At 36.9% G+C, this 72,089-nt stretch overlaps 1 protein-coding gene and 1 long non-coding RNA gene across 2 annotated transcripts in view; one reads left to right on the top strand and one right to left on the bottom strand.

Annotated features, from left to right (window-relative positions):
• Nucleotides 1-24,512: 24,512 nt before the first annotated feature.
• Nucleotides 24,513-55,996, bottom strand: LOC145694725 (double-stranded RNA-specific editase 1-like). Its single transcript, XM_081771277.1, has 7 exons — nt 55,786-55,996; nt 47,444-47,574; nt 43,556-43,745; nt 41,339-41,508; nt 37,682-38,011; nt 31,976-32,156; nt 24,513-24,991 (listed from the first exon to the last, which is right to left on the bottom strand). Exons 1-7 carry the CDS (start codon nt 55,811-55,813, stop codon nt 24,915-24,917), a joined length of 1,107 nt encoding a protein of 368 aa, XP_081627403.1. The 5' UTR covers nt 55,814-55,996; the 3' UTR covers nt 24,513-24,914.
• A 7,694-nt stretch (nt 55,997-63,690) lies between these two features.
• Nucleotides 63,691-72,089, top strand: part of LOC145694019 (uncharacterized) — a 16,871-nt gene continuing 8,472 nt past the window's right edge. The window contains exon 1 of the long non-coding RNA XR_014132889.1: nt 63,691-64,255. This is a non-coding gene — a long non-coding RNA (uncharacterized LOC145694019). The remainder of the gene's footprint in view (nt 64,256-72,089) is intronic.

Below are 72,089 nucleotides of genomic sequence, written 5' to 3'. Positions count from 1 at the left end.
CATTTTTTTTTTTTTTTTTTTTAAATCTACAATTATGTTTAACTAATAAAACATAACTACGAAAAATGAAACAAGCTGTCTACCAAAGTGATATCCTGAAATTTCCAGAGTAAAATTGAAAATTTAAATTATTGTGTACATTAAATTGCAAGTATACACAACGCCATGTAAGTAACCTGATACTTTATTTACAAATCGAGTAATCTGGTTTCAATATATATTTGAAAAATTAAATATAATCCTCTCGACAATCAAAGAACCTTCGAAAAAGAAAATAATGGCAGTTTGAATTTCTTAGACTTTACAATTTACCATCTTATTCTCATCCAACCATAAGAAGGACGTCTCGCACACTGCTATTTTGGCATAGTAATTGGTGTCAATTCATCCATAATATTAGTAAACATCATTATCATAGGTATTCTGCCATTATTGGCAGGTCACTTGCTGCAACTGAGAAGCTTCCATGCTCCACGGTCTTACGCTAACCTTTTCGTCTTTACGTACGATTTTATGTTGTGATATTGTCCATCAACTGTAGTCTCCTTCGCCTCCTTCCTCTCCTTCCTGCCACCATTTCCTCTAGCACGTTCCTCATGATACAGTTTCTTCTTAGCCAATGTAAACAATGTTTAGTAAATAGAGCCGATTCACACTAATTAACGAACAGACGCAGTCTGACTTGCAAGATATCAAATCTCAACGGGCTTCTAAAAGCATTAGAAGTTTAGACGTGACTCTTTGCGTTCTGTTTCAGAGTTGTCAGGTTGCCTTCTGTGGAGTGTCTATCCTACAAGAGTAAACGCTTATGGTGAATCACTCAAACATAATTTCGAGACGGTACAATAATGAGATTTCGAAATTGACACTATAAACAGACTGTGATATTCGTCATGATCAATATTACGGTAAAATCAAGTTGATAGATCAATCTGTTAGATAAAAATAGTAAAATTAGAATTTCTAGATATCAAAATTTTATAAACTTCATTATTACTCAAAAGCTACACTATGGATCGAGATTATTTCTGGAATAACAGCTTATTATTTGGAGCATTTTTTTATAAACCATTTCAGATTTTGGAAAAATTCAAGTCCGAAATAGATAGAGGTAGTGTTATTATCGCGATTATGTTGTGGTTATTAGTCCTTGACGTAAAAGCACGGAATTTTACATATGGGAAGTATTTAATATTTAGAGTATGATTATGTAACTGACTTGCGTCAATTCAGTATGGATGATGCAGAGGAAAGGAAAAGAATTTTGATTAATTTATATTTAACATTCTTTTACAGACCGAAGTTGTTATAGTAGATTCCGACTAACCACTACTCAGGTTTGTAGCTAAGGCAGTATCCCTACCAAGATCGAATCCGGGACCACACGTACAGAAAAGCATGAGACTTGGACACGAATAAGCACGGATAGGGATTTCAATACATTTTTATGTGGCACTTTCACGCAAAACTACTGTTTTTTAAAACCTAATTTTACCATTGGGTTACGGATAACTGACAATTTCAAGCACGTCATTATAACGGTTTTCTTCACACACTTTAGATTATTAGAGAAATAGGGTATCATTGATATGTCTGCATGAAGAACGACCAACAATCCCACCAATTTTATCGTAATGTTGTAATGTTCTCAAAATAAACAAACAGTAAACATAAAATATTTTTGTAGAATATTGCAAAGAATGTTGTTTATGAAGTATTCACCTACTCACTTCAGTTGCTTCTGTTATTTTTTTTTTTTTTTTTTTTTTAAATGGGAGCTCTTTAGGGAAAGTTTCTACCTTTATTATATTTGCGAATATTTATTTATTTTTTGCGCGCAGATGTTAGTAATATCCGTATATAGGGTATTTCGAAAATTCTCATACAACGATTGGAAATGATACTAAACATGTAAACAAACCAAACGAAAGAAAAAAAGAAAAAAGGAGTATGTACACTTGGGAAATCTGCTTTGTTTCCGAATTGCAAGCCATACAATATATGGATCAATGAATGTAGAGACTGTAGCATCAATTATCTTAAAGAAAGCAGTTTAGAAAATTTTCAGGAAGTCATACTTAAAACTAGTCTGTATCTGATTCAGCACGTTAAGAATATTCTACAAAGAATTTCTTTCTTTTTATTTTATGTTATTTTATAGGGAGATCACTTGAGATGCTTTATTTCCAATGAAAAACATTCGAATTATTCTCAAGAGCCAAATAGGGTATTGTTGGTTGGTTGAAATATATATATATATAGTGAATATAACAATAATTCAATTCAATGTAGTTCCTTCTCATCTCCAAATATTATTTCCCAATAAATATTACGCTATATTCAAAGTCCGCTCACATTTCCTTATGCCCCCTATTGCTGTGGTAGACTAACCAAAATTCTAAAGATAAAATCAAATGATTGAATTTTCGTTCCAACTGTTGTTTGATGAATCGGGATTGTCAAGTATTATTTTAATAGAAACAAAATAATTGGCATATTTTCTAACAAATGGGATTAGTTGTACCTTCATGCAATTTCCAAAATTATGTACCTGTAAAGAAGTTTATATCCACACGGTTGGTTCCGAAATCAATAATTCAATTATTTCAATATACCTAAAATTTGAAGATTATAGCAGAAAGTTCGTTCTCTAGAGTTACTTCCACATTGAAGATATTTTAATAAATTAATTAACATTACATGAAATTACATCCATTGAACTCATGCAATAAGGTGTAATAGTAAATAGATATTTAATATTGACCTAGACGTTTTCTACAAATTATTGTTAGGTTCCGGGCTTTCGTCATATCTGTTTGATACTAACTACATGCAAATCAAAATTTACGTAGTTTTACATTTAATCATTGCATGCATCATCATGCATTAATTTCTTAAAATATAATTGCATAATGTCAAGTAGAATCAGACTAAGCAAAATGACATGAGCATTATGAGATAGTAATGCTCCCTAAGTAATAGCCATAGTTTCGAGGGAGGCAGCTGTAGAAAGTTAAACTCGCTGCATGATATCTGTGTTATTGTAGGAACTGAATAACATCCACACAACATAATTAAGTACTGCACTTAGTCGAAATGTTATAATGTAATTTTACCTCGTGTTTAAAAATGAATCCAGTTTTAGCAAACAAATACCCCACTTTTGATTTCTATTCTCAATGGTTCGACCAGCTATACATTTGCTAACTTGATTAGTAGTTTAAAAGTAAGTCAAATTTTGACCGAACCGCAAACAAATTGCAACAGAAAGTCTGACAGTTGTTTCTTATTGGAAAAAAAAAAAAAGTGATAAAAACGATGGAATAGAGTTTACCAACGCCACTGTTGTTATAAGGCCGCTATACTGGAAAATGGACACCATAATGGAATTTAGCAATTTTCTAAAAGTTTGTGCATTTTCTGACCAACTGATCTGTAAAGTTTTTTTTTTTTTTTTTTTTTTTTTTTTTATACAGTTGTTCTTTAGGTAATCAAATAGTATGTAATGTATATAATTTATACAAATTGCATCCAATTGTAAAGGTAATTAAGAATTATCAAGGTAATCCAGGCCGGAACACACGCCATTGTTACATGCATCTTATGAACTAAGGTTGCTGGAATATTTTTGTAATTAAAATGAAATTTTATTTTTAATATAATATTCAGAAATAGGCGAATATTTTCTGAATTAGTAGAAACTGAAATTCAACAATATTAGTACTTATTTTTTGGACTTACGATCTGCAATTTGTTTATGGGAGTAACATGACTGAATATTTCGTCAAAACTAAATTGCAGAAGTGTTTGTTTCAGATGTGAAATTGAAATTTTGTGTCTTGTTTACCAGTGTAAATTTTACCTATCTCTCTCTCTCTCTCTCTCTCTCTCTATATATATATATATATATATATATATATATATATATATATATATATATATATAATATACTGTATATCTATGTATCTATCAATTACAGTACAATTGTAAAGAAACTAATAATCCAGGATGCGTCAACGAAGTATTGAAAGTAAAATTGTCTATTAGTTCGAATTGAACACTTTTACTGCACTGTATTAGCACTGTTTCACTTTCAGAATGCAGTTTAAACGGGAAAATCGGTTGGCTCAGAATCATCATTACTTACTATGGGAGTAGTCAGAGTTAAAACAACTGTCACCACGATAGCTTATGCAAGCTGTAGTGCAATACAATACCTGATTGTTGCAACTACACTGTAGAGTTGCATATTGAGTAGTTGAATATTTGCATTTAATAAAGCAAAGAAGGAAAGGAGGCGCTGGAGTCCAAGATGTTTTTCCACGAACTAGCAATTTCTTTTATTTACTATCTCCATCGCAGTAGGTTTAGATAATTTCCTAGCCAATACTGGACCTGATGATACACTCTTTTACAGTGAAAGACATGTGCATCACGAGTTGGTGGTAAAGACTCTGGTTTGACTTGAGTTAATGATTTTGTTACTTTCTGAGTGAAAATTCGAAAGCGAACATCATTCAAATTTCCTTCCTTTTTTTCATATATAATGGCTATTGCTATCTCACCAGCTATGATTACTTCTTCTGAACTAATGGAATTCAAAAATATAGAAGTAAGATTCCTGAAGTCTTCATCTTTTACCAATGTAATCACTTCGCCTTTACCAACTGAAACACCCTTGAAGTTGTGTCACAGCCACGCAGTGCATGGGCGAACAGTATGTATGTTACAACGTTTTGATCCAATTGTTCTATAATGCATTTTATGACACAGTTTCCTTTGAGTTCCTCTTAGAATTTGAACATATAAAAAATTTGTAATGTATGTTCACAGCAGCTCCTCACGATTATCCGTCAAAAACATCATTTTCATTCTTGTATTTCTTCTTAACATACATGGCATAACTATTAATGACATCGCTGAACAATGTCTCTCGTATCCAGGGAATGCGATGTAAAAGTGAACTACCATCGACAACGTAATGCATTTTGTCATCAGGGAGGGGTTCATAACGTAAATATTTCCGTAAAAGATGCGCCAGTTGGGATTTGGGTGCCTCACGCATAAGGCCTTCCTTGTCAAAAAGTGATGCTGGGAAAGTGTATAATTCATATATGAACAGTTCCCGCAAATCATAATTGTTAGACTGCGCACATAGCAAAAGACGTTGAAACAAAAGTTGGTAGTCAATGTGAACAGTATCATCTCTTTCATGTAAAGTACGCTTAACATCCAAGGTACAAACCTCCTTGCGTTTCTTATATGAAAATGCAGAAACTGTGTGTCCCGTCATCTCATTGTATTCAAAGGCTTTCCTTTGTCAAATATAAATATATTCCTTGCAATGAGCACTTTCAGGCCCATTGCTAGTTTTGTATATATATGCATATATTTAAAAGGGAATTTAATATTCATATTATTTCTTGTTTATTAATACATATACAATTAGTGGTAAGAACCAGCGCTGGTAAAATTATTATAGATTGGTATTTGTCTATTAATCTTTATATAAATTTATATATTTCATGTGTGCATTTATGTATTGTTTGATGTATATGTTAATCTTGAAAGTTATTCTTTTCACTTTAAAAAAATTAATTCCAAGTAAGGCTAAAGTTTAGTAGCTAGCTAGCTCATTTGGAAACACTGTTAAGCTCAGTGACAGTTTCTTCTCGTCGTTGCGGAGAGGGGGAAGCTGTTAAAATCGTATATAAGTAAGAAGGGAAATAGCAGCGGGAGGCAGAATTTGGATTCTTTTGATAGAGTCGAGACGGAATTTCTTGCGGGAGGAGCTTTCGTGCTCCTTGGGTCTTTTTTGCTTCGCGACTTTTCTTTTTAAGTGAGAGCAGGGGTACAGCCGAAAGATATGGTTGTGTATAGGGTCAACCTTTAGACTTGTTAAGCGGGATACGAATCAGAATATTTAAGTTCTGGTTGTATGTCCATGGGTATAGTCTAAGAATAGGTTCGATTCCCGGTTAGGAATATTTAAGGAAATGAAATTTAGTAGGGATCTTTAGATCTATTGTGGCAACGTTCCTTTTCGGACGCTGTCTGTTTTCAGAAATTTTCTTTTGAATTTTAGGGAAGGCTGTTGCTATAGCAACCGAGCCGGATAAGTAATATTTTTTTTTTCCTCGGTATTTAATTAGCCGATTTGATTTTTTTCACAGCTGATTCCTCACATAAGGGGATGGTAGGCTGTTGTTTGTTTTGAATTTTATTCCTACTACCGAGCCTGAGTGGAGGTGCTTTATTCCTAAATGAAGGAATTTTCCCTTTCCCTTTCCCTTTTAAAGTCTGTTAGCTAGCTATTTCCTTAAGGGTTGTCCAATAAAGGGCGATTCCTGAATTAGGGACTTAGGCCAGACAGTACTCAGAATGTTGGGTCTGTCTTTAGAGTATGTGAGGTTCATGATGGCTTGTACGAGGACGCATGTTCAGAACCTCTCTTAAGGAAATTTTAGTTAATTTTTAAAGGAATCTTCATGTTTGGAGTGATCTGTAATTTAAGGTTTAAATAGGTGGGGACCTCAGGGTTTAGAGGTGTACCTGAACGATTTTTTTTTATTATTATTATTAGAGAAATCATTTTCATTAAGGAACATTAATCACAGAGGACATTTTTTTTTTTTTTTTTTTTTTTTTTTTTTTTTTTTGAATTTTGAATAAACTAGTCTACTTGGAAAGTCTGATTGATATAAAATTCCCTGAACCTTGGGTATTGATATTAAGTTTATTGTTTGCTAGTTACCTAGACGATTAGTAAACAAATTTATTTATATTATGTGAGTGTCTCAGGAATTAAGTTTCAGATTTGGAAGCGTAGTATAAGATAGTAGAGGGAACATACTATATCATATACATGTTATATAAGGCACATCACATCCTGGGAGACAAGAAATTTACTGCTTTCCAAACATCTGATTGATTCTTCTCTTGCCTGTTTGCACCTTATCTCACATGCAACTCATATATTACAATTCGTGTTTTTCTGAACTCTTTCATGGAGTCATTCATTTGAGCGAAGAGAGAGCGTGACAAAACCCACAGAGCTTTCTGTTCTGTCACCTCGTCCCTTCACACATTTCATCTGCACCTGCTCAATTATTAAATCAGTTGACAGTCCACCCTAGAAACGATCACTTCTTCAGACAACATGATACTCTTCACAGAACTTCCGGTGCAAATCAGGAGATAAATGTTCCGTACAGGAACTCCAACATATTCCGTAGATACAATCTACAACTTGTAGTGTATGCTCCATGTCCACTTGCTGCAAAGAATGGAAGCATGTTCTTCACAACTGATAAATGCATCAACCAGTTTCCAGTACGTTCAGTCTTTATGATTTTTCGAACATGGTTTATCATTTTCATATGCAGAAGCCATAATGAAGCTGTCCTATATTCTTTTAAAAATGATACAAAAATGAAATCTTCTGTTTAAGATTTTCCACTGCCTCTGTTGCATCTAAAAACTCCTTTAATTCAAACATACCTGAAAGTACCAATTTTGCAACAGTGACAGCTGGATCATTCTCACAGTCAATGACTTCTGAAAAGTAATGTGAAGAGAGATTGGAATATTATAAGATGCCCACGTATCGCCCTTGCCACTGCTTTTCCAGGAAGTATACGCTCCACAACACTGCTGTCTAGATAAGTTCCAAAGTATCTTTGAGTCTAGACCCAGCCATGATGTGCCCGATGGCTCTCAGGAAGCTAATCAATAGATGAAATCCACCCAGACGTATGACCATTTTCTTCAATGGACTGTCTTCCTTTTCATTTGCTATAATTCCAAGTGCTTTATGAAAGAGAGGCTGGTCGAATGTCAGTGTTGAAATGGCATTATTCTTCAGGGCATGAGCATACACGAACATCAAGGTAGAGTATATGCAAGACTCATTTGATGGGTCCAAGTCTATCATAGGAAGGAAAGTTACAGATGACCCCTCAGGATGATCTCCTTTCAGAAGAACTTAATATGTTCCATGCCATAAGAGAACAAGACACACTAAAGGATGAGACATACTTAACATTCAATCAATGTCCTCAGTTGTGTCGGTAAATTATACTTTCTTTTATTGGGCAGTATGTCAAATGTCAGAATCCACTTGCCAGTGCTGGGTAATCTTTACTTATTATCTTATCAATATTATCTTAATTTATTATCTTTGCAATCATTATGAGGTAAAATTTCTCATTTGAATCACATGGGTCAATCCATATAAAATGATCCAGAAAAAAATAAATTGGTTGCTCGACCATTTTTGAAAATTATGAAACTTACGCAGTTGTTTCCTTCATGTTTTAAGACTTTAAAACTGTGTTTACAATATGTTTATCTGAAGGGGTTTGCCAGTGGTGGCCATGTTTGTTTCTTGGCGCGCGTACTTTCACGATTGTAAGGGTTAACAAAAACATTCATTACGAAAACAGTACTTGTTCTAGAAGGATAAATCAAAAATCATTTGATTGGAAGTGGATCGAAGTAAAAACTAGGCCTATAAGTATTTACCTATGTTTCTCCTTTCTATGAGAAATTTACAAGTAAAAGTAAACCTCAATATCGGTGCAGTTTCACATTTTGTAATGTTTTGTAAGTAGGAAGGAGCCATATACACAGTTTGATTTAGTTTGTGATATGAAGAGATATGTCAGTAGTTTCACCAGAAAAAATATTGATTGTGATATACTTACCCTTATGTTTTTATGATTGTGTTAAAATCTCGGTTTTGTCGAAAAACCCGATGTTCGGATTTAAATAACTCTGATGAGGCTAGCGATAAAAGTCTCAAATTAGCACATGATGTAGTGCTGTTGTATATGTTTATTGCAAATAAAAGACATTCTTGTGTATTTTATTACTGCAAAAGTTATCATCATCATCATAGGTATTCTGCCTTTATTGACAGGTCACTTGCCGCAGCTGAGAAGCTTCCATGCTCCACGGTCCTCCGCTAACCTTTTCGTCTTCGCGTATGATCTTTCTGTTTTAATATCATTCATTAATTGTAGTCTCCTTCGCCCCCTCCCTCTCTTTCCCGCCACCATACCCTCTAGGATGTCCCTCATGATACAATCTCTTCTTAGGCAATGTCCCAACCAGTTTCTCTTCCTCTTCCTAATAATATCTAGAAGTGTTCTTTTCTCACCCACCATTTCTAACACTCTCTCATTCGTTTTCCGCTCGACCCAACTAATTCTTTCCATTCTTCTCCACACCCACATTTCGAAGGCTTCCAGTCGATTTTCGTCACCTTTACGTAATGTCCACGTTTGCGCCCCATACAGTACAACACTCCACACGAAGCATTTTATGAGTTATAGCCTCTCAAAAATGAAACATACTCCGTTGCAGCGATATCGTTTTGGCACACTGAAAAAGGGCTATGTAGAGGGTTACTTGTCTTCAGAGCACGTTGATATGCTGTATACTTGTCCAATATGTTGTGTATTGTTTCAATATTGGAACAATAATTATGTTTTTGTGTATTGTTCTATTCCCAGCACTTAAATATACGGAGATTAAACAATACTAATAACCTATTACTGTTTGAGAGAGAGTACCTTACCCGAAGCGTTTAGCACAACTGAGATTGCAATAAAAAAAAACTATTTTTTAAAATAAACGTATTGTTGTTGTAAAAACAAAACAACTGCATATTCGCAAGATATCTACTCCATTATATTTGATTCTAACAAAGTAATTTGATGCAGGTGATAGAATACGTAACACAGGATGGTCGTTGTAGTCCATTGACTCTGAAGTAACATCTTACAATGCTTTCTGAGACAGGAACATATTTGTGGTACCTTCTAGTACCAACAAATCTAGTACTGCTGTCTAAACGTATTTGTAGAGTTTCGGAGATCTTAGCTACTTCATCTGATTTCACCAGAAAATACTTTGTTTTGTAACTTTTCATCACAAAATGAAAACATGTCACTACGTTGAGTATCTGATTATTTATTATACTTTGCAAACTTGTTTTTGCGACTTCTCGTTTTGTAGTTCCACCCACACAATCACAGGCGTTTTTCCCATAGGATGATCTGAAAAAATGCCATTCAGCGTCAAGATCGAAGTCGTGTTTGTGACAGCATAGATTAGCGAAGTTCTTTTTGTTTTTATATTGACTTGACGCTCCATCAGTAAAATAAGTAAGTTTTTTAATGTTCGGATGTACACTCATGTCCAAAATGATTGTCGCATATCTACGAAGGTCACTGCGAAAGTTTTGAGATACGCATTGTTGTGGTACAGTATTTGAATTCCAACAATTGCGTTCGGTATTGGTATCCAGAGCGAAGAAGCTAAGCAAGTTTCAATTCGCCTCGCTTATCGGCGTGGCCGTATCGCCTTCACTTGTTTGTTGATGTGAGCAGTATTCGGCTGTCTAGAATGGAGCTCAAAAGGGAACATTTTCGGGCAATGATCCTTTACGATTTCAAAAGTGGTTTGAACGAGACACAAAGCCTTGACCATTTGCAGGGGGCATTTGGGGACCTTGCTCCTTCCCGTGCTACAATTTTTCGGTGGTTTGGTGAATTCAAAAGAGGCCGGACATCGCTTAAAGATGAAGAGAGAGCTGGACGTCCGTCAACAGCTGTGTCAGATGAAAACATTGCCGCTGTGGAACAAATGATTCGAGAAAATCCTCGAACAACTTTCAAGAACATTGAATCTACAGTGAACATTGGATCGCCAGCACGCCAGCAGTAACAAAAATTCTTCATGATCATCTTCGGCTCAGGAAGGTTTCATCTCGTTGGGTGCCTCACACTTTGACTGAACAGCAGAAGCGCATGTGTGCGGAACGGTGTGAAGAAATGCTTGCAAGATTTGATGGAGGCAATTCTCGACGCGTTTCTGACATTGTTACTGGTGATGAGACTTGGATTTATCAATTTGACCTTGAAAATAAACGCCAATCTACAGTTTGAATCTTTCCAGACGAAAATCCACCCACGAAAGTGAAACGACCGCGAAGTGTGGGGAAGAAGATGGTCGCAACTTTCTTCTCCAAATCTGGCCATGTTGCAACTGTTCCACTTGAAGAACAAAGAACTGTTACTGCCCAGTGGTACACCACTGTTTGCCTAACAAAAGTGTTGCAGAAGCTTCGGGAACGGCGTCTAAGAACTGGATTGCGTGGGATCCTGCTTCATCATGACAACGCGTCCGCACACACGGCCAACATCACAATTCAGTTTTTAGAATCTACGGAGGTCAAACTTATGACTCATCCGCCGTATAGTCCTGACCTGGCCCCGTGAGATTTTTTTTTCTGTTCCCCAGGATCAAAGATCGCATGCGTGGGAAGAGATTTTGCAGTCCTGACGAAGCTGTAGTGGTTTATGAGAATGAACTTTCAACACTTGAAGAAAAAGACTGGCAACACTGCTTCCAAAAGTGGTTTTCGAGGATGCAAAAGTGTGTACAGTGTAATGGTGAATACTTTGAGAAAATGTAAGTGTTAAATTAATTTTAAGTATGTAAGTTATTTCACATCTCAATACTTTCGTAGTGACCCTCGTATAACTGTTTTCTTGTAAGAATATAATTTGATAATGATTTTGTAGGGTACTTTAATACTGATACGATGTATATAATCGGAAAATGTATATTTGTGCTAAATTTCATAGGGAAAGAGTTATAAATACGAAAATTAAAATGAGTAAAATAAAATGTTGCTAAATGGACAAAAGAGATTTATTTTCGTTTTATTGTTCTTATTTGCTGCTCTTTTGAAATGAAATTTTCCACATACATGTCTTTGTCGATTATACACATACTAACATTATAAGAAATACCGCGCGAATTCGTTATCAAATTATATTCCTACAACAACATATAGACATGCGACAATAATTCTGGACATGAGTGTACTTCTTTAATATACGCTGTGAAAATCTTTTGAAAGCAATAAAATGTCGTTGTATCGTGCTTTAAGTGATAACTTAACAAAGTTTTGTGTTCTAATTTATCGTTTTCCTTAAAATAGAACACAAAAGGATGAACTATGGCTTGGATATTGATCCATGAAAACTCTGTATCTCAGTGTGAACTATGAATGAATAATTTTCTGTGAACACTGCAGTATGTTCTGTTTTTATCTTCTAGAGAAGCAGAGCTTGAGACTTTAACTCAAGATTATGCGGTTTCAGGTTTTCCATTTTGCTCTTGACAACTGTGTTAATCTCTGCCCTATCAGCTGTTATCCGCTTTTTGTACGTTATTATATCAGTCAACTCATCAGTTTCGTTGGAAATATTAAACATGTCCAACAATGCCTGTTTACCTGCCCATTTACACGGTACATACAACATAAACATTCAGATTTTAAAAATATAGGTTCGCATGACATTATTAAACCCTTCATAAACTTGTGTCATTTGCTACAGATATGAACAGATAACTCACTACTGTCAGACTGACCCGTCACATACAGCGTAGCTACACTGTGTGTGTTGCATCAACACTTGCCCCCAAGCCTATTAAAACAGTCTAGCCATGAAAATGTTCGAATAGAATTTATTGCAAATGTACTTTGATACATGTGAAACTATCAACGTGCTCTGAAGACAAGTAACTCCCTACAAAGCCCTTCTTCAGTGCGCCAAAACGATAGCCCTTCAACGGAGTATGTTTCATTTTTGAAACGCTAACTTTTGTAGTAGTAAAATGCACAAGAATGTCTTTTATTTGCCATAAACATATATAACAGCACTACATCCTGTGCTAATTTGAGATTTTCATCGCCAGCCCCATCCGAGTTATTTAAATCCAAACTTCGGGTTTTTCGACAAAACCGGAATTTTAACACAATCATAAAAACAAGTGTAAGTATATCACAATCAAATTTTTTTCTGGTGAAACTACCGACATATCTATTCATATCACAAACTAAATCAAACTCTGTATATGGCTCCTTCCTTACTTACAAAACATTACAAAATGTGAAATTGCACCGATATTGAGGTTTAATTTTACTTGTAAGTTTTTCACAGAAAGGAGAAACATAGGTAAATACTTATAGGCCTAGTTTTTACTTCGATCCATTACCAATCAAATGATTTTTGTTTTATCCTTCTAGACCAAGTACTGTTTTCGTAATGAATGTTTTTGTTAACCCTTATAATCGTGAAAGTAGACGCGCGCCACGAAACAAATATGGAAGCCACTGGCAAACCACTTCAGATAAGCATACTGTAAACACAGTTTTAAAGTCTTAAAACATGAAGGAAACAACTGCGTAAGTTTCATAATTTTCAAAAATGGTCGAACAACCACCCCTGGATCACTTCAAATCGATTGACCCACATGTGATGGTCAGAAAATGCATACACTTTATGAAAACCGTTAAATTCCGTTATGACAACAGTGACGTTCATAAACTTTATCTCATCGTTTTTATCACATTTCTTTCAGTAAGAAACAATTGTCAGACTTTCTGTTGAAATTTTTTGCGGTTCAACGTTATTTTTACCCAACTATAGGGTCCAACCTTTTTTTTCCCCACCACAGATAAAGAATAATCAATATTTCAGCCATCTATTTCATCTTAAAACATGTCTGAACTTTCCCATTTTTCAGTTCAGATTTATGTTGCGAGAGTAATTCCATTAAATATCCCATATTTCAACTAATTCAGGTTATTCAAATCAGGAAATTTCAACATTTTATTTCGACAACAAAATTTTAACGGTACTTACATTTGAAATGTCCGCACAGTATATTAACCTCAATCCCAGAAAGTTTTTTCGCAGAATTAAACATTTGGGGTTCTCAAGTCTGTTGTCATGGCATGCGTAAACCATATAATTTGTAACAGACGAAATTATAAAAATAACTATACCTTTTTAATTAATCATCGGTTCCTAAAGTCTACTTTTATGGAAAATGTATACAATAAACCTGATTATTTAGACTTAAATGGTTTTTATAAATAAAATAAAATTTAAGCGGTAAAACTAATTTAAAATAATGCGACTTAACTCCTGTATTTTCATGCACGGACTACCGAAAAATTCTAATGACATCATATTTCCAATTATGTAAACGCTAACCCTTTAATATAATACGAACTACACTTGAAATTACTGCAACACGATAAAATTTACACTGGAACTTACGTAATAGGGTGTCAACAAATAAGTCCAAGGGACGTTTAAACATAAAAAAAGGAAGAGTATTTAAAGTAAACATTACACTATCTTCAGGGACACCTAATTCGCCTGAGTTTACATATTGTACATTCAAAAAATCCTGAAGACTTCGTAAAGCTCATTCAATTTGGATAAAACAAGAGCGTTTCTTTACGGCATCCACATTAGTTGCGCTTGAAATCGATTAAGGATAAACGAGTTAAAGAGGGTGGCTTTCCATAAAAATTAATGTTGATGCCACTGGTAAAAAGTGACCACGTTTGGATAAATTTCTCTTTGCTCTTTTTATACTAATTTGAGGGTGGCGAATCGAATGGGACCATTTCTGAACATAGCTGTGCATGGGAGTCACGAGAAATGACCACGCCTGGATAAATTTTTCATTGCGCTTCTTACACCAATTTGAGGATGCTAAATCCAAACGGAAATTTTTAAACGTATTTGTCCATGGCGTCACGGAGAAAAAAAAAAAAAAAACCTTGTGAGTTATTTAAATGATAATAGGTTTTTCAGTTTCCTTATTTAAATGATGAAAAAATATTTTCCTTCAGACTTCTCAATACTCCTAGCTGCATTGAGTTAAAAAAAAAAAAAAAAAAAAAAAAAAAAAAGTCAAGAATCAAACTTCAGTGGTAACTTCCATAACAATTGTTGGATTTTTACACACTGGTGTGCATATTCTTTGAGTTCGCATTATCGTAGATTTTATCACTAGTTTTCGTACTTTTCTTAAAAAGTTATGTAAACTATAGATTCACGTATTATAAATACGTACATCATTTTTTAGTAAGACACTGATTTGCAATCAACCATATTATCCCTTTACCTACTTCTATAATGTGTGCAACTATTGCTCAAATAACCGCATTTTAAAAGTATACCGAAGTTCTGCCTGGTACTAAAGCTGAAGCTTAGTGTCAATACTAAAATCAGTTTGATTTTTTCTTCTCTTGTAATAGCGCCTTTTTATTTCAAATATGCCCTCGGAAAATATGTGAAACATACTTCGGCCCAACTTCTGCCAACCTTTCCTTTACTTTGGGAAAAAAAAGTGAATGATCTCAACTGTGTTGCCAATTTGCCATTCTGTCGTTTGGTCTTGGCGAGTGAAGATCGTAGGCTACTAAGAAGGCAGTGCACTGCGAAGCCCGTGAAATAATTCATTGCGGCAACCCTGTCCGCATTCGACTACTCAAGGATCTCAGCCAAAGCAACTAGTCCCTCCTCTTTCGAGGGAGGTATAGGCTGTTCACTTTCCTCATACACAGTTGCTGTCAAATGCCGACACACCGCGGATGGTGGAGGATGTCACCAAACTCAGTATGGGGGTTTATTTATGGTTGGTCGAAAGGAAGTGGGTGAGAGTGACAGATCTGTAGTTGCCATATTTCCCTTTTCTTCATCTCTTTAACTAGTAGTATCTCAAATTTTCCATTTACATATACAGGGATTAGACAAAAAAATCTAAAACGTTTGCAAAAGTGTGAAAATCATACCTAGTATGGTGTGGGGCCTCCTTTGGGCTGAAAACAGCTTGGATCCGACGTGGAATGGACGTATACAGCTCCTGAATCGTGGTGTGTGGAATTTTGTACCATTGTTCCTCCGAAACATGCTCCAGTTCCTTAAGGAATGCTGGTGGAGGGTAATAAGGCCGAACACGCCTTTCTAACTCAGACCACAATGGCTCAATGATGTTCAGATCTGGTGATTGTTGGACCCAGGGGAGGTGTGATAGCTCCTGGTCATGCTCCTCAAACCATGATTTCACAGTTTTTGCAGCGTGACAGGGTGCCAAATCTTCATGTCATCACCATCACGGAACAATATTTGCGCCATGCGTAGAACCTGGTCCCCCAAAATGGTCTCATACGCCTTAGCATTCATCATTCCATGCAGGACTATGATGGGACTTGCAGAAAACTACGAGATCCCTGCCCATACTGTAACAAAACCACCCCCCATGCTTTACAGTTGAGACCAGACAGTCTGTATCATAGGCCTGCGACGGTGTTCTCCATATGTAAAACAGGACCGGTTGTTGGAAAAAAAGGTGAAGGTCGATTCATCGGACCATATTACATGTTTCCACTGCTCATGAGTCCACGCCTTGTGGTCCTTGCACCACTGGATACGCCTCTTCGCATTTACTGCTGTGACCAGGGGTTTGGCGATAGCGGCCCTGCCATGAATTTATTTTATTCCTGTCGCACTGTTTTCGATGAAACCGGGTTCTATGGGCCGGAATTGAGTTCAGACATAATTTTCGTTGCAGTGGTCTTCTTTTTAGCTGCTACAATCAGTTTTAAGGCCCTCCTTTCCCTATCTGACAGGATTGTCTTTCGATCACTGTTGTGCTTTGCAGACGTCGTTTGCCCATGAATGTTGTATGCCCTCGTGACATTGTGGGGGTATCGAAAGGCACTGTGTCCAATGTTCACCATTGTTGCCACTGAAGCTCCAACCAGACTGGCACCAACGATCATGCCTCTTTGGAAGTCTGTCAGGTCGCCCATTTTACCGCACCACTTTCACAGCACGACACTCACAGGTGAACTGGTTACTGCTGACGGAAGATGAAGGTCCACATGACACATTGAAAACAAGAAATGACCGGCAACCGCATCACGTGTTGTACAGTGGAGGGCCAAACTTACGTGTCCTGTATGAAGTGTTTTTCGATTTTTTGTCCTACCTCTATATATCACACACACTCACTCTTGAGACCATGAGGTGATCAATATTGAAACCCGAAATGATTTAGTTTGGAAATCTAAAAAATCGGGTCAAAGTTTGTATGTAAATGTACAAAATGAAATGAGACGAGGACATCTTTTGGATAATCAAACTTAGAGAAAAAAAAAATATACGAGGTGAGACAAGGAAACCTTATTTCTCGTCTCGTCGCGTGAACAGAGCTATATCAGACTCTTTTATTATTATTATATTTTTAATAGTATTCGATCTGTTACACAGTATACTTCAGTGTTTGTCAAATTTGGAGAGTGCGTCTATTACAGTACATTTTTTGGTTTTGCTGCAGTCAGTAAGTACTATTTATATAGTGCTTATTATTCTATTGCTATACCATATTTAATCAGTGTTCAAGGAAGATGTTTATGCTTATTGTGTTACATTGCTCCCGGTTTCGCAGCAAAATGTTTACTTTATCTGAGCTACGGGAAAGTAAAACAAAAGTGTGTTGCGAAAAAGATTTTTAAAAAGACACACACACACAAAAAAAAGTCACTGGCTATGAGAATCCCTTTCTTGAGAATTTGTGGACATAAGGCAATGTCATACAAGCATTGACGGATGGGTTTTCCCAGCGGGAACGTATCTTTTCCCCGAAAAATGATTATACTTATCAAGGAAAAAATATTCTGTTTCACAGATTTATATAGTATTGTCTCATAAGAGACTACAATTTCTGCTGTAAAAATATTAAAGAAATAATTCTTGTTTGTAAGGATATTTTCTATAAATAAATTCAATAAATAAAAATTATTTTTCGTTGCAATTTAAACATGTATCCAAGTATATACACCATACTTCATTTTAATTAAATGTTGAACTGAAAGTCTTTCTTTAGAATTGAATGAACTAAATAGAAGCGGGAACTTGAACCTATACAGCCAGTTAATATTAACTCTTATTCAAGCATACTTTTATAAAGAAATTATGGTGAATTACTTTCTGGTTTAAATCATTCACACCAAGTTACTTTCTGTTGTAAAGAATTTATATAGTTAAAATACGAATTTCCATAATATTGAGCTGCCTTAAAATATGCACTTGAAAACTGTTAGTTTTAGATGTATTCATTAGAAGCTGAATAACTACGATTAAAAGTAACGTACATTAACTTTCTGTTCATTAGTTTTTATTTTTATTAATATTAATTATCAAAGTTATATATGACTGCACTAGACAGTCACGAGATTTTTATTGAAGGCTATAAGTACCTCTTTGATATCAAACTGATATTACGTACACATACCACTGTTAACATGACATTATATTAGTACAAATTATTGTTGAAATTTAGCATCGATACTTTTCAGCACAAACTTGGATCCACACTTAAATATGAAATTTGAGCCACCGTTATCCTTTCTCAAATTTCAGTTCTTTTCCATCAGGAGTCGAAGCCAGGACCCCGTGTACCAGAGGTGCGTACTAGCCACTAAACAGCAGAAAGAGCTATTTCTGTTTATAGCGCTAATAAAATTGTTTCGAAATTTTATGTAATTAATTTTGGACATGTAGGATTTAAGAGTGAAAAAGAAATGAAATATTTTATGTTCCACGGTTATGCCGGCTAGGCTAAAGAAGACTGACGATAAGAAATTAATTAAATGGTGGAATGATCAAAGTGGGAGATCCCCGAGAAAACCCATGCACAAGTTGTTTGTCCACCACAAAACGTACTTGGAGCGAGCTGGGATTGAACCAATGACCCCATGCACCAAAGGTGGAAACTACCACTGAGCCACCGCGGCTAATACACTGTCTAAAATTTTGTCCCAAACATGTACGAAAAATTCCAGCAGAGTCCAGCGAGGCCATCCCCATGCGTCAGATTTAGCTGGGTACCGTATTTTACGGATAAGACGCACTTGTCTTCAAAAAAATTGCTTCCAAAATTCAGGTACGTCTTATACTCGAAATTAATATAAAAATGTAGTAAGGATTTGATTTTGGAACCTATATGGTGCCGCCAGTCTTACAAATGGCCATATATTCGATGCCGCGGGAAACATTAACATTGGATTCAACTGGCAGCAGCAGTGCACCGATGCGACAAACGAATTGAGGGGATTCACAAGCTTGCTAACACTGTCTCCCTCCTATATCCCACTAAAATGTTACGTTTTTTTTTTTTTTTTTTTTTTTTTTTTTTTTTTTTTTTTTTTTTTTTTAAGAAACTGCTTAAAAATTAAGGTGCGTCTTATAGTCTGTAAAATATGGTGTGTCTTACCTGGGTCCCATTTTTGCCAAAAATGTGTGAAAACAGGAGCCAAAGTGTACCAGAAGAACATTCTCAACAAGGTGGTGAAACCCCTTGGCACCACTATGTTCAAAAATAAGCCTTGGGTGTTCCAACAGAACTCAACACCACATATGAGCATAATCGCACGGGTAATTCACACGATTTCCAGCGCGGAACCAAAACAAAGTCACCAGAAAGTTTGTTCCAAATCAGTTTTTGAAGTAAGTTTATTGGGTCTATTACTCCAACTAGTGGTGTCCTTCAGCCGGTTCACTCGAACCGCTTGTTAAATTTCTCCCTTTCTCGAAACCAGTTGTTAAAACACAAAATAGAAGCTTCTTGAAGATCCAGATAAGAAATCATCTGTTCTGGGGAATTTGTCTTAGAATCGAAAATTCCGAAGTAAAATACGTACAGACTGACTTTTCCCCTGCATAAATAAGCAGTTTTTAAGTGCCGAGAAATGCTGGTCAAGTCTTGTTTTCCCTGCATTTGCAACCTAGATGTTATTAGCGCGAAATATTTTACCTACTAAGTTGTAAGGCAAGGCTGTTAGAAAGAAACTGAATATATACATGGTAATCAGAGTTTGCCCAAGTGGGCCCAGCCCGAAAAAACCCACCGGGTTTTTTCGGGTTGGACCCACCTGAAAAAACCCACCTGGGTTTTTGAGCTTTTTGTTAATATATTATTGCTACAACTAAGTTGATCACATTGAAAGTGATTTTTATAAAATTTTGGACTTTCCTCGGGCGAATTAAATGTTTCACGTTAAGGTATACAACAACATTCTACATAAGACCTTAATAAAGTTCTGAATGCACTGAATAAATGAAAAAAAAAAACCTTACCTTAGCTTGAGATAATTATATAACAAATTAATGTATGGATTATGCTTAGAGCCTATTTGAAAAAAAATGCAATTTTATATTGTAGAAAATACTTTACGTAAATAGTGTGCTCGCCGACTCGGCTATGCCGAGGGACGTTATCCCTCGTAGGGGAGACCGGGACACATTGTCACAATTTTCACGTTTTATTTTCTTGTGATGCTCATGTAGGGCCGAAAATTACAATTTTTAGTATACACACACACTTTGTTATCTTGTGCATAACATATATTTCTCTGTCCAATGTAACTCGCTCTGAACTGGACTTATGTACTATGTTTTATGATCAATACAATTGTGACAATGTACCCCATATTCGGGGTAAGTTGTCACAATATATGGGGCAAATTGTCACATGTTATTCTTGTGGCACTTTCCTGAAATTGGTAGATATTGCAAAAAGATTATAAATGTTACCAGCATTAAATACTTAGCGTCTGAAAGAGAATCAAAATATATTTAAATGAAAGGGGAAACTATATTAGTTAAATAGGAAAGAAAGTAGGGGGACCTGTAGCTTATATTTTCTCAACCTAAGAGATTTATTGTTACATCAAGCTTTGTAGGAAAACCAAAACTGCCATGAAAACAGAACTAACTCATAGCTAAGGAATCAAAACTACAAACTGAAAGGTCATAACAAAATGACGAAATTATCAAATCATAGCCTACATCTCCAATAGGCCGACACAAAATTAGCCAATTGCATTTAAGTTGTTTCTGATTGTAGTTTATGAATTGTATAGAATTCCTCTGATAGGACTAACTGTATAGCTAGAAGAGGAGTAAATATTATTACGAAGTTTAGTTGCGTTTTATTAGTACGTACCGCAAACTAGTTCGAAAATGTTTATCCTTTTGCTTCTACAAAGTACCATACCTGAAGATCATCGTCAGAGTCACAGTCAATACACAAGTAAAACAAGTTCTGCTTCCCTCAGTTTTCGTAGGCCGATTCCGTACATCGAATGCACTGAATCCACTTCTCGCTACATGTACTCGTACTGTATGGATCGCCATAAACTAAACACAGTGTATCGTCGTCCTCTGAGGAAGAATCGTAATCTTCTTTGGACCTTCGTTGACATTGTTTATAGGTGCAAAACTATTTGCTTGAGGAGTTCTTATAGCAAGATCACCATGTCTTTTCAGAAATACCGGATACCAGTCTGGGCCAGCAATGGCCTTTTCATTCCATGACTCTGGGCATTTCAATCCTAGCGCTTTTGCATAGTTGTAAGCCAAATCGCGAACCTCTTTTGTAGTGAGTCCAAATTATATATGCGAAGCTTGTTTTGGTATGATACTAGTAATTCTTCCTAGTATTAGTATTACGAAGAGTAACCTAATGTAAATAAGCATTGGCCGAACTGTAGTTCGCCATATGTAACACGTGCACAAAATCTTGCCAATGTTCTGTTGTGGACATGAAATTCTTTAGCAGCTTTAGGCCTACGTATTGATATGGCGTTGTTATTTCTTTTCATAGCTCTTGCTGCAACCAGTAGATCTTCCACTGGTGGTGCTTTCCTCTCTGTCTTTCTTTTATATATTCTCACTGTCTGCGAAACCGAGATAATCCTGTCGTTTGTATTATACATAACACACAGTGGGACACATTGTCACAGTGACAACATGCTCCGTCTTATTTGTGACAACTTGCCCCACGCGTCGCCATTACTCTTTTTATAAAATATCTATACCAAACGACAAGATTAGGCGGATTCAAAGTAGCACATTATGAAGATCTATTTGTAGCCTACATAACACACACAAAAATATTTGCTTCTACCGCTTTCACGAACACACAAAACAGCAATTTCAGGACTCGGAAAATTTACATTCCGGCACTGAAAATAGACAAAGTTCAACTTACGCAGCACCATTGTTCCCGCGCATCTCCAAACGAGTACAGTTAGTAGTGACATATAGTAAGTAAACAAGAAAACAGCACCGGCGCGCTGATGTTTTCCCTTTTTTCAGAATTGCTACTGTGACAACGTTCCCCGGTCTCCCCTACGTTTGACGTGTTTAAAGCCATATGTGCCGGTACTACAAGTAAATATGTAGTGCATTAGTAAAACTATTAGTATTATTTCTTACCTTTGATGGTAGCACAAGTATTCTTCAGTAAAATTTAGTTTTCCATCAATAACAGTTTAGTTCAGTTATTTGTTGGTATTCTTCAAATAAGCATTCTTTAGAATCAACACCAACAACAGCTTAAAAATTCTTGTCAAATTTAAGAAGCTTAATGCTCAGAGTTCCGAAAACTACGTAACACTTACAACTTCAAGTGCTGAATTCAAACTTCCGTACTAGTGGAAGTTTCGATGTACAGTAAAGAAATCTGCATTTTCGAGGGGGGGGGGGGGATCGTGAAAGAAATGCTCGGGAAATTCCCGCAATTGAACGCACAAAGCATCGGAACTGAATACTTCAACAATAAAACTATTTATTTTGCGCTGGAAGATATTTAATTTCATTTAAGACATTTTGAAACATTTACTTTATAAAATACTAGCAGCGTTCACCCCGCTTCGCTGCGGTCACCCTGGAACGCAATAAACTTTGTTACTTAGATAATTTTTACTTTTTCGCTTTCAAGTGATATGATAAAAACCATAGAAGAATGTTAACATTATATCGCCTGTCATTTATGTTAACCCGCCGAGTGACACGGTCATGTGGGTTGCATATAAATACGGTTAGATTTAGCTATGATGAGCTAACAAAGGATTTGTACGTTATGGACACTTGAATGGTCAATTATCTCAAGACACTGGTAATTAAAAATTAAAGTGATATGATAAAAACCATCTAGGGTCCAAATCCTAATAACCCCCCAAAAATAAAAGAAATTGGTTCAGCCGTATTAGCGTGATGAGGTAACAAAGGATTTGTGAGTTCTCTTTTATATATATAGATGAATTACATCTTTGTTAATTGTTTTAAATTAATTTTCTGGAAAGAAACGTCTTGCAACAAATGCTCGGGAATTTCACCTAATTGAACGCACAAAATATCGAAAGTGACCTTCAAATGAAACAATTTATTTTACGCTGTTAAAGTAATATATTTGATGTTCATATTTGGCAAACGTCACTGAGGCTTCTGAGATGATTCGATCTACTGTTCGTTCGTCTGCCTGTACCAGACATACTACAGGGTACCACCTTCGATGTTTTAAGTTTAAATTTTCAGGGCACAAGCACGAGACACATTAAATTTCCACTTTAGATTTTGGCGGCATACCAATGTAAAATTTCAAAATGGCGGCAATTCTTTTCTCAAAATAGCGGATATCCACGCTACAAAGTGCAATTTTTGGTCTTTTAAATTGACATGTTCAGAGTAGAAGCACGAGACACTCTAAATTAGCTGTAAATACTTTGGCAGCGATCCAGCGTAAAATTTCAAAATGGCGGCCGTTTTATCGAAACTGCAGTGAATAGAAACTTGTTGCAAGTTGTGACAATGATAATCTTGAAATATAAATCACATTTTAACACTTTTACCCCAAAGACATTGAAATATTTCGAAAAAACCCAATTAAACCCGAAAAAACCCGAAAAAACCCACATGGGCCCAGGTGGGTTGGGCTTTTTCAAAAAAACCCGGGTTTTATCAAACCCTGATGGTAATGTACTACAATATAGGTTCTCTTCATATTTACGCCTAACCTAATAGTTCTTTATACACTTAAAATGTTTGGGGGGGGGGGAAGCACTTTATAATGTGTCTGGTGACGAGCATTTCCAGGTTTTATCTTTTCTATACCATAAAAGGAGTTAGACTCAGTGTCTGAACACGTGAGTAAATAGTAGTTACCGGGAACTCTTGGTCAAGAGGCTGTGAAATTAATACAATTAAATGACACCATCACTAAGTTAGAACTATTAATTTAAGTTTATGTCTCATTACAATGTTTATATTGGCATCCAGTGTTATTAGCCTGTCTGTCCAAGATTTTGCTATTCTGATCCCACAGTAGTATCAATTTCTCTGTTTTGTTGCCTAAGAAGCTCTTGTTATTACAAACTACCCTCTTTCGAAACTATGTGATATGAATGTCAAAGAGATTGCATTTTCTCCACTACGTATCTCCGTACTATGCATCTCTAACTCCCCCTCCTAAAAGAAGTCCTGCATGAACATTCGGCCAATAATGCTCCACGCCCATCCTATGTAGCAACATTAAGCTAAGTGCCACTTCATTCCCAACAAATCCACAACAGCAGCCGAGGCCATCACTGAGCACTCTTCACACTAGATTGCAAATTTGATTTGTAAATTTATTTCCTGAGGACGCAATACATACATTGTATGTTAGCAGAAATCCAACAATCCGAACAGTGAGAAAAATGATCCGGGGCCAGACTTATATAATACCCTGTATTGTAAAGTGTAGTTTATTATTGTTGTAGGTTATGGTAATATAAATTTTAAAAATTAGATTGTTGAACATTTTATTGCATAAAAGTGTACAGTTAGAACTATGTATTCTTTCTTCTTTCTTTCAGAGTTGCAGATCAACTAATAGATGAAATCGTACAAGACGTAACCAGGGAAGTGGATAATAACACAATTGTAAAAAAATTATATGATCTTGAGTTTAAATAACACAAATGTCCAAATACATGTTCCTTGTTTTCATTTAACGTTTCAAACTGCACCTACACTTCTGCAAGCTTCGACTCATTACATACATAACGCGTAGAACAAATTGAATACTTTCTTAATACTCTACCGAAAATAGAGTCATTAACGTAATTAAAATCCTTTATGACGAGTTTGCTCCACTAAAACTTCAATTTAAAAATCCTTGATTGGACAACCGTAACAATTCCGTCTTTATTCATAGTTTATTCCAAACGCTGCAGATAATGCTGCTTTGGCTGCCTCCTTTTTGGCTTCTTTCTTGTTCTTTCCTAGAAAACAAAGTTATATTTAGTACAAAAGTCATTCTTGTAATGAAGTTTCGTATAATTCACCTGGAAAACAAGTTATATTTAGTACAAAAGTTAATCCTGTAATGAAGTTTCTTATAAACCACAATCCCCTTCGAATCTAGCATTCTCCTTTGATATAAATTGAGATTGAATTTCGCCAAACCTCGAAGTATAAATAAAATATACAATTACCGTACCATAACCTTTATTGATTACGACTATATAATTAGCAAAATTAACGGTATAATGTACTCGCACTCAAAAAGTAACACTGAAACAAAACTATAGTGACGTAATTACAACAGAAAATTGAGCCCGCAGACGTCCCTCGAAGAAAATCACGAACAGTGCGATGTCAACAGCCTGTGGTTTCTCTGAACTGCATGACAATTACGGCGACTGGTGTTACGAGAGCATCAATATGTTGCATTAACGAAACGTCTGAGTAGGGGACATTGAACAATGTGCTCGAGGGCATCCCATGCATACACACTACAATTTACGTGGACGAGTACCATATGGTGAGTTTGAAGTGATGGAAGTAAACTTGAAAATCTCGAACATTCGTTTCTTTCAGCTTCGGAGCACTACTCACAGGGATTTAAATCATAAGCAGGGTCCGCCACACTATCTGCCCGAAGTCCATCTCCACTTTACACCATGACCATCTCTCCCCAATAGACGAAGGGGAAGTAGAAAGTTAACTTATTAGGGCTAAATACCAATTCACAGTGGCATATTCCGTTGTTAAAATGAATCAACAATCTAAAAATCACGCTACATTCTGCTCCTCCAATCCGGACGTAAGACTACTTTGCGTGTCATGGAAAATGAATCCTGCTGGAATTTAAATGTACTTGTTGCGTCATGTTTGAAATACATTTAGCACCATCAAAATTGTTCTAAGCATTAGCAGCCAGCAAAATACGTACTTTGTTTTCATTCCTGCGATTCCACCGGCGGGTGTACACTACGTTAAAATTTTACCAACCGATCCCATATTTGTCAATCTCTCATCATTCCTAAATTTTAAGCACAAAGAAATATTCGTGTAAAGCCGTAATATATAAAATACCTCCATTAGCGTTACCAAGCACTGACAATGGCACTTAAATATATTTTAGATATTTCCAACCATTTGAAATTCTGGCAAGAAAATTAGTACAAAGCAACGATAGTGTCCAGTAGGAAGTGAATGAGAAAAAATTACACCACCTTGGTTGTAGAATTTGAAGCAGTTTTGGCACTTGCTTTGAAATTTCCTCCAAAGTCGCTGTAGAAGTATTTTGGGCGTCTGGAATGGTGCCGAAACTCCTTTATTTCAACGCCAATTTCAGTTTTGGAAACTAGAAGTAGCATGGAACCCATCTGTAGAGTACGGAGGTGATAGAGCTAAACTATCCCTTTCTTAGGCACGACTAACTTACAGTCCTGTTCTTGTGCACAGATGCACTGTCGTATAGACCACAAGCCTTCCTGCTATTCAGGTCAAAATCTACCAATCCTTGCCAATCAACGTTGCAATACACTCACATAATATTCTGCGTTAAGTGTGACCTGGAAATAATTTCTTTGGAATCGAAAAAACTGAACAGTTTGATTCTGTTCTTTTGAATGCATTTTTTTTCTTCCGGTTTCGGAGAGCCTCTATCCCTTCCACTCCGAGCTTTCATGCTTTGTTTGTCCTGGACAGTTCTCACTGCTCTCCCGATCATGAAATCTTGCTTATAACAAGTTATTGAGAGTCAATGCTTTACTACCGTTAAATCATTTGAAACAATCTAATGTTGGTACGTTGCTCCATTACTCCCTTTCCGACTAACGTTCTGCAGGTTTTGCAAGATCCATACACATCGACTGTCGCTACTAGCATTTTGAAACTGGCGGAAGACAGTCGAAATGGGTAGCTACGTAGTACATATTGAGCTAGTTATTCCTTGGTAAACAGATCAGTCACCTTTCCCACTATACAGACAATGAAAACGTAAGTTCATACCTAATTTTATGATAAATTTAATCCGTGTGTGAAGTGTTGCAGATATATCGCAATCTAGGATGTGTCCTGCCAGAGTACTTAATTGGAACAAAATTATGTTTTAATCTCAACTGCTCACATCTATTTCCTTCCTTCCCCTGTCACCATTAAAGAAAAAGATACAAAGTAACGCTAATTCTTAATAGTTAACAATAGTACTAATTTCGTATCATGAACGTGCTTTATTGTTTAAGATCAAGTCCGTACTAAATGTAAATAAGTTTGTAATTATCAAACAAGCAATTGCTCTTTTAATTTTATTAACTAAGCAATATGATTTTAGTATAAACTACAGTTATCTTTTGAATGGTTTAATCTTTAACAATTCTTTCCCGCCACCCACACGAAGCATATTGCCAATAAGACGCCTTAACCATTTTAGATCTGACCATTTTTATATAATCACAAGTTATTTGGGCGAACTTTAATATAAACAATTATATGAGGGGCGTACAATAAGTAATCTACCTAGTGAGGAGAGGCAGAGCATAACACCTGACACGTACACCAAGGCCATTGCGGGAAACCCAGTTGCGCAATTTGGGGTCAGTCGGAGTAACGAAGTGGCCGTGAGCAGTGTATGTTACGCCGCGAAAAGGAATCTTTTGAAGTTGGAGCACCGCTCGGTCATTAAGTTTCTCACTAAAGGGAAGGGACGAAAGAAATCCACGAGCAACTGGTGAAAGTGCACAGAAATGCAGCACCATCAGAACATTTTTCGTCGGACAACGAGGTCCTACAGACTATTTCCCAGTAGTTTGCACGCCATGACAGACTTTTTTCTCTGGGACTTCTTCGCTGCTCACAAAGTGGCGATGGTGCATAGATCTAAATGCAGACTACACCGAAAAACAAGTGATGACCAGGTAAGCTTATCTGCATTCCTTCCTGTCTAGGTAGATAACTTCTAATCACGATTTCAACATAACGTACACCGAAGTAAAGGCTTCGGGGAGCAATATGAATAATGCCTACAATGTTAATAATTGTACCGTGTCCTGCGAAAACGAACTAAGCGCCACTTTCTTACTTTTAAGAAAATCACGTATAAAGGTTGATGTCCAGCATTAATGTAGCCGTAATCAAAAGTGAAATTATGTTTCTTTTTTTTGGAAAGGTGTTGGTTTTCCTGTCTTTTCGATTGTGCAAAACGTTCTAATGCTTATCAGGAACCAATCGTCGCATTTACGTGGATTTTCAAAGTTTGGTGCTTAGTTCATTTTTGCATAACACGGTACAATTGTACCCTGAGTGATTTTTTCAGAGGCTAGAAACTAGGGTTGGAAAAAAAAAATTGAAAAAAAAAATTTGGGTTTAAACTTTTTTAAATAATAATTTGCTCTATATATTTATATCATATGGACAGAAAAAAGTGTTTCACCTTGGTGTTATGCAACAACCGGGTTATGCTGAAAGGAGTCTCATAAGCTTAAAGCGGAGTCCAAACAGTTTCTCGACTTACATCCGAAACAAACTGTCCTCCATTTGAACTAGAAACCGGGACTAATTGGCCACAAATGCGATACGTCTGCCGCTTCACACTCAAAGGATTCCTGATACGTTGTATTGATCTTTACATACTTATAATTGTCTAATTGTCAAGAATCATTTGAGAAGGACAAAGATAAACAGTTGCACAAGTGAAACCATTATACATAATTACAAATGGACAATTTCAAAATACTTCAGAGTATAGAAGAACTAATTAAGTCCAAGTTAGTTCACTACGACTTCTGTTAGTCCAAGTTAAAGAAATTCGAAGACAATTTGCATATCAGTAAAAAAAGTGAATAAAGGTAAGAATTATTTGAGTCTACTTTGGCTCTGACCCATTTATACATACATATCAAAGAGACTTCTGATTTCAGTACATGACCCCCCCCACACACACACACACACACAAAAAAAAAAAGTACGGCATTTTGATGAATTTTATCAATAGTAAACATTATTAAAACTAAATATTTAAAATTTTTCTTTGATTGCAATTGCATAACAATAATAAACTATAAAAATCTCAAAAGTATTCATAAACTATAAAAAAATCAAGAACATTCAAACATATATAAAGTTGCGTTTATAGTACAATCTGAGTAATGAATGGGGAGTTTAGGTCTGAATATAATACGAATAATATGCGGAAGTGACACGTGATAACCCACAAATGTGTGTTCAAGGTTTTACGAACATTTTTCGTTTCTTGGTTTATTTTACTTTTGAAAATAAATAAATAAAAGCTTGTTTAAACCAGCCAACCCTGCTAGAAACTCTTAACTGATTATAGAATTAAACTGGCTTAAGCAACGAAGCCTAATCACTCCACTCATGTTCTAGCTTCCAACATTCAATTTGAGCTTTATTGCATACACAAAATTACTGTTGCACTACGTCTTAACGCATTAATTACTTCTTACTAATTTTACGAAATACCTAAAGTGAATTTAGTACAGTGCACAACTGACAAATATGCCCTTATGAAATTACTTAATCTGTCCGACGATTGTGATACATGTTTGTACTTTTCCAACAGAATGCTTTGACTTTCTTCAAATGCACGATTCTTATGAACATTTTAAAGTTTGGATTCATCCTAATTTCCGCTGAAAGCAAAGGGAAACTTGAAATAAAAATCATATGAAATGAAAAAAAAAAAAAAAAAAAAAAAAAAGATTTATGCAAGTACCACCGTTGTTTCCTTCTAATATATATTTTACAACTGAAGTGTCTCAACATTTTTCACAACTGAGTTATTTTGTCTGCAACTGGCTATCTTAATTGGTTTTCAAACATTTCTTTGGATACTAGCAAGTGAGACAACCCAACAGTCTGTTTGGTTACCTAACCCTTTATAAAGTATTTGAAAGTTATATATCTTGTGTGTTTTATGGACTGCCCTAAAACTGACAAGAAAAGTATCTACGAAATAATTTCTCAGCTGAGAAAAGTTTCGGGTATGACCGTTTATCTATAAAATCTACAAACCTACTTATGTTACACTAGCAATAGATTAGAAATAGGAAACTATTAGTGTTTTCAGCACACTCGAATTCTAACGATCTCAAAATGCTATGCATATAAATATTGATAATTATATGAAAAATATGGGTAAGTCATAAAACGTTACCTACTAACTGAAATTTCAGTTTATGCATAGACTGTACACTATATTGTTTCTAACACTTAGACCTTTTACTGAAACACGTTTGTTAAACTTACCCTAATAGCTCTACAAAATATTCGTTGGAACGAGATAGCCCACCATGGATTCCTTTCCTGTCGAGTGACAGACTTTCTTTGATTCTTAAATTTTTTCGAACACTTGCCTTTTCGTGTTATGATGGGGAAAGGAAGGTAGAACGTAATGGTATTACTTCATTAAACCACGAAGTCCAGAATTGTAGCAGACAAGAAGAAAAAAAAGTCTTTGTACCTCTGATCAGAATATTTATCGAAAACTTATCTGTGTAGGTCTGTTTTAATGAGTAAAGAGTACTGCCGAATTGAATGTGGTAATAAGACAACAGGAATATGGCACAAAAACATATGTATGGATTTACAAAGGGCCGCATCATCTGTCACTTGGAACGAGGTAACACCAGCAGTAGCGCGAGCTATCAAATATGTCACGAAGCGTCATCCTCAGGTTGTAGAAATTTTATCAGGCACACCGAAAGTCAGTTCGTATGGCCCATAGAGGTAAGACATGTGTGGCAACTTCACAATAGGGCCGATAGCTAACTGCGCGTCGCAAGCGGACTACCTCCAAGACGGGCAGCGGAGCTTGCAACCGCCTTAGTGTTAGAGATGAGTGTCGCGCCGAACTGTATCGGAAACCGGGCGACACTTCTGTATGTCCAACCGCGATTCCATTGACTCCAGAGCACAAAAGAGCCCTTCCACAGTGATAACATCGCTGGTTGACCACCTATACTCTTCACGAATGAATATAGACACTACTCAGAGACCCATCGCACAATTCTCGAACGCCAAAGGACAGACAAGACTCATCTTATTAATATTGTGGAAAGAGATCGCTATGCTGGAGTGGGAACTGCCCTGCGCAAGCATTATGGTGGTCGTACACATCTAAACATCTTTGATGTAGAAGCTACCATTGCCCAAAGGTACAGGGGATGAATGTCGCATGACTGTGCAGCTTATCAGAGGTGCAATCGCCCACCTGTTTTTTTGCTCATGGATCAAACTGCCCGTTCTCATCGTACCAATCTGGTGAAGACACCCAATGCATCGAGTGACCAGCGTGATCCAACCTAAACCCGATTGAATATACTTGGGGCACACTAGGAAAATCTGTTGAGGAGCCCGACAGTCATACCTAGAATTACACGGGAAACTGCACTGCTCTTCGAGAGAGGAACTAGCTGTCCCAAGGGCTCTACAACGTGATCTTCAGCATAGTGTCGTAACAGACGTGTGGCTATTCGGGGTGACTATACCCAACATTAACTTTTATCCCGTGCCTGTTTTTCTTGTCTGCGAGTTCTGGTCTTTTGTAGCCTACTCCTACCATGGATCTTGCATATGTTGTCTGTTCCGTGTAGAGAGTATGTATGGTGCGTTCTCTTACGATTTACTTTAGGTTTTCGTGCCGCGTGTTTTCGATCATTATGCTTAAGTTCTGGACATCAGTGTGCTTCTTATTGTCTAGTGTAGTGATTTCAAACCTCAACATTTGCTGGTTCAGGAGGGAAAAAAATCCACATTTATTGTTTGAATTTACTTACGTTGAAATTAAACATAAGTTGAAAAAAAATTTAAAACCTGGCCAAATACGGATCGGATGTAATCTACATATTAACCTTTAATACAGCGTGTACTAGTTCAATGTATGCATAGCTCTTTGTGCATATGAAGTTCATATGTACGATAGATATTTGAAGTGATTTACTAAACTTGTGCCTACTTACCTACTCCTTTATAAACTTCATTATTCACAATTACGGACATTGTAAATTGTACATTTGGCGGTGTTCCCTCAACTCCAACTTCATTAAATTGTACTCCTGGCCTCATTTGATTTAAGAGCATTACAGGATGCCTTTGTGTTGGATTATCTGGAACTTTCTTCATTGGTGATGGTCCTTTCGGCTGAAAAAATTGGAAACAGTTTCTAAATATAAACAGATGGTACAATTACAAGAGGTCAACTTACGAAATAAAGGGTAACGTCGTACAATTGTCAGTTTAAGATTTGGCGTGCCAAAATCCAAAAAAAAAAAAATATTTCACGCTAAACAAACTAACTGGGAAAAAGTTTACAAACTAACAATGCTATGGGGCGGAGGGAATGTCTACTACCAATCAATAGCCCGTTCCGAGCAGATGAAAAGTTGGAACCAATGCTCATTTCTAATCAGATATCTGACGAGTTCTATTGCCTGAGCACACGCATTAGAACTACTAATTTTGAATCTATTCTAAATAGAGTGTCTTATTTAATAGACAGAGTATTGTTATTGATGCGTATTGTTAATAACTTCATTATTTTTCTAAGTATATATCGGCGTTTCATTTGTGATGAATTAAATCTCCAATAACCTAAAATCAATAAATTTAGGAGCCTTTATTCTACACTAGTGATCCAGAAATACACAAATTTTATTTGTATGTTATACTGTACCTATTGAAGTGTTTACCAGACACTTGCATGGCAACATACAGGTTAGATTCAGCAAGGGAGGGGTATAGATTACATGACAACGCAGATGTTCGCTGCTTGTACATAAAGATTACTTTATTTACTAATTATGCCTTGTATAACAACTTCGCTTCAAGACGTTTGACATTTAGAATATCGACGAGACACCTGAAACTATAACCTGTAGCATTCACTACAAAAGCATGTGAGCATGACTGTCGAAATATTCCAAAAGTTGTTTTGTAACTGTTCAATTGTATGTCATTATCTCGGGTACTACATGCCTCGGAGCTTATACGGAGAAATATACTAATTGTCGACGGAATACTATTAAATAATTGTGTTATCAATAGGAGTAATGTCCGAATAAACCCAAACAGCCCAGCAAGGACTCAACATTTTTGGGAGCATCACTAGTGTTGAGGAAAAAAAAAAAAAATCACAGCAACGTGAGTGAAACTTTGCCCAATGGTACTAGTGATGAAAGAAGTCACTTGGAATAGAGATAATGTATATTTCCTTCATGTTTGTAGTTACACAGCTCAGTATACACTTTACTAGCGATGAAAACTGATCATTGAGCGTCGGAGGTTACGAAGAAATGCACATTCTATTCCAATTATCGCCATACACGCCGTTAACTCTTAAAACTAACATTCTCGAAGTACATGGGTCATTAGGGAAGCAAGCCAGGAAAGAAAAACAGACAAATCTAAACTGCCAGTGTATTCGGTTGTGGGGATAGTTTGCGTGATCCTATACTGTGTTAACACGAATTCAGTTATTTATGCACTGACATTTTTACAAAATATATATTCTACTGAAGTGTGGTCTCGCCATACCACTACATATGTTTGCCACAGATTGGATCAAGTTTTCATGCTATTATCTGGGACGTTGCAACATGCCCACTCAGAGCCATTTTTAACTTGCATAGTTACAGGTCTAGCAGTAATATGCCTTCTGTATCTCAGGTGTTCAATAGGATTTCAGGTGTCTACTAAAATTCCAAAATTAAATTCCGTGACCTGTTCTTTACCAATCCATAAAATTTAGTAACATTCAAAAACTAATAACTAGGCATCTATATTCTTCAGCACTTATCTACTTTCAAAGGCTGTTCCCTGGAGCAATAAACACTGTCTTCTCACAATTGAATAAACTGGTTAGATGAATAGGTGGTTTCGGCGAAGCGATGCGATTTGCATTGCCACTGCTCAATTATGCCAGCTGAAGTACATTTTCAAGAGCGAATTTGAATGAATTAGGCCAAATTTTCATGCCTGCGAAGCGTGCTTTGCTTGCGATTTGGTAGCGTCTAAAGCCGACAATTGACATTTTTGGCGATGAATTTTGAAGTTTTATACAATAAAATTTTCCAGTCTTTACTTATATTTAGATAATAAATAAATAAAAATCGTGATCATAAAACTAAATTTCATGACTTATATGAGTTTTCTGATTTCATGACTCGTGACCGACAGACACCCTGGATTTACATACACTGTCTAGAGAACTCTGCATACCATCCGTTCAATACGCTCTGCCCGCAACATCACATCTAACACACGTAATTGTTGAAATCTGGCATTATCGAGTAATATGAACAACGTGAGGACTGCGGACCCCATCACTGTATCGCTGAGCTGTGAGAATCTAGTTTGAGATCTGCAAGGCTGTGATAATGTCCGGTGTGTCTCTGCTTTCACCATTATTTCACGACTTCCATATGGTGATACCTTCTGCACATGAGGTTATTTTGAGATCCACGTTTCTTGTAGATGAGAATACGTAATTGTAAGAAATATGACTTTCCACAATACACCAATGCACTAGTGAATATACCCTCACTCGCGATGTTCAGCAGCAGCTTTTGCGGGTCCTACGCAGTTCGGAAATCAAAGGGATACTTGCGCATAAAGGTCTTCCTGCTGCCGATCGCGTCCAGTTTGGGCTGCCAGTAGAAGCCTACCTGTCAAGTCAGTTGCATTTTACCACTTTCTACAATTCGAAAACTGAGTAACAGTCTAACCTTGCTGATGTTATCCGGGTGCGATCTTGTCCTGGACTTCGAAATTGTTTGCATCTGCTGAAAGCGTGTCCAGTCTGGAAATGACAGAGGGCTTCAGTTACAGCATATGCCTGCCCGGCTTTCATCTTGATAACCATGTCAGATTCAGCTATATCGCGGTGTGTTGCCCTTGTTTCTACTCAACACTACACAACACACTACCTCCCTTATCGACCTAAGTCGACCCTACTCGCTTTCCCAAGTGAAGTGCCTGATTTCACGTCTTATTCGCAAGTTGGGCATCGTGTCCCGTCATACCAGAAGTCATGCGGACCAGACAACAGGTTGATTGCAGTGATAAAGGTAAACCCCAAAACCAAACTCCTCGGAAATTTCAAGTCGTTCTTTGTTTCCTGGAAGCTCCCCTAATTATGATGACCATTGTAAAATATGAATTTTTCAACATGCCATACTGAGATTAATGTCTTACGTAACAGCAGCATTTAAGTTTTCAACTACATCCCTACGTAAGAATTGTTTTGATTCTTTTGGAGCTGGCCCGAATGACTCGTTTTCATCAGAATTAAAAGAAGTCTTGTGTCAACTGATATATACAGTAAACTCATTATTATCCGCGAAATAGCATGACAACCACGGACAAACTAATTTCACGGATAGACCGAAAAAGGGCAAATCGAGAAAATTCTTTCGAACATCTTATTTACAGTAAGAGCCCACCTGTTCATGTATTTTTCTATTTTTTTTTCATTAATCTCTTATTTGTTATTACAGTCCTTGTAACAATACAGTAATTTTGTCGTAAAAGGAAAGAGGAAATTAAGACTTGCGGATAATCCAAAGTTTACTGTATTTAAAAAATATCACATCTACTTCATTGAAAAGCATGTTATTTCAGTAAGTACAATTAACATGTGAATTTTATTTGGGCGGCAGAGATCATTTCACGCCGAAATATTAAAATTACCAAATACGAGGAGCGTTCGGAAAGTAACCTCCGATTGGTCACTGTGCGTGAAGTAGTGGGGCCAGCGCTACAGTCTTTTCTCGGATGTGCGCTGTAGATCAGTCTCCATCCAGCTGTGGTAGACTGAAAATTGATCATTAGTTCCACTTTCGTAGTCTCAAATATGTGCTGCAATAGAAAACTCCGCCAAGTACGAGGTGCGACCTGTTATACCTTTCTTACGGCAAAAAATATTCAGCAGCAGCTATTCAGCGGGAACATTGTGCCGTGTATGGACCAAGTGTGATGAGTGAAGCAGTTGTTCGTGAACGGCTTCGTTCATTTAAAAGTGGACAAACGAACATTCATGACGAAGAGAGGAGTAGTAGGCCATCAGTGGTAATTGATGAACTTTCAGAAAATTGATGCAAGAGTTCGTGAAAATCGAAGTTCCACAATCTTGAAGCTTTCCGATGAATTTCCACAAATCTCAAGAATTGTTATACGGTTAGGCTACAGGAAGTACTGTGCGCGATGGGTGCCCAAAATTTTCTGAACACCACAAAAATCAACGAATGGCCTCTGCAGTGGACTTTCTCACCCATTATGATGGAGAATCATTGCTAAACAGGATCGTAACCTGCTATGAAACCTGGATCAAGTATGTAAATACTGAGACTAAAGAACAACCAATGGTGTGGGCCCATAAAAAATTAGCCTTAAAAAAAAAACTGCAAGATATTTCTTGCAGGAAACTCATGGCAACCGTGTTTTGGGATGCTAAAGGGTCATGACAACGATCAACACGGTCGTGTACTGTAAAACAAAAACAGGAAGTGCCATACAAGAACTCCGTGGTATTCTGACTTCCGGAATTGAGTTTTTACACGACAATGCTCAACCTTACTCTGCTCAGGTAACTAAAGATCTTTTGTGCCAGTTTTTCCAATCATCTGCCTTATAGCCCAGATTTGGCACTCCGCGATTATCTCTTCGTGCATATGAAAAAGTGCCTTGGATTTCAGCGCTTTGGTAACAGCTGGTTTAAACCAGCCAACCCTGCGTATGAAGCATTTTTTTTTTCTCAATTTTCGGCTTAAGAGAAATTGGCGGGGAGGAGAGTTAAAAATTTATGCATAAGAAAAGATAAATACCGAGACACACTAGTATCAAAACTATTCGAGATTGCTGAAATAGTGATACTCCCACTGTTGTTCAAGTCCAATTTAGCTTCTGTCATGGGAAGAGAAAAATAGTCCAAAAATGATAGTGTCGAATCCATAGTTTTCGGGATAGTCAGTGATTGGTGAGTCTCGGTGACATTTAAGCCAAAATTTAGGCAAGGGACCTTGTCAGTAGGCCTGGAAACTCACAAGGGCGTTACTCTTTCACTATGCAATGTCGGAGGTGTACTTTCATTTCGCTCATTTCTTTAGTTCGAATATGGTGTGTTGCACAAACTTTGACCTACCCGTGCGAAAAATGAACATTTTAAGTAGTAGCTTAGTCTAATAGAATTCAAACCAAGGCAATGCGTTCGAATTTCAAGGCTCTCCTACCAGGAAACTTATCTCGATCGAAGGCGCATGCGGTAGCCACCACACCAGAGAACCTGCGGCATTGTACCCAAATCTTGTCTGGACCGTGCGCATAATCAAAGAAGTGTTCTGGCAGAGTCTACGTAACAATCTAGTCTCATCACTTAAGAGGCCACGAATAATCTTACGAAAAAGCTTGCTTCTAAATATACTGAATAAAGGGTAATTCCAGCGCAAGCTAATGAGCATTGCACTGTACGAATATTCAGTACTGCACTAAATCTGAAAGTTGAATTTAATTTATTACAAATATCCATCTGCTTACGACTATTTCTGTCCTAGTTGTTACAAGTAAACCTATGCAACTGCTTGCAACAAATACTGCTGCAAGTTCGAATGCTACTTCAACCGAAGACTATCATGATATAATTTACATTTCGATCGAAAAGAAATAACACTCACCTCATTAACTGCGGGCCCTTGTCTTTGGGCAATAGGTACGTGAGTTCCTTGGCTCTGCCACTCTGAGAACAGTTTGAAGAGAGCAAATGATGCCAGACTACCCCATGGGACATCGTCTTCAGCAGGTGGCTTGTTTGGTTTTACATTGTTTTCTCCATTAGCTTCTGTAGGTTCAGTCTGCATTTGTTGATCTTGCTCTTCCGCCTCCTCTTTTGGCTGCGTAGCGGTGGCCATCTGTTCTATCAGTAAACCTTTCAAAGCATTTTCTGCAGCATTCTGTTTAGCAATTGCTTTCGACAGTCCTTGTCCCTTGTAAATTCTTCCTTCAACCTATAAAAATACATACATAAATATTTCTATCTTTGTACAAATATTCTGAGAAACACTTAAGTAAATATGTTGTCAGACGTTCTACAGAACTTAAAATAAAATTCAGTTTTCTTTCAATTTAAGACTGATCAATTACATCTGAATGAGCGCCCCGGTATTACACATTCATACGGGAATAGGGCTAGTTAACCATCTACTTCCAACTACCTACTTTTATCTTCTGAAAAATTTTAATTCTTACGATCCATCTAGATTAGGCTGCATTATGTTATTGCCTGTTACTGAATAAACTTTTCACAACTGCTAATGAGTTTCAGGAATGTTGGTGGTACCACAGATAATTCAGAGGAACAACGTACAAGCTTTAAATATTTTAAGAAGTCTTAAAATTATTTTTTATTGCAAGTTGGAAAAGCAAAGCAATAAAATGTCTGTTTAAGAATACATCAAAAGCGTTACTTTCACACTGCTGTCGCAATAGCCATGAACTTCAATTGTATGTAACGATACCTAAAATATCTGCTGAATAGCTTTGTTTACAATATTTAAGATTAGAAGTGACAAAATAAAATAAATATGCTGTTTATAGTGTTTACCTTGAAAATGCTTTTAGTGATAAATACAAAGTTAACCAGAAAAACTCTTGCCGTTTTTGACGTTCCATTTAATGAGCTCTCAGTGACCTACGCACCAGAAAACCGATGGATATCAGTGTGACAACCTGCGCCCCGCGCACACAGCTATCACAGTTTGTCCAGTCCCGAATAGATACGGAGAAATTCGTGGTTGGTTGCTGTATGAATAAAGTGAAACTATCAGCAGCTGCATCACGTCGTCAAATAGTTAAGACATTCGAGGAGGAAGCTCTGAATGGATGCACCACCAGGCATTGGTTTCAGAAGTTCTGCGGATTCTACGGAGGCTGAAACAACCTGTGAGCGACCACGGGTTGTCAAGGATCTGAAGGCAGCCATAAAGAGTGGTAGTCAAATTTAGTGAACGTGCCCAACACTTTCCAGGTTTCTAAAGGAACTACCTGTGCCCCTATACGAAGTGAGCTTTTTGTTGATGTCGCCATCGTAACACCCATGTTTAGTCAAATACACACGAGTGACTAGAAGTAGCTCCAGTTATGACACTCCCAGGCGTAGCCGACACTGGTTGCCACACTGACCCAGTCATCTCAAGGTCACTTCTGCACTCAGATCATGCTATACGTTTGACGGACTAGTTCCCAAATGACGCATTATGAACTAACACAAGGGTCTATTTCACCACTAATTGTTGCAATTTTCCAGTTTGAGCTTTGCAATTTCCAGCAAGCTTCTTGTTGCACGAAAATATTCTGCAAAGTGAAAAGTTGCGCAGGGTTTACAGAAATTTCTGAATTTTATTCCATCTTAAAACCTAAACGTGCAACGCATGTGTGTAAAGTTGTATCGGACTTTGCAACGAGATATTTCACTGCTTCAACGGTAACGGTAATCAGTTTACGAAACATTTCAGGTCATCAATATACATAAATGTGGATGACATTCCGTAAAAAGTCTGAAAAGAATATACATTCACAGTGATTTAAAAAAAAAAAAAAATCCACGTAGTATCGTGCATTCCTTACTTCTATAGGTAGTCTTATCTTACAGAATCGACATCTAGAACTGAAGTATCGAAATATATGTAGGTCGGGAATTTGATTTTCAGTTTAGCGTCTCTCAGCAGCGAGGCTGTATGAGACGTGGATCCACAGCGTAACGTGGGGTCCAAATCACGGGAGTTTCTGCCGGGAATCTAACTCTAGTCTCCCACGCCAAAGGCGCGTACACTACCCGCTTAGCCACAAGGGAGCTCGTACGGTTGCCAGAACATGGCCTCTTAAAGCAATGTTAGTGGCCAAGAATTTTTGAACAAAATTGTACAATGTCTTCTATTGTTAAACACTTCTAAACCATTCCTATTTTTCGTGTCTGCGTGAAGATACTAACTGCAGCATATAAAATTTATCCAAATCTCATCTAAACTAAGTTAACACATGTTATATTAAGTTAATTTATTTTAGGCTAGGTAAAGTTACTTTAGTTTAGTGTAAACTGGATTAGATTAGGTTCTGTTCGGTTTATGGCGAAATTTAACAAAATTCACACCATCCTATTTATTCATGTCACAAACATTAGAAATTTGTACCAATATATCTGTACCAGAATAAGACTAAGTCGATCTTGTAGTTAAAACTTCGTGCTTAAATTTTACAGCATTTGGAGTTAGAGTCATACTCTCTTACATTGTACAGAATGCTTTCCAACCCATCTCTTACGGCAATTTTCGTCATTTAAAATCTTATTCCTCTCATTTAACCGCATTAGAAATATTTGAGAACTACACTGTGCAAGGTAGCCTACTGCACAATTAATTATTGCTGTATTTCTTGCTCCAGTAAAAAAACCTACTTCGTAATTTTATGGCTTAGAGGCAAATGACTATGTTAGCAACTTCGTAGACCAGACGTAACATTCAACTGAATATGTAACAATAACGTAATTCCAATTCCAATTAACGTAATTATTTCCAATTCATTGTAGCTACTATGTCAACCAGCTTGTCATTCGCTTTCCCGCTGAAAATTAAAAACTGACATACAATTTTCCCTCTTCGGTATATGATATGGGCATGCAAGTGGTACCATTTGAAAGCCAGCTTCATTCTGAAGAGAGTGAGGTATGAACCATGATCCTAGGATAAGTAGTGATGATGCAGTAGCTGCTTGACTGAAAATCTAAAAAAAAAATACCCCAAAAACCCACAATCCGGAAAGGGTTAAAGTCTCAGCACCAAGGCTAACGAGATATGGACCTCAAGTTTAACGTGAGATTCGAACCAAGAGCTCAACCGGAAATAGAGCCAATGCCCGCTCAGAAAGTGCATACGCCACCATATTGCCGAGCTTCTACAGACCAGGAAAGTCGGAGAAGCTAAGGGAAATAAACATACTGAATCTTACAAATAAAGAAACAAAACTGGCTATTGCAGGCAGCAAGTAAATAGAAAATGCAAATTTTAGGTTTAATTTCGTAAGTAGTTTGTATCAAAGAATATATGTAACTTAACATTCACTTGAATTCCGAGTAATCTATGTACGTGGACTACGTATACACTACTGTAGTCCAGAGCAATTACAACTACGATCTCTAGAAATCTTGTGTTTGCACGATGGAGCTAATTTAACCTAATTTGCACAAAAACTTTTCTTAGTTAAAATTTAGGAGCGATGTTTGAATTATAATTTGACAATGCACTTCGTGCTTAACATTTCCATTATTATTTTTACTTTACCTCTGCTGTGACAATATACACAGCTTGTTGAAGAGCGTTCATTTGCTCGTCGAATGAGAATTTAACTCCATTCTTTAACTCATTTAGAATCATGATTGCATTCTTTGGCTGCAAAATCCTTCGAAGTCTAGCGTTTTGTCTCCTTTTCTTGATCTTCCTACTCACTTTGCCTAGAAAAGATAATGTTAATTATATCTACACTTAACGAGCATCTTACAGAACACAGCATAACACTGAACTATCACATACGAGGCCAAATATACAATGGGATAATAGAAAAAGAACCCTATATTTAAAAAGACCTGTACAAATCTCCCTATAAGAACGGATGGCCGAAAACCTGAGAGGCACGCTAATCACTGAACTACCTAGCCCGCTCAGCAACAAACTACCCTACACAGTCAAATTCTCTTCAGACCTAGCCTTCTATTTTTTCCCCGCGATTCCTGCAGTTTATTATAGTTTCAATGGGTATGGAAATCGGAACAATTTATAATGCCTCTTTTCTCGACTACACAGGGATAAATACACAAGGATCTGTTAAATACAAGTTACACGAAGAAACTGAGAAGTTACAATGTAATGCGGTTATAACTATTGCACTCACGTTTGGAACTTGAATGTGTAAGAGCTCGAGCTATCTGGTAACTGTAGCACTGACAGATCAAGTTGGAAGTCTCATTTTCATAAACAACACACGTTATTGGGCCAAGTTGTACCTGAATTTGAAAAATACACTGATATTTAACAATTACGACACTGCTTTCTGATTACGTTAGTTTAAGGATATATTTACTTCCCACGCAAAAGAATTTATGGATAGCAACCGCTCAGTAACAAAATGTTAATTGCTCTATTGAGTTCTAGAGCAGTGTTGCAAATACTTTACTGTCCTGTAACTTTTATTGACATGTTTTATACTATTTCTACGTAACTACAAAACACAATTGATCTGATTGATCAACACTAGAAGGTACCGCTACTAGCTACTCAAGCATAATTTATACTGGAAGTGGAATAGTCCCATTTTTCGAAACTATAATGGAAACTGCATTACTTACGCGAATGAAATTATACGTTTCCAATCTCACCTAACATCAAAATCAAAAGATTTTTCACAATGAAATTTTGATGCTGACTATCACTTATTGTTATAGGACACCTCTTACATTTGAAATACAATCAACATTAGTACGAAGCAATAACTATACCCTAATGTAACATCTGTTTTGAGTACTCAAAACATCAATTTCATCTAAGATAATCATCTTTCCATTATTTGCACATTAACAAAACCAACTTTTTACCTCGACAGTCAAGATCTAAAGGTTAACATTAACGGTCAAAGTATATCAATTGCTCTTTCACGTCGTGTGAACGCCAACCGACACTAATTAGATTCATTGACAGCCTGCACAGAACCAATGTCTTTGGCAGCTTTACTGCTGTGAAGTACTTAGTTTGTAATTATACAACCATTCTACCCTTTTGAATCTACTGATTCATAAGTGTGATCAAGTCTAATACTCTAAACATCACTTGAGTAAAAAGGAACTGAATACTTTCGTGAATCATGATTGTATTTCCCGGATTTTCGTGAAGTCACTGATTCGGCATATTGATCATATCAGGCCTACTTTTAGCGCTGCGAATCCTGACGTAGCTAAATTTTTCTTAAACAAAACTTGTTCTGCCAATATTTACATGGTAGAAAAATTTCAGTGATTTTTATTAGTTTAAAAGTTACAAGGTCGCAGCAAAATAGCCTTCCCTGTACACAAGAACAAAAATCATAAATGATGTTCTACATGACGGAAAACTGTTTGCCATTTATTGTAAATATTTATTCTAGGGCATCCTTAATGAGAAAATGAACACAAAACATTTCAAGCCATATACCACAATGTTTCGATATACAGGAAAAGCTAGGAACCTTATTGAATAAAAAGAAATACCCATAAAAACTAGGGGGAAAAGCATGATTCTAGTACTTAAAATTCCAACTTTTTCTTGATGCAAACAAAGTGAATATGGGATTACTATTAATAGAATGTTTAAAATATATCCAACTATGTACTTGTCGCTAACGCTAATTTGAAAATCAACTTAACTCTGCAATGCCCGTGGACCTTGTGCACTATAAATAATGCGCACATTCAAAACTTATTTTGGGAGAAACTTTCATTAAATTACTGCGAAATCTTTTTATATACTTACTAACTCCGCCCTTCTTTTTCATCCATTTTGGTTTCCCTTCCTCGTTTGCACCCTCCTTTGGCACATCGTCAGCATCCATATTTAAGATTGGTGGTGTTGGTGGAGGCTCCAACTTCGGTTGCTGCTGCGGTGTCGCTGGTTGTGGAGGTGGCGCAAGGGGTGGCTGTTGCTGCTGCTGCGACTGCTGTTGCTGTAACGACAGTCCAGGGGATATATCCACACAAACACTTCACGGGAAGTGCACTCAGGCAGTATCTGTTTCACTCAGTGTGCACAATGAGCTGAGTGCAAGAGATTTGTCTCCATGTTGTTAATTAGTATGGCGAGGAGGATTTCTCCAAGAAACAGGGCTGAGTCGACAATAATGGACAAGCTAAATCCCCCCTAATCTTCAACTCATAGGATATAAGATAAAGACAAATCTTTGAAATAAATCCAAAAAACTAGAGATAGTGAGTTCATGTATACGAATTCGTTTAACATTCAATGCGCTAACAGCACTATAAATATTCAGGATAAGTTTTTGTTAGAAGGGTACAAGAACGACAGTTTGAAGCTCTGAAATAAAAGTACAATTAAATTATGAAATGCACACATACACTCAAACCTCAAAATAATCGGCCTTGCACTTGAAGATCAATAACTTATCCTGAATGATTTCTAGTACGTACAAATACACCCCTTTGATAGCTATTCCTTCAACGATTTCCAATTTTCTAAATACCCAGAAATTTATCCCCTCCCACAATCCAAAATAAGTTATATATTAATCGCATCAATAGAATTTAATATAAACAAAGACCAGATTATGCTTGTATGATAAACCTTTTCCAACTATGAATTTCAATGACTACACTAAATATCTCAATAGTATGTGGTATCAACTCACTATCTCTACTAATATAAATGATGAACTGAAGCCATCAATTATCTTCTTGACTGGAAAAAATTCTTCGCAATGTTTTCAATTTAATTTACTATGAAAAACTGCCATGTATTCATCCATAGTCCGCAATTACCATCTGGAATCCTGTAAAAGCAACTAAACAATTCACATCAATTTAAAGAAACTTGGAGAAAATTTAAATCGGCATGGTTTGTCATCTATTCTGCTCATCAGCCCTGTTTACAACAGCGCATGCCCTCCCCGACTATTTTAACAACCGTGAAGAAAACTCTTCACACAACTGCTCTTGCTGTTCAGGCATGACACAGCACCAGACAGTTGCCAGAGCACAACTCCTCAGCACTATGCATGCTATCTCCATCCTGGTGGAGCAGAAAGCCATCAGTTTTTCTCTAGCTGCGATGAACTCTTATTAACATACAGCTGAAAATATAACAAAATCTTTTTCTGCAGCTCTTAGTATTATATTGTATGTCGCTACATGTGCATACAGCAGGATAAATCAGATCAGCACGAAATAAACTGAAAAATCTGATAACTTGCTGATAACTTATTTACTATGCTTGCTTAACTAAGTTTCGTCTATTAAATCAGTTCCATTGCTTTCTTCACCTAACTTGGGCTATAGCCAAGTATTTGTAATTCAATTACGGCTTTGAAGCGGTGGCTTCTCATTCCACTTAAATTTATGCCGTCTTCACGAATGTTGCAAATCATTTCCTTTCACATGTAGCGACTAGTGCTAATCTTAAGTGGCCAAAAATATCACTAAGTGTAAGCAGTGCTTCTTGAAATAATGGTAAGACCTTAAAATTCGTAGCACCTATTAATATTTACAAACTTCGATTTTACATAGAATAATATCCACGTAGCCATTTCTCCATTGTGTAAACTGGTGAATTCTTCGATTTAAGATATGTTAAACATACGCGCATTTAGCTTCTCTATTAAGTACTAATATGAGAACCTAAAGTCTTAAAATGTTTAATGATATACTAAATGAAGTGATTTTTACCATAAAATACTTTCTCTAAGTCCATTTTTTTTAAAAATACTTATAAACTAGACGGACTAAGATGTGATCAAAATAGGCCACTGCTCCCCTCCTATATCAGCAGTAATATGCTTTCAAGACAAAACCTTATAGGTCGCTCCTCGTCATTCATAAACTTATTCCATGAGAGAAATACCTAACATGCACACATTTTCCAACTAGTCATTTCGAGTAATTCACATGTACATTTGTTTATTTCCTATAAATTAGGTCATAGAAAAAAAAGTAACGTACAGTAAGTTTTATAGATAGCCAAACCAAAGCACGTTTCCCGTTTTTCAACAAACACTCCAGATATTTCTTCCCGCTATGGCTAGTTTTCGTATTGTGTTCACACATGTTTTCTGTGTAGGATGGAATGAAACTTCATCTTTACGGAACAGTATACTTTCCATGAATAGTTTCAGGGAACCAAACTCATACGTAAAGTGAGACCGGGCTATGGAGTGCTCTGAAGACAAATTGCTACTTTGGAACAAACATTGTAGAATACCAGTGATATTTGGAGCCTGACCGTTTTTCACAAAGGGCATAACTTTCCCATGTTCCAGTATACTTTCAAGACTGAAACACATCTGTGACTTTCCCGAAAACAGTCAAATGTTTCCGTACTATTTGAAGTGTTCAGAGGAACGCCCAGAACTCATCGTCCGTCTAACTTTCACAAAACCATGTCACGCGTAAGCAATACCAATGTCACAAGAATGATCTTCCCTGGCCTTTTTAATCGTCCAAATTTATTGGTTATCCCATCCTACCTTTGCAGAAGTCCAATTTGTCATACAAAATATCCTGATCTATATCCACGAGAAACTTCCGCGACAATAGTCGCAGATGAACTCTTCAGTGATTATTCCGACTTACTCATCAATAACTGACAGGTCGACGAAGCAAATTAAGCTTCTATTAAGATCCTTTTTCAAAGATTTTACATCATCCGGCAATGCGGTACACTATGCTTCCGTTGAGATTTTAGAGTAGCCCACACAAATCTAGCAACTTTTTCTACAAGACTAGTCTTTTTTTCTAACTATACTTATGCTAACTGCACAAGGGCACGCTAATCAAATCACATCAATCTCTACCGCAACTTTAAATTAGTTGTCTGCTAATTTGCACCCTAAAACGGGAAAAGTGTGTGCTCTTTTTCTTTTCCATTCCCAATTCTAACAAAGGACATACTTGTATGTTCTTAACTTGATTGAAAACAGCTGCCTAGAAATTTGTATAAACTTACTTTTAGCTGAGTGCCGATATTTATATTGGGTTCAACTCCGAAAGTTATTTTCATTGTGCAGAAACATTTCTACCAAATTTAACGGGAAAAAGTTCAAAATTCACACCTTAAAACCCAACTTGTTAAGACCTTTATTATAGAAAGTGTCCTACGACATAATGAACAAATGTCAATCACTTCATGTTCGATGGCTGCTTCAGCACGCGAAATAAGACTGATGAATTGAAAAAGGCGATCACTATACATTTTTATTGCTTACTTATCTAAATTTCCAACATTAGGTTCTCATGTAGAAACCAAACGGCACGTAGAATTTAGAACTCCCTTTGCACTCTACTTGAAACCAGCTATTTTAAAAGTGAACATCTCGACCAATATACCTCCTAGTATTACGCATATGCGCCCTATTACATGACAAATAGCAAACTAAATAATCTTTCAGTTTAACGATTCTGATCTTTAAGCAAAGGGAGAGTAAAGTAGATTAATATTTCCGAACAACCCAACCTTTACGTCATTTATTACTAAATACAAAGATGTCCCTTGTAAGCTACGTTGAAGAGCCAAAAGTACTTTAAAAACTACCTTTGCGAAGTAACAGATTTCATTCCAAGAAACAATATTCATAAAATTAAATTTTGTAGTAAGAATTTTAAGCTCAGAATTATTATACTGATATCCTTGTATTACCTGTGGAGGGTAGTTTTGGTTCATAGGTGGTCCCTGGCTCTGCCTCATTCCTTGTGGCTGTTGTTGCTGTCTGCCACCTTGCTGATGGTACAAAATTTGTGTCTGTGGCTGGCCTCTACCCATTCCTGCTCCTGAGAAGAAAGAAAAAAAAAAAAATACTTAAGATAGCGTACTGGAGAGTTACTTTTCTTCCCACAACTCGTGGAAGTGTTAGAAAAGAAAAGAAATAAAACAGATCAAAATTAATCCAAACACACTCCATTAATAAAACAAACTTTCGCCTCTCCGCTGATCGAATAGGACATTCACACTACTCTCGTAAACTATTTTCATTATTCAATCAAGATATTGGGAAACAACTTCCACCGAATTGCAACAGAAGTACCAAATCAACTACGTAATATTCGAAACTAAAATCTACCAACATACACATCCGATGAATTTTGTGTATAGTTAGACAACTCCCTGCGAATCTCAACAGAACAAAATATTTCCTTACCATACAGAAAATAGTACATGGAATCACACTTAAGAATTAATTCTTCGCACTACAATTTATTCCACGTAAGATGATAGGCAATCAAAGTCCTCCCAATTCTTCGCCATTGCAGAAGGGGAAAACTAAGCCGCCAAGTAACGGCAACAAACTTTTCGTCCAATTCGCTCGCATCGATGTTCAGAAGGCAATGTTTTTTAGCTACTCACAAACCTCGCTACCAACAATAATTTTAAATCTGTCTTGAAAACATTTGCTGAATTTGTCGCTATGCTAAAACTCAACTTTCTGAAATCTGCAATGCATAAGTAAAATTTTAGTAATGTCCTGTAGTCGTGAATGAAAACTAATACCATATTATTAGTTATGTCTAGCAGTTTTAGAAGAAAATAGTAAAGTATTCATGGAACTACTTTAACCCTTTTAAGTTTTTTCGGTCGTTTTCGACCGATATTGTAGTGTCTTAAAGATTCGATTAAAAGAGAACTAAGAATGCTATTTAGTTCCGGTTATTTTTATTTTCCAACAGAGGAGGCATTCAAGAAAGCCTTGGAAGGGTCTATACGCTTTCGAGCGTCAGAACATAGGGGGTATGACGTCATTTTACTTTTTTTTTTTTTTTACTGAGGTCTAACTTCAACATTTTCTGTTGAGCTTCTCTTTAATCCTAGAATCCTAACATTTTTCCTTAATCAATCAGCTGACCAATTAGTTTTATGAGATTTTTTCCGGATCTCTTCGTCAACATACTTGAAGAGGGGTTCAGAGGGACAAAAGGGTAAAAAAGGGATATTTTTGACAAAAAATCCCACTTTCGTGATTCTTGCTCCGCTCGGCTACACGACAGGGACATTTCAGTAGTACTTTCTGAAAGCGTACTCGATTCTGAAGAGAACGACGTATGAATCACCATCCTACGATAAATAGGGACGTGTCAGGAAATTTTCGAAGTTTGTATAGTATCCTTGGGAAATATTCGCAATAGAGGAAAATATTTTTCCCGCCCTTAGTATTGAAGATAGGAGATTGGTATTTGCCACAAGTAATTAGTACACTAGTAGTATTTTTGAAAGTGATTTCCAGATCTCTATGTTTACCCAGGGCCGCACCAGAGGGCCCCAAAACGTGAAAAAAGGGATTTTTCAGCAAAAATCCCTATTTACAAAATTTTTCTCTCCTTAGGGACGTCCGAGGGACATGAGGGTAATACAATCTGGAACCCTGCTCTATTCTGAAGAGAATGGTGTATGAATCGTGATCCTACGATAATTCGGGACGTGTGAAGAAATTTTTGAAATTTATATAGGGTATTCTGGGAATATTGCCAGAAGAGGAAAATATTTTTCCCGTCCTTAGTGTTGAAGATACGAGATTGGTATTTGGCACAAGCAATTAGTACACTACGTAGTATTTTTGAAAGTGATTTCTGGATCTCTGTTTACCCAGGGCCGCGTCAGAGAGCTCCAAACCGAAAAAAGGGATTTTTCAACAAAAATCCCTATTTTCCTCAATTTTTCCCTCCTTAGGGATATCCGAGTGATGCGGGTGATACCATCTGAAAGGCTACTCCATTCTGAACAAAACTGCGTATGACCCATAATTTTACGATTATTAGGGGCATGTCAGAAATCTTTTAAAATTTGTAAAGTGCATGTTAAAAAAATTTTTGGGCGTTTTTTTGATGCTCTCTCAACATGGGTAAAAAATTTTCCCGCCCTTACTATTCAAGACAGGAAATTCGAATTTGTTACAAGTAATTAGTACACTACGTAGTATTTTTCCAAATTTTTGGAGGTTTGTGCGCAAACCCGGTAGAGCCTCAAGGGGCCCCAAACTTTGAAGAAGTTTTTTTTTTTTGGTAAAAAAAATCCCGATTTTCCCCTCAAATAATTCTCTTCTGGCATATTACAGGGACATGTAAGTGATACCGTTTGAAAGGCTGTTCCATTCTGAGAAAAACTAGGTATAAACCATGATCCTAGGATAAATAGGGATGACGCTATTGCTGATTATCTGAGACTCAAGAAAAACGCCTAAAAAGGCGAGAATTTAAAAGGATTAACGACTTGGAGATAGGAAAGTTAAATGTAGTTCGTTCGAAACAACTGTCATACAAATGCACATTTATTCTTACTCGCCACATGTCAAATTTTTTATTATTATTATTATTACGCATCCTCACTGACAATACTGGACAAATTATAGCTCGTTCCTGCGCAATATTAGCAGACTACGTCTTTCGAGTTGCGTTTGACTAATACACACTTCCTTTGTAGGCCGTAGATACAAATAGTTGCAGACCAGAAATGAAACTATTTGAACTTCCAATTAATCCCTGATAGAAAACTTGACAATTTCAACACGGGAGGAAATCCCCCGGGCGATGTTTTACTCTAAAAAAGTTAACATGCCGCGCAAAAAGAGGGTAGAGAAATCCTGATAGCATTGTTATTGGAAATTTCGGTGCCGGAGTCGTGTGTTGTGCTGTGGGGCGTACCATAATAGTCGTACGAGCGAGGAATTTAATTTGATGTTTAAGTTCGGGCAATTACTTTGAACGAGCATTCAAAAGCGTGTTCAATAATGAAAGACCCATCATTACCTTAATTATTATTTATGTACTGAAAGCGACTCTAGTTTTACGTGAATTTACTTTCACATACGAAAGTAAATTCGGATGGAAAGAACTCAATTTCAGAATTGAAGACTGGTGACAGAAAACCATGTAAGCGCCAAACAAAAGTTTCTGTAACAGTGGAGAGAAAAGATAGTAAATCGTGCCCAAGTAAAAAAAACTAGTGATTAGAACTACAACCTAGCATATAACCAAGTATGAACATCTAAGGCATAAACTTATTTAAAAAAAATAAAAATAAGCGAAACAATTTCAAGGCGGAACTTGCATTGTTTTCTACACCGACTCTTCAATTATCAGACTACGTGCATGAGCGTTGCGGAAGAAAACCTGCTCTGGTCTTAACAGGTAATCTGAAATCCACCAGTTATAATTCATTATTATTGCAAGTATGTCAATCTTAAACGTTCTCTTCACTTAAAAACCAAGATAAATACTCTGAGGAACTTTTGAAAAGGTCTCCACATGACCCACACTTTCCTGAACTAGTTTCATGTTGAGTACGTTATTATAGTCCACATATCGTTACAGTAACAATTATATGGATCTGTAAACAGCATCTGCAGTTATTTACATCTCTTAACACGTTTCAATAAATTTTGAACCGAGTAAATTAAAAACTTGATTACCAACGGTACGAAGGCAGTAACATAATATGAAAAAGATCGGGACTAGTTTCCAACGTGGAAGACATACATTAATCACAGTGAAGTGATATTGCAGAAGCCCTAGACATTTCAGGTTAATGGGTATTTCGTATTTCCCATGCTGTCTGAAGGAAGTTCCACTTTACTATCATATGGACCTGTGAACAGCTACATTACTAAGAGGCAAAGGAAAGCTGGCATCACGTTTTTCACTAATAGCGGGGATATGGATCTATTTAAATTTTGTACTTTCATACCTACTAATATTTTAAATTTTGTACCAGAAAATTTACATATTCTAGGACCTGTGGTTTTTTGTTTTTCTTCTTTCATGTGTATCCCGACCAGCGAATAAGTGCAGGCGGCCAGTTTTGAAACAAATATAAACTTGTGTTATCAACCGGTCAACTTTAATCTATCAGTTCTTAGTCTTGGTTTAAATAAATCACCTTACGCATGAGTAAGTAGGGTCGGGTCGGGTTAGCTCAGGATTAGGAAGGTTGTGACCAATTTTCTTAAAATTAACAGTGTAACTGCTCGTATTGCTATTTATTGTATCTGTTTCTATTAATGTTCTGCACATTGACTTACCAAGAAACCAGCTTGTGCTAGGTTGCCACTAAAAAAAGCAAAGGTTGAGTCAAGCAGGAATTCAGGAGGAGGGCCCGAGCAATAGTGACGGTTTCGTCCGCAGGGAGCAAGCGCATCAGCGACGGGGGGTGTACGCATAAATCAGGTTGATAACGGTTTACTGTAAGTCACAATACCAGCTCCGAAGCCGTCAATGAGTTGAGTTGATTTTGACGTCTCGTGCAGCAGCGAGGCTATGCGACTTAGACCTACTGAATAACGGAATCCGAACTACATGAGCTCTAGCCGGGAATCGAACCCGGGTCTCCGACGCCAAACGCGCGTACGCAAGCTGTCAACAGATTTAGGGAGATCCTAAATGCCACTATGTAGGGACGTGCATACAATCATGGGATTTTCCGAGAACTACAGATCTTTCGAAGATACCACTCAATTCATCGTACTGATGAAAATAATTATCAGAAAACTCTGCAATTATACGAAAAATTTAGAGCTAAAAATTATTTTCCTGTCTTAATTGCCAATGAGGTAATAGTATACATGAGAACCCCCTGATCTGCGTTTCTTCTGTGTTCTATAACCACTTCTACATGAAATACCCTAAATTTTCTATAGTAAGTATCCATGTGCACAAGACATGCGATATGCGGTAAATCCCCCCCCCACACACACACACACAATCATAGATAAAGTACAAAGGGCACTACACATGCATATACAAAGTACGTTATTTTATATTCGTATCAGTCGATAAGTAAATAGAAGTCTCTTTAATACCCGCTTTGTAAGTTCGTACATACTCAATGAATAAGCCCTAAAAGTATGAGCGTCCTGCTCCTTCGGGAACTGATGCAGTTTCATGTATACTATATCCGGCAATGATAGTGACGCAGGTATCTGAATAAGGTAAGCCTCAGACACCCGCCATAAATTGGGAAGTAATGGAACTTACTAGTTGCCTTCAAGTTGTATTACTTTATTTTCAGAAGTTTGCGAACTAAAGGAAATAATCAGAAAACTACAAATATATATATCAAAGGTGTGCAGCAGCCTACCACCCCTTTTCTGATATCTCGCGCTGTGCAGTGTCCAACGGGTATTCTAAGGTACCCGTTCAGAACATAAGAGAAATCAATTACTATATACAAACATCACAAAATATACTCCCAATTATCCCGGCAACAAAAGGTTTCCTGCGTGCGTGTACTTTTACCTTCTGTACAGTAACTGCGAATAAAGATTGCTCGACACACCAACCCGATTACTCACCTGTTGAATCACTGCTTAGTTCTCCCGAATGGATCTCGATACCTATACCCTTCTAGAAACGTACCTTTTTTCGCCGGGACACTACACAAAATGCAGAAGCACTAGTCACTAGAACAACAGACAACATTACACTTAATCGAGAACAATCCGTAACGTAACTAATTTGCCTAATTTGCAAGGTCAAGTAGCAAGCTTGACGTTGCAAAGCAACTTCCTTTGCTACGAACTGCAGCAATTCACAAAAATGACCGGCATCGTAAGAGAACCTCGATCATAAGGAGGCAACAAAATTTGGGGTTGAAATTCTAGTAGTTATTCCAAGTTACTTTTAGTCTCGAAGGGAAAAAAAAATGGCTTAAGTTTAGAGTTGCCCCTCCAGTCTGCAGTTGCCCTTGGACTTTGCAACATACAAAAAACAGTGCTTAAAGTATTAAACATTGTTATATTTCACTTAATTTCAGTACCCCGTGTGTTTCACAAAAATTTAAAAGGTTTTCTTCATTATTTTCGCGCATCCGTTACACCCGTTCGCCATATTTTACAACTATCATGCTGCTGAAACCTTCCGCAATGCTACCGCATCCGGCAAATAGTACTAACTTTCACATATCTTTTCTCGTATTAAACATAACTCTCCTGCCGAACTTACATTGCTAAACATCAAATAAAAACTTCAAATTATCATTTCTTACCTCATTTCTCCTGTAAATTTTCCTGATTTTTATAAAAAGCGGAGGGTTAACTCTAAACTTAACCCAAAAAAATCATGGAAATTGGCCTACAGTAAGAACGGGTTAAGTATACTTGCAACGAAGCATTTCCAAAATACACCGGGCAATGAATTCAGTTCATTTAGCCTATTATTAGTGGCGGTGGAATATAATGATGTCTCGAAAGTTGTGCATCTAGTTATACGAAAGGTGAGGTAAATTATGTACAGAATGCAGTATGAAGAGAAAACTATCTGAAAAAGTAGACAGTAAAATTCTTGCAATAAGAAATCGAAAACTGGAGAAGTTATGTGCAAATTATTATAAATGCGAATCTCCTTTATAGCAAGAACTATACATATACCTAAAGTAATAAGACAGAAATAAAAATATCCCATTACCATACAATCCTCTAAGAAAAAAACACAGTCACAATAGAAATTAACACTTTATACATTTTGTAGAACGTTTTGTTACACTGATTTAGTGACCACCAGAAGAAACTTTTGGAAACTTACGATGTACGTAATACAGCGTCCCAACGTATGGCATAAAAACTACAAACCAACTCGTGCTAGGTGGCAAGTAAAAAGCAAGAATGCCAAACTAGGGCAGGGCGAAGCCGGTTCAGAGGTGTATCCGAAGGAAGCAGGAGCGTCAGCGACGGTAGGTACACGCATAACCGAATGAAGTTAAAACGATGGGTTGGTTCACTCGACCAGACGATTCTACCAAGTAGAAAAGTTACCGGTAAAATACAATGTGAAACAGCTTTTGTGAAGGAACAAGAGTGTGGACATAAGTAATTACAGTGAAGCACAACATATTGAAATTAATTTACGAACGCACCTTCTCGCTGCGGCTCAACCCGCCCCTGCTGCTAGATAACACCGACATAAAGTTTAGGAAACAACCTAGCATGGGGGCTTCTAAACCTCCTGGCTGTATTTTATGGAGGTAGCACTCGTGCTTTTTAGTGGCCACCGTTTTTCTGTAAATTATGGTAAAGGTAAGGAACAACAAGCAATAACACCCTCGCTCGCTCAACTGTTTCAAGATAGGGCGCTCAACTGTTAAGTTCCAATGTTGGGCGTCCGTTTCCAACTATTTTTTTTTTTAACTTATAGGAAGGATATGGATAATTAGATCGTTTGTGTGCTTGATAATATATAAGAGTGTCGAAAAATATGTTTATTTGTTATATATAAGTAGTTATAAACATGGGACTATACGGCGAGCAGAGGGAACTACTTGGCGCAAGGTAACCGAACAGTTGCATTGTGGGACTGGGAAAGAAACGAGCATTTATGATAACATGGCGAATGTACAAGGGCAATGAACTAACAGTTTTAACATTTGTGAAGCAATACGCTGATAATGAGCAAAGTCTTTTAAAAGTTTGTGAACAACACGGATTAATGAACCTAATAAATTGCAAAAAGTATGGAAAGGAGGTAACAGCGAAAAATGTCGAAAGCGGACGCCCAACTTCGGAATAAATGCCCAAGATAGCATTTGTGGTGTATAATAGCCAACTAGCATAAGTTTCGCAGACCTTTTAAGGTGAATAAAGCGTACAATACACGTACACAGCTCAGAAGAGACTTCTGAACGTACAGGATGTAAAGTTAAGACAAAGGTCTTCCATGCACTTTTGTATGGATCCGTATAGTGAATCTGCACGCATCTCTTATTTGCATTTACTTATTTCATCCATCGTAAAGGAGCTGTAGGGATTTTACACTAGTAAACCTGTAGTTGTAAATCTCGAATACCACTGTATTCACTTTGTATTTATTCGGAGGCAGAATTTTGTCCTTGGATGTATTTACATGCAAAGTATTGAATTTTACCTACAAACTTTCCGAAATGTGGCGTGCGGAAACTAAACACCTACCACTTTGAAATTTTTTGGTAGGAAAAGATAACGAAATTATACAAACAAATGTCATAAAACGTGGTGTCAATGTACTACCGGCATTATTAGTACTTACCTTGCCTAGGTCGAGTTTGGTACGGCATTTGGCTTTTTTCTGATCTTTCGCTCTGCAAAGTATTCTCACTTAAAGGTTAGTTCTGTATGACTAGAAAAATACTATGAACTATATCTAAATAGCTCAAATTTATATAATACTTGATAATACAGAATCGCCAACACGTAACAGTTGCAGTTATCGATCCTCCACACACTAGCAGAGAACTTGTCCGTGGAGGATGACTTCAATCGTATTGCCGCATTGAGAATGTATCTAACTTAAGACGCTTTATCTAACGTCGTACATTTTCGATCAATTTCATTATTTGAGGACAACGATTTAAAAATTGCAAAGTCGTTTTATGATTATGGATTGATTGATCCTATATCTATTAAAACAACCTAAAGCAATTAATTACTTTCTTTCTGAAATTCTTTAGACTGTAGAGAAAGAAGATTTAAAAGTAGATCACCTACGCTATATTCTACACTGATGAATTATAATCCTTCACTAGGTATGTATACGAGTATAGCTAGTTTTCGAGAAAATTGCGGAGTGTAATTTAACGTGTTACATGTAAAAATCAAATATAATTGCTATCTTTTTAGTAGAAAGATAAAAACGCTAATTTTGCGTTGCGTTCACAAACCGTTGGTGAATAACCCTGGATCGTGCAAAGTAAATTTCAATAAGGACCATATTCCGTGCCACTCTCGCAATATCCTATTTACACCTACGCAAAATAAAAATGCAATACGTCATTTTAATTCCTATGCCGATTATCATAAACTAAATTCCAAATTTTACGTTACGTTGAAGCAAATTGTTATGGAATGTACTATAAATCTCCATAATTATAAAAACAAATGTTGTTGTAATTGTTGTAAACTAGTGCGGGTTGAATAGCGTCTCTCTGCAAGAACCCTTCTAGAAATAAGGGAATATTGACTTTTTGACGCGTCTAGGTGCAGTGTTGGTGCTAGTGATGATCGACAAGTGAGAGATGTGAAATCCGTATTAAATTCGGTCCAGTGGTTAAGTAGTTCTGTGAAATCATATTCTCAAGCATTAATTCAGTTGACTACAACAATGAAACGGGCAGTATAATTCGTTAATATTTGAATCAAATCAGCTTGTTTTAATCTATTTTAAATTAAATTGATGTAATAAGCACAATTATGTCCAATAATGACAGAAAGAAAGGTTACCAATAAAACGGAAGTGGGACAGGAGGTTCAATATGCAACGAACATTCAAGATGCGGATGCCTCTTGTCAGAAGGAGGATCCAGGTCCTAATTTGGACACATCTAGCAAGCCAAATGAAGCGCAATGTTCATATTGCCATAAGTGTTTTCTAAGCCAACGAGGTCTAGCCATACATACTAGTAGATGCCACCACGAATCACTCAAGAAAAATCTATCTTCTTCCAATGCGAAAAGTGCCATTACCTATATTTCAAATATATTAACGCACGAAGTGATTGAGGAAAATTCAACGGACTCAACAGCTAAAATAGGCGAACTGTTAATATTTTTAAAGTCCCATATTCCTACACTCCGACGAGTTCCCCGAGGCGCCAGACCAGCTATGGCTCACTCCTTAAGTGAAGTTCTACAAAAGGTCACGAATACTAATAGTATTGATGCTTGGCTAGATCTTTTAATCTTCCCTTATGTGGTTCTCTGTATTCCTCCATATGCCGAAAAAGTTACCAACCTCACCACATGGGTGAAGCAAAGAATACGAAACTGGTCGGATAATCATAGAGAAGCTTTGTCAGCCGAATTAATTAAATTATACAAAGTTCGTGATTTGTCCAAATCCACATCATTCCACAGCAAGAACATTGAAAATAAACTATCGGACGGTGATGTTAGAGGAGCAGTAAGACTATTAACATCCGAAGACTCGATAGCAACTCCAGATAATTCATTGTTAGAAGCACTCAGAGCAAAACATCCAGCTCACTCACATTTATTAGCCATCCCTGAACCTCCAGAGACATCAGAATCAGCAACTAGAGTATCATCAGCTGAATTATTGAAAGCAATTAAATCTTTTCCTTCTGGGTCCGCCGGTGGAATGGATAGCCTCAGAGCTTCAATTCTAAAAGATTTAGTTCTATCACACGATTATGAATCTAGAGACCAGCTTATCAATGTTATCAGAGAACTGTTACACCTCATAATATCGGGAAATGTACCTACAACATTGAGACCGATATTCTTCGGTGCGGCGTTACTTGCCCTTAAGAAAAAAAGCGGAGGAATTCGGCCAATAGCCGTGGGCAATATTTGGAGACGATTGTCGGCCAAAATAATCTGCTACAAGATGCGCGAATCACTTATCGACATACTATATCCACACCAACTAGGAGTATGTGTCCCATTTGGGGCGGAAGCAGCAGTACATGCAGCTCGCACATATTATTCTACTACGCACACCCAAGTGAAAACATTTTTAAAAATCGATTTCAGAAATGCCTTCAATGAATTAAATCGAGATTCCATGTTGCTATCTGTTAAAAAGAATTTTCCAGCATATTTTTCGTACATCTCTCAATGCTATTCTCAACCAAGCAACCTATATATAGGAGATAACACTATTCTATCACAGCGAGGTATTCAACAAGGTGATCCGTTAGGTCCAGCACTGTTTGCTATGACTCTCCAACCAATTGTTAATAACATAAACGCAGAGCTGAATGTCTGGTATTTGGATGATGGAACAATAGCTGGAAATACAGACGTAATACTACAAACATTAGACAACATTCGTACACACGCATCATCAATTGGCTTATCGCTAAATTGCTCCAAATGCGAAGTAGGATTCCTCGGTGCTACAGAAGAACAAATTAAGAACCTCTATGATATCTTTAATAAATCAGCACCTGGTATTCAGCTCCTTACACCAAGTAATGTAGAGCTTTTAGGTTCAGCTATCTCAACAGAGGCACGGAGCAAAATGTTACTAGACAAAACCTCCAAACTAGAATTTTTTATGTCACGACTTTCCAAGCTTTCAGCCCATTCTGCTTTTTATCTGTTAAGGGCTTCATTTGGAATGCCGAGATTATTTTATTTCCTCCGATGCTCTCCATCTTGGAAGGAAGATGCCCTATTGGAAAAGTATGACGATACTCTTAAAACTGGTCTGGAATCCATCCTCAATTGTTCTCTTAATGACAACTCGTGGATACAAGCTTCTTTACCAGTCAAAAATGGAGGCCTTGGAATCCGTCGCGCCACAGATATGGCTATTCCGTCTTTTTTAGCGTCTTTCTACGGTGCAAGTCAAATAGTTAGTTCACTTCTTCAATCGGATAACGACGAAATCACCAATCCAGATGTGATGGACTGCATAGCTAAATGGACAAATTTAGTTGGGTTAGACCCTCCGGCTCTCGAAAAACGTAACAATCAGTCGGCTTGGGACGAGCCCATCGTTAATTGCCATGCAGCTTCTTTATTGCAGACTACAAATAACATCGAAGATAAAGCCAGACTTTTAGCGGTCATGTCCCCAGAAAACGGAGCATGGCTTCAAGCTCTACCATCACCATCTCTGGGCCTACACTTATCCAATGAGAGCTTCTGAGTATCAGTTGCACTACGGTTGGGAGCAGATATATGTGAACCACACCACTGCCCCATTTGTAACACCTTTGTAGATAAAAAAGGATTACACGGTTTGTCGTGCAAAAGCAGCGCAGGCAGACACCCACGTCATTCAAGTGTAAATGATATAATATTAAGAGCATTAATATCAGCAGGGATCCCAGCAGTGAGGGAACCGATTGGATGCAGCCGATCTGACGGAAAAAGACCCGATGGTATGACATTAGTACCTTGGAAGAAAGGAAAGGCATTGATTTGGGACTTCACATGTTCAGACACCTATGCCCCCTCCAACCTACAATATGCCTCAGTACAAGCTGGACTCGTAGCTGCTCGAAGAGCGAAAGAAAAAAGGAATAAATATAGCAATCTACTCGATAACTATTGCTTTGTCGCAATAGCAATTGAGTCTAGCGGTTCTTGGGAAGAAGGAGGCCTCAAATTTATAAAAGAAATCGGCCACCGTCTATCAATTAAATCAGGAGATAATCGAGCAAAAAGTTTCCTGATTCAACGCATAAGCATAGCCATTCAACGTGAGAACGTGTCGGCTATAATGGGAACGTTACCCACTAGTAAAGAGCTACACTGTAACCAATAACCGTGAAAATAAGTGCCTCCTACCATGAAAAATATACGGTTTACCGGTTTTCTAAAATAATGGTAGGAGACCGTTTTCCTGTCACATGCTTGTGTCGGGCATGCGCATTGGAGACAAAAAGTACATGTTCGAAGCGTGGTTTGATGGCGCGTAGGTTCGGATGTGTTGTGCTTTGTTTTGTTTTGTTTCTTTCTTTTGTTTGTTTGTTTATGTGTTTAGTGTGTGGTTTTCTGGTGTGATATATACAGTACTACTGTTGAAGATATCCTGGAAATTCAACATTAAGCAAGGTAATGTATGGGAAAGCACCATGTTAATATTTGAACTTTGTTCGGTGACAAACAAAACTTTAGTTACCTATCGTGGCAAGCAGTTCGTTCAAGCAAGCAAAGTGCAACGATGCGGAACCTAGAAGCTGTTGGATGTATAAACTAAAGTTCTTATGATAATGTAGCCAACTACGAGTGCTGGTGAAGCTAGAATTAGAACCACAATGTTGAAATAATAATAATAATAATAATAATAATAATAATAATAATAATAATAATAATAATAATAATAATAATAATAATAATAATAATAATAATAATAATAATAATAAAGTGCTTCATAGTTTACCGTACTTAGTAGGCCTACAGCATTACATAAATTGTGTTGCATCAACTGGAATTTTTCATGTTACAGAAATAAAAGTATACTGTCACTCATGTGTGCCCGAAGGAGGGGCAGGAGGTCTCTCCCATAGCTAATGAAAACGTATTAAATTTCTTAATACAAATAAAAAAATATCAAATGTAATAGGATATATAGTAACCAGGAAGATGAGTCCCCTAGAAAATTTTCATCGGGCGCCCATGCTGTCATTATTTTTTCTGGATAAATGAATTGTTAGATTTGAAAAATATTTCTGTAAATGTTTTTATCTTTAATTTTGTTCTGAGTACCTATAATCTGTTCTGGTGTCTTGTTAATACATTTGAGCGTTTAATAAATATGCAAAACTTCGATACTCTGGAAGTTTGGTGACTTTTTTGGGGGGGGAGCATTGATGCCACTGTTACATAATTATGCAAGCACGTATTTATTAATTTGGGATAGCGGATACTGGATACTGTAGGCAGTGTTGTGAGAAGTCATATGGTTTTACACTTGTTTAGTCGTAGTTCTGGTCATTCTAAGCTGTGTTGTCGGGTGCCTGCTTGGTTATCTGAAACCGTAATAATGCAACTAATCGAATGAATCGCTGATTACAAGCGTGCGAAAACTCAGCTATGAAATTCAAGAAGTAGTTTTTTTTTTTTTTTTTTTTTTTTTTGTATGTAATATCGAATCATCTTTTGGTGTTTTGTTCAATACATGACAAAATTGGTAATTTTGAAAAGAAAAAGCAATGTATGTTCAAGATGATATCAGAACAAGGGTTCGATATTACAAACTATAAATTAATTTCAACTTTTATTCTTATGGATATGCACGTCGTAGGTGCAACGCTTCTTTCGTTCACTTTTGTGTTTTCTTTTGTTAAATAGTCTTTAACACCAGTGGACCAGCGTGCACTCTAGTTGCATCCATCCAGGAAAAATTATTGCTAGCTAGTGTGTGTACTGATACAGTTTCCAGCAATTCGATGAAACTTGGGTTAATATATATTGCCCAGCAAGAATTCTTACTGGATCTAGCAAGAGGGCACGCTGGACCGCCAAGGACCTCTAGATAGGGAATCGGTGTGATAATTACCGTAAATCTTGTACGGTAATAACACACCTGTGCTTTTTTTAAAAAACGCGATCCCTAAATTTTACGGTAAATTACCGTAAAATATACGGTACCAAATTTGTTTCTAAACACGGTCAATATTATTTTGCTTCTAAATATACGATCTGCCGTTTTTATGAAAAAACGGTGGTCCGTAAAATTTAGGGTAATCGGATGGCAGCGAGAGTTGACGGTAATCGGTCAGTAAATTTAAGGCGAAATTTTTTACAGTGTAGAAGTCTTTCTTCTGTAATTGCGGAGAAGGGAGGTTAGGAGAAAAAACAAACATCATTGGTGCATCAATTTATGTAGCAACCGAGCAAGGAGTATGAAGAGACAGCTCACAGTCCATAAGTTTATATATATATATATATATATATATATATATATATATATATATATATATATATATATATATATATATATATAAACAGCATGAATGCTGTACCGTACGTCAAGACAGTGACATAACATGACAGGTTGGAGCCTTTGAAAGCAGAAGATTTAGTAGTACCTGCCGAACATCTGAGGAACAAAGTACCGAAGAATAGATATTTACTGTTTCATTTGAAATTTTCATTATAACAGTTTTTTTTAATAATCATTGTTATTTTACAATTCTTATGTAATTACTTATGGTTGTATCTAATTGCTTTCAAATCTCGATTATTGGATTAACTTATTTACATGAATGTAAACAGATGCTTTCAAAAGCCGATATTGTAAAATTGCTCTTTATAACGGAAACATGTTACAAATTGTAAGTTAATTGTAATTATAAAAATATAATTACATTATACAGCGATCAATATTCAACAACAATAAATTGAACTCTTTCGATCAGTGTTGCCACACTTGGTACAATTGTATCAAATTCAGCCCCTTTTATGAAGAAATTGGTACAATTCTACCCCATTCAGCACCATTCAACAACTACTTGTCACATTTTCAAAAGTGTCAGTAAGACTTTTCCTACATCTCACGTTACTCATATCGTGTGTTGGACTGTTGAAAAATAATAGATACGATTGTGACTTAAAATTATTAATAATGAGTTGTGGTCTTTCAAGGAACGTTCTAGGACTCTGAACAGGTTTTATGTCAGTTTACTTTATATTCTTGTTACAGTCTATTATCCTTCTTCGGTCGTGAAATAAGCGTAAATAAGGTGTAATAATTTATATTTTAATATTTTATTGTAACGTACTGTTCACACACGAACTCGGAGATGGTTGATTTGTTCCTCGTTTTATATATTCTTTCACGTATTACCATAGTACTGTTTTGGTTTATTGGTCACTTTGAAATAGAGCAGTAGCGGTTCGTGGTCTGTACAAGCACCGGTTGCCAAGTTGTAATATCAAAGGTATCTAGGTACGCGCAAGCAGGAACAAAGGTGGCCACTTTCCACTGGGCTCGCGCTCACCTGTCTGAGCTGGGCTCGCGCTCACTTCTCTCAACTGAGCTCGCACTCACTCGGGCTCGCGGTCATCTCTCTGGACTGGGCTCGCACTCACTCGGGCTCGCGCTCACCAGTCTCAACTGGACTCGCGATCACTTCTCCCAACTGGGCTCGCGCTCGCACTCACTAATCTTAACTGGGCTCGCACTCACTCGGGCTCGCTCTCATCTCTCTCGACTGGGCTCGCACTCACTCGGCCTCGCGCTCATCTCTCTCGACTGGGCTCGCACTCACTCGGGCTCGCGCTCACCTGTCTCAACTGGACTTGCGATCATTTCTTCCAACTGGGCTCGCGCTCGCGATCACTTCTCCCAACTGGGCTCGCACTCACTCGGGCTCGCGCTCACTTCTGTCCACTGGGCTTGCAGTCCCGGGCTCGCGCTCACTTGTCTCAACTTGTAATGCCCCACCTTCGGTGATGTCATTACATATCTTAGATGCTCTGTTATTATTATGTTTGAAAGTTGAATTACATAGTCTGAACGTATTTTACAAAATTACTGCTTGCCGACATATTCTAGATCTGCACGAAACGAAACATTCGATTTATTGGCAACAACAACCTTATTTTCTACGCCTGAAAGCAAAATTCTTAAGAAGAAAAAGAAAAAAATATGCATAATTCGACTTATAACACAAAATGTATTGAAGTGTAAGATCTAAATATGAGAGTTAATAATATGGAGGGTTAATCCAATAAACCCACTCTGGGTTCTCAAATGCTTGCCCATCCTTCCGATTTTAAGATTATGTTTTGATTTTGATTTCATCCACGTCAAAATTACAAGTGAATATGATGAATTATCTGTATGTATGCTGTTAAATGTTTGTCCATAGAACACATGGCAGTGGATCCTGGTTATTGCTCACAAATAGGTAAAAAGTTATTGAAAGTTTTGGATGCACACTCATGTCCAGATTTACTTATCAGCTATTAGTGGAACATGTATGTATTATATTGAAGTTTATAGAAATGAACACTGGTACATGTTAATTTGAAATCAGGGTTAAGATTGGATATCCCCATTTGTTGATGCTACGGTTGAGGTACGGTTTCATCGATAAACATTATAAAGAATAATTATAATGAAATATAAAGGTAATTTAAAATACGAATAATAATAATAATAAGAAGAAGAAGAAAGATTAACGTCGAATTGTAAGTAATGCTACGAGAATGAAATAATAGATAAAATGAAATATTAAGTTATAAAATAACGTTATAAGAATAAAGAAATATGCAACTGTATACTCACCGGACATCCAACATAATTAATTATAACTGGGGATTGAGTATAGCCCGCTCCTCCCAGTGATTTTTAACGAATCATAGTGATTCTAACGATTCATATTAGTTCATAATGAATCGGAATCGCATGTTATAAAGATTTAGGGTGTAAATCTTGTGGTAAGGAGGCTTCAGTATAAGTAGTAATAGTGTTAGTGGGTTAAATTCCAAAGTTGGGCGTCCGTTTCTAGCGAAATTTTTAAAATTTACAGGAAATATATGGATAATTTGATCGTTTGTGTGCTTGATAATATATGAGTCTCGAAAGCGGTTATAAACATGGGACTATATGGCGAGCGGAGGGAACTACTTGGCGCAAGGTAACCGAACAGTTGAATTATGGGAAAGAAACGAGCATTTATGTTACAAACATGGCGAATGTACAAGGGCAATGAACTAGCAGTTTTAACATTTGTGAAGGAATACATTGATAACGAGCAAAATCTTTTAAAAGTTTGTGAAGAGCACGGATTAATGAACCTAATAACAAATTGCAGAAAGTGTGGAAAGGAGATAACAGTGAAAAAACTTGACGAAAGCGGACGCCCAACTTCGGAATATATGCCGTGTTAGTTAGTAGCAATAGTAGTAATAGTACTAGTAGTAGTAGTAGGAACGGGTTAGAAGCCCCGCAGGTGTTGGTTGGGTTCTATTCTCGATATAAGTAGTACTAGTAGTGACGACTCTTTCAGTTCCGGTGACAAAGAACTGGGGGGAGCGGGCTATACACAAGCCATAACTGGTTATAATATCCAAGTACTAGTATTCATTCTCTTAGTCTAAATATAAATACATTCCGTTGAATTCAAATGCTTCAAACACAAATATGAAAAAAATGCAATAACAGGAAGACATCAATCCATACTATCAGTAATAACAACAAACTTACGGTACTTGCTTTGGAAATATAATAAGGAAAGTACTAATCTGAAGAGCGAGACACATAATCACCTCTGGAATGTCGAACTCGAGGAAGAGAGAAAATATTATAAAATGTTATTTGATTGTGTACAGATAATTTATTTATGTGTGTTATAGTACATTATTTATTACACTGTTTCGTTTTTCAGTTTTGGATCTAATAATATTTTAAATGCCAATTAATACCTTGTTTACTTTTATGATTAGAGTAATTAGTTAAACTACCGTACTCCATAAATATCGATTCCTTGAGTAGAATGTTTTTTCCACTCCGAATCTGGAAAGTGTTATCTGTTTGTATTAATGTTTCTGGAGCTGGTCTCCAGATAGCGACCCATATATATAGTATAGCACAGAAGGAGAAAGAGATATAATAAGGGCTGTCTCAAAATGGACTTGCGATCACTAGCGCTCGCGATCGCTTCTCCCAACTGGGCTCGCGCTCACTCGCGCTCGCACTCACTGATCTTACCTGGGTTCGCACTCACTCGGGCTCGCGCTCACTTCTCTCCAATAGGCTTGCGCTCACCCGGGCTCACGCTCAGTTGCCTCAATTGGGCTCGCGCTCACTTGGGCTCACGCTCCCTTCTCTCGACTGCGCTCGCGCTCGGGCTCATTTCTCTCAATTGGGCTCGCGCTCACGTATTTCAATTGGGCTCGAGCTCACTTGCACTCGGGCTCACTTCTCTGAGTTGGGCTCGCAGTGACTTGTTTCATTGAGGCTCGGGCTCAATTATTGAGCTCGAGCCCAGTTGAGCACAAGAGCCATGTTCGCGAGCTTGTACAACCTTCATGGGCTGATTAATGGCGTATGTCCCCTCCAATTTCAACCCCTGATGGAGTTGTTACAATTAAACGGAGTTTTCTAACTTTTCCTATTTTTGCGGCAGCCCAAACTAAATCGTTTTTTGTTAAAATAATGTGAGTCACTTTAATATCGATTTTCATTGTTTCTGTTTGCAGAATCTACGTGGATAGAGCTATCATTTAGTTACAAAATAATGTTTTTTCTTATCTCATAGAAATACCTGACACGTTAATACTAAACTTCGTTAAAAGAGCTGCTTTAACAAAATGAACTAGTCTTACAAGTCATAGGTTGTTTATGCAGCTGAAAAATTTGAAATACTGTTGATTGATTAATTGATTATCTTTCAGCGTCTCCTTTCATCAGCGAGGCTATATGAGACATGGACTTATAGTTTTAACGTGGAATCTGAACCACTGTCCTTCAATACTTTCCCACAGGGAATAGATTAGTGCTCTCAAACGGGTCGGGTCGGGTCAGGTCAACTCGGGTCGGGTTGTCGGGTCAGGCTACTCGGGTCGGGTCAATCGGGTCAGCTCGGGTCGGGTTGTCAGCTCGGGTCAATCGGGTCAGCTCGGGTCGGGTTGTCAGATCGGGTCAGTCGGGTCAGTTCACTTTGGTCAACTGAGTTTAGGTTGAGTTTAAACTCGGCTGGAGTCGAAAGCTGCTGTTTTTCACTAGCTGCCTAATTAAAAATAGCAATTTTCAATTAATTTTATTGAAACCATAAATCTATTTTGAACACTTGCAGCTAGTGTTTTTATGGTAAATGCTAATTTTTTGTACTTGTGTGTACTTTAATTTTTAAATGTGGAAGATTGATTTTACCAATCGACTATAATATTAATATCTACGCCAATATGGAGTCTGGATTTAGAACAAAACTAGAAGTTATTTAAGCAACGCCAAAAGAGATATTGGATATGGACGACCAAGCCCAAGCAGGGCCGCGGTGGCTCAGTGGTAGAGAATTCATCTCTGCTGCATGGTGTCCAGTAGCGTAGCTAGAGTTTTTTTCAGGGGGGCCAATGAAGGGCCCAAGAGGATTTTGAGGGGGCCATCTTCAATATATATATATATATATATATATATATATATATATATATATATATATATATATATATATATATATATATATATATGTGTGTGTGTGTGTGTGTGTGTGTATGTGTGTGTGTGTGTGTGTGTTCAAGGTGAATGTTTCCATCTTTGTTGTTCATGATTTTACTCTTTAGAAAACAGTGAAAATATAAGAATTTAGTACCTCAAACAACTAGGATTCATTAATGCAATTGATTTCTAATATAAGTAAATAGTTATTTAATCATGGCGTTTAAAATATTTGTAGCTGGTTGACTTAAGTTAAGGCAAACACACTTTAACAGGTAAAGAAAATAACTTATAGGTTCATGCCTCTACTTGAAGAGGATCTTTCTATTCTGGGCAGCAGCAAACATATCCACAACTTGTTAAAGATTTAACGATTTAGCAATTTTCTTCTCAATATAAAGTAACACTAAGTTTTTCAACCTATCATGAGTCATTGAATTGGGTATACAAGTCTTTAATCTATTCAAAGAAGAGAATGACCTTTCACATGTAGCACTAGAAACCAGGCCCGTATCCAGGGGGGTCTAGGGGGCCGGGCCCCCCTTAATTTTTGCGGGTCCCCTCTAAAATTTTTACGGTAGGCTTGCAAATGAACTATAATATAGTGATGAACTACAGTATGGTTGCATAGGACCCCCTAACTTCAGCCGGGCCCCCCCTACATTTTTGGGCTGGCTACCGGCCTGCTAGAAACTGATATAATCACAGAGATGATACCTAGCTTGTAGGTTTCTAGGAATGCGTTTTTGTAGACACAAAGAAGATCAACGAAATTTATTAAGGAATCAGCTTTGGTTTTCTTCTCGTCTTCATACAACTTAATTATTAGAGCAACCCACATTATACTTTATTTCTTATTTAATTATGCTTTTTTTTTCAAATTATGCTTTATTGTTAATTTCAATGATTATTTTACATTAATCGTGTATAATGTATAATATTTATTATACATTAAATATTCTAAATATCTTGATCTATTTATTGATATTTTTTTGCAAATAGTTTCTCTCATATTTAATGAACTTTCTACTTAATTCATTGTAAAGAGATGTGCTTTGCTCGAATAAATAAATATTTTCTATCATTTGTGTGCGCCTTACAGGTACAGGGGTACCCACAAGGGGGGGCTATGACGCAAACTGCGTCATTGAAATATTTGGGGGGTTAAAATCTATATAAATGTTTGAGGGGGTGTAAAAATTAATCGAAAAGTTTTTTTTTTCATGGAAGAAACCTACGGATAGGCAATTGGGGGGGGATGCGTCATGGACATGAGGGGGGGTGGGCACCACTGCATATATACAGAAAGGGAAAGTAAAAGATGCCACCAAAAAGTACAGAAAGTGCGTAAGTTCAAAAAGTAAACATAACAATATAGTATGGAGTTCTTGCATACTATTCATTGTTGTCGGAAAAATTTCTTGTTTTACTTTTTTCTTTTCTCCACATCAAAGGATTACACCGAAAAGTTTACAGAAATGAAAATAAGCTTTTCATTGTTGCATTGTTATGTTCTCAATGATTTTGCATTGTAAATATTGGTTTTAAAAAATATTAACACAGTATGTTAAACTTTCAGTTAAAGAGAATTTTCCAAGAATTGTGCTATATATTTTAAATAATGCTTTATGCTTTATTTTCTAAAATTATGCTTTTAAAACTAGTTTCTTCTGGACTCTTAGACAATCACAATCATGTTCAAGGTACCAACCATATGTGTAAATTGCTGTTATGCTTTATATGCTTTTTATGCTTTTGGGTTGCTCTATTAATTGTGTTTGGTAGGATTTTGAGTTCTCACTTTAATGTTTGCAGATCACTGCATAATGCTGGGTTATAGGCTCGACAATGTTGTAATTTTAAAAAGTTTTTACTTTTTGGATGTAGAGTGGTGATTGATCTGATGATTTTGCAACATGATACAAAGCGGTTTTCCATGTCAGTAATTGTCTATCAATAGTAGGGAGAAAAATGTCTCTTGATGGATATATTATCTTTAGAAAATTCGTTTTCTGCATCCAATGAAGGAAAAGATTCATCCGAAATGAATTTGTGATATTTCGATGGCGGATGTCTAGTTCGTTTCCACGAAGAACCCCTATATTCTATTTGTTTCCGGCTCTGGAATTCGAGACCATTTTCTTTGCACATCTCCAAACATTCTTGATAAATTTGTTCGAATATTGCTCGTTGAGACTCATATTTACCAGACCTCATCTTAGACAGCGTTTGAACTAGTGTATCTACAAGGATCAAACCTTCTGACATGTCTGCATCTACTTGAGATAAGGTGAAACTCAAAGTTATAGCATGGCACCAGTAATCTTAATTTTAGCAGCCCGAAAACATTCCCTCGTGTACAGATCACACTAATTTTCCGGATGGAATGATGGAGGTAAATAAATATCAGAAGTTCCAGATTTGTTTTAATACCGCATGATAATATAATGTGCTGAAAACAGATTTTATGAAAAAAAAAAAAAGGAATAAATGGATATGATAATTTGTAAAAAAGTGATAGTGCTTAAGTGAATTATAAGAAAAATCCTTGAAAAGTAATCAAGAGGAACCATTAATATGTTTTTCCTTTGTTATAACTTGTCCTAATGGACAACGGTGATAGAAACTAATGAGACTTTATAATTGCAAAAAAAGAAAAAAAAAACATAAAGCACTTAATTTGAAATTAAAGATTGATAACATTTGGTAATATAATGGGGATTTAGGCTGGCACAGGGGGAGAGTGAAAACGGAGCCAACAGAGACGTTTTTTTTAAGCCATGTGCAAAGAGATTAACCTTGGACTCCGGGTGAGAGGTTACCATATACTCATGTGAGTTTCAATTGCTACCACTTGTAAAAGTTAGCTAAGAAAGACAGTCTGAGCATAGTTTTAGTTTCCTAGCGTAATTAGTTTTTGTGACAAGTAACTCGTATATGCAAATAGCATCGTTAATATCATGTTGTATGTTAGAATTGTCTTTGTGTAAATAAAATTGTAATTAAGCATTTCTAGGTAAAACAGGTTCTTTTACTTAACCTCTACAAAGAAAATATTAGAACTTACCTCTTATGCACAGATACGACAGCGTGGGATACAGTCGGTCAGTAAATAATATAATCTGAAGTCATCTACCATACGTAACTAAATATAATTGATTAATCATTTTTATTAATCAATAAATAGTTGTTTGGTAGATAAACTCATAATAATAATAATAATAATAATAATAATAATAATAATAATAATAATAATAATAATAATAATAATAATAATAATAATAATAATAATACCAAATCATTTAATGGATGCTATGCATTTGTTCTATGTCGCCACAATAAATGGAAATCAATTACTTAGTGTCCGAAGACTTTTTTCGTCCAACACAAGTGTAATGTTTTACTGTAGTGCATGTTATTTGTAAGTATGCATATCATATTTTAGTATGACTTTCAACAATGAAGCGAATGAGAATGCCGACTGATTTTCTATTTTTCTGGTTGTTTGTCAAAACCAAGGAGATAACTAGATAAGGGAAAAAGGTTAAAATGAATGTCCAGGTGGCGAGGTCAATGCAAGCATCCCACAGATTTCCGTGAATTAGATCTTCCCGTACTACAAACTAAAACGAGTGGAGCTATTTTATTCGGAACGCAACGGTATTCTGCAGTTCGTAACTTTGTTGTCGAGAGATGTTTTGGAAGTAGTTTCACTTGTAGCCACTGGCAACTCACCGTTTGTCGACCTATAATAGCATCATGTGTGGGGGGGCCACTAGGGGGCTAAGAATTTGAGCAAGGGGGCCTGGCTCCCCTTGGCCCTCCCTTGGCTCCGCCACTGATGGTGTCCATGGTTCGATCCTAGCTTGTGCTAAGTGGGCTTTGTGGTGGAAAAACGCCGTGTAGTGGGTTTTCTCGGGGTTCTCCTGTTTCCTCCCACTTTCTTCATTCCACTATTTCATTCATTTCTCATGGTTACCATATCCCTTAGCCTCGGTGCAGAATATTTCATTTTATTTCACCAAGCCCAAGGACACCGATACAAGAACAAGATAAAGATTGGATATGCAAGACGAAGTGCATAGTAATCTTGCTCTTGGCCTTGTTTTGGTGATCACCAAGTAGCGATGAGCGTATTTTCTTGCTTTCCCTATAGTATGAAAGACCATAATCAAAATCACACTTGGTCTTCATTTGTACCGATGAGGCGAGCATTCTTGGCTCTTGTATAGCATGAAAGATAACCAAGACTACGAAATGCAGGACCAAGACTTGACTGCAAGACAAAGGATAAGACGCAGTATTGATGACCAAGACCCAGGGAGCGAATTGTTTGAATTTCATTTGTTGGGCTGAAAGTGATGAAATAAAATTAGTACTTTATAATTAATTATCATACTGTATTTTTAAATTTTAAATTACAAAATTCATAGTATGTATCTTCTTACGTGCAACTATATATATTGTAAAATACGCTTTAATTACCGAGAAAGAAAAATCAAAGTGGCACGGGTCCCGGAATCATAGGAACCTATTTTGGAATGAAAGTTGAAGGGTTGGAAAAAATCACAGTTGTTCTCCCGTTTCCTCAACCCTTATCATTGTAGTTAAACGATTTCCTTTTGTCTCCGCCAAGATACTCTTGCTACTGCCTTCCGAGAAGACCCCGTGCCGTCCGAGCAGGTGAGAACACTGACCTTGAAGAAAAATTTCGTCACATAGAACTAAAGCAAGAAAAAAATTCTCCCACGTCG

This window comes from Thermobia domestica, chromosome 9 (assembly GCF_964235325.1).
Source record: "Thermobia domestica chromosome 9, izTheDome1.hap1.1, whole genome shotgun sequence".
NCBI lineage: Eukaryota > Metazoa > Arthropoda > Insecta > Zygentoma > Lepismatidae > Thermobia > Thermobia domestica.
Note: the sequence above shows the minus strand (reverse complement) of the source record. Positions and strands in the feature narration are given on the sequence as shown.

Coding starts and splice junctions, on each gene's coding strand:
- LOC145694725 (XM_081771277.1), bottom strand. CDS start 55,813: ATGCCGTACCAAACTCGACCTAGGCAAG. Junction 47,575..55,785: donor CCAAACTCGACCTAGGCAAG/GTAAGTACTAAT, acceptor CTTTCTTCTCAG/GAGCAGGAATGGGTAGAGGC. Junction 24,992..31,975: donor TGAAGTTTATAAAGGAGTAG/GTAAGTAGGCAC, acceptor TTTGTTTTCTAG/GAAAGAACAAGAAAGAAGCC.